At 34.6% G+C, this 51,574-nt stretch overlaps 5 protein-coding genes, 1 non-coding gene and 1 pseudogene across 6 annotated transcripts; 3 read left to right on the forward strand and 4 right to left on the reverse strand.

Moving 5' to 3' along the window:
* Positions 1-4,128: 4,128 nt before the first annotated feature.
* On the forward strand, positions 4,129-8,626 carry LOC143589325 (E3 ubiquitin-protein ligase ORTHRUS 2-like). Its single transcript, XM_077070118.1, has 9 exons — positions 4,129-4,703; positions 5,562-6,094; positions 6,192-6,317; positions 6,535-6,634; positions 6,717-6,778; positions 6,889-6,991; positions 7,081-7,225; positions 7,323-7,540; positions 7,608-8,626. Exons 1-9 carry the CDS (start codon positions 4,287-4,289, stop codon positions 8,316-8,318), a joined length of 2,415 nt encoding a protein of 804 aa, XP_076926233.1. The 5' UTR covers positions 4,129-4,286; the 3' UTR covers positions 8,319-8,626.
* Positions 8,627-10,097: 1,471 nt separating this feature from the next.
* Positions 10,098-10,202, forward strand: LOC143589345 (U6 spliceosomal RNA). The gene has a single exon (XR_013145267.1). It is a non-coding gene; the product is annotated as a U6 spliceosomal RNA (small nuclear RNA).
* Positions 10,203-11,010: 808 nt separating this feature from the next.
* On the reverse strand, positions 11,011-14,393 carry LOC143589329 (uncharacterized). Its single transcript, XM_077070121.1, has 5 exons — positions 14,148-14,393; positions 12,684-13,047; positions 11,511-11,581; positions 11,305-11,403; positions 11,011-11,236 (listed from the first exon to the last, which is right to left on the reverse strand). Exons 1-5 carry the CDS (start codon positions 14,391-14,393, stop codon positions 11,141-11,143), a joined length of 876 nt encoding a protein of 291 aa, XP_076926236.1. The 3' UTR covers positions 11,011-11,140.
* Positions 14,394-16,405: 2,012 nt separating this feature from the next.
* Positions 16,406-21,486, forward strand: LOC143589330 (mitochondrial thiamine diphosphate carrier 2-like). The gene is made up of 7 exons (XM_077070122.1): positions 16,406-16,531; positions 17,485-17,601; positions 19,066-19,177; positions 19,271-19,398; positions 20,727-20,879; positions 20,950-21,093; positions 21,180-21,486. The coding sequence occupies exons 1-7, from the start codon at positions 16,415-16,417 to the stop codon at positions 21,396-21,398; spliced, it is 990 nt and encodes a 329-aa protein (XP_076926237.1). The 5' UTR covers positions 16,406-16,414; the 3' UTR covers positions 21,399-21,486.
* A 9,557-nt stretch (positions 21,487-31,043) lies between these two features.
* Positions 31,044-35,452, reverse strand: LOC143589340 (uncharacterized). The gene is made up of 2 exons (XM_077070132.1): positions 35,236-35,452; positions 31,044-31,694 (listed from the first exon to the last, which is right to left on the reverse strand). The coding sequence occupies exons 1-2, from the start codon at positions 35,450-35,452 to the stop codon at positions 31,123-31,125; spliced, it is 789 nt and encodes a 262-aa protein (XP_076926247.1). The 3' UTR covers positions 31,044-31,122.
* Positions 35,453-39,813: 4,361 nt separating this feature from the next.
* LOC143589326 (RNA polymerase II C-terminal domain phosphatase-like 3) lies at positions 39,814-44,255 on the reverse strand. The gene is made up of 12 exons (XM_077070119.1): positions 43,809-44,255; positions 43,610-43,742; positions 43,463-43,518; positions 43,321-43,381; positions 42,074-43,234; positions 41,439-41,963; positions 41,195-41,341; positions 40,852-41,111; positions 40,663-40,774; positions 40,326-40,583; positions 40,205-40,251; positions 39,814-40,107 (listed from the first exon to the last, which is right to left on the reverse strand). Exons 1-12 carry the CDS (start codon positions 44,150-44,152, stop codon positions 40,044-40,046), a joined length of 3,168 nt encoding a protein of 1,055 aa, XP_076926234.1. The 5' UTR covers positions 44,153-44,255; the 3' UTR covers positions 39,814-40,043.
* A 3,150-nt stretch (positions 44,256-47,405) lies between these two features.
* Positions 47,406-51,371, reverse strand: LOC143589327 (putative pentatricopeptide repeat-containing protein At5g13230, mitochondrial pseudogene; annotated as a pseudogene).
* Positions 51,372-51,574: the final 203 nt, after the last annotated feature.

Genomic DNA, 51,574 nt, shown 5'->3' on the forward strand with positions numbered 1-51,574 from the left:
CTACCATAATAATACAATTAAACACGCAGATAGCACCTCCTTTGCAGCGCCAACTAAACCCCTATACCTAATTGTTCTATATCGACCTCTACATCTGCGTTCTGATCTATATTCACGCCGGCTACAGTTTACGCTAATTGACCCTTGATTTATCAGCGTTTAAGGTAAATAATCATACTAACAGATTCATATTGAGGCCATGATCATTAACCCTAATCCTAATTGAATCGGATTAACCGATTGATCTTCATTAGGGTTCTTAGTTGAACCTGTCACCCGCGTCTGTTTAATTTTAAATGATCGATGTTGTATTGTAACAAGTTAGCACCCTAGCCCAGTTGGCTAGGGTGGTGGTGTTTATGATTATGGAGTGGCTGGTCACGGGTTCAAACCCCAGCCACCCCGTGTTTGTCTCTTTATTTATAAAAAAATATTTAACTAATGCTATAAATCAATAATTGTATTAAACCCACAACTCTAAGATTACGTTTCATAAATATTGTGCAAGTATTTTCGTATACACACATATTTCTATATCTATATACATATATAGATGTGTGTGTGTGTGTATATATAATGAGTATTAAGATTTATAAAGTTTTTGAGTAATAAAGATTATAAAAGGTTTTGTTTATTTAAAATAAATTCGAATATATATATATATATTAACCTTATTATGTTATATGATTATTAAGTATTTTATAAAAGAATTTTAGTTATATAAAGTATTTATTACTTATTATTGATTATTTATATTATGTATTTAAAAGAAAGCTCTGTTAATAATAAGACACATTAAACATATTATTAGTTCAAAATAAATGATTAAAACGAATCTCTTTATACAAACTATAAAATCTATATAATTTATTTATGTAAATGTTTTTGTATTTTATATATAATCAAAATCATATATATTATGATAAAACTTTGGTAATAAAATTTATAATAAATCTAAGTAGTATTAACTTTTCGTTAGAGTGTACACGATCATCGAACCTCAAGCTTATATCTAGTATAGTTTCGTTGTTCAATCCATATTTATTTTCTTAATTACTGTAATTAGGATTCTCGTCGGTAAATCCCAAAGAGCCTGACTTATCGCTATCTTACCTATTCGTTTATCTCTTGCTTATTGCTAAAGTGAGTACCATATTCCCCTATTTTACTTGTTTTCCACGTTTTGGGGACATATGCGTAAATATATTTCTCATATATGCTTATACACCAAACTGCAACTTTGTCTTATGTGTTAACAACTTATACCTTACTTGTTTATGTGCTTATTTGCTTTATATGCTTCCGCATTCGGAGAGGTCCAACATAATCTCAGTCTAGTATGATCATACGCCTGTCGTTATAGCCTTTGTGCTTATCGACATCTCAGTTATACTTTCTCATTCGGTTAATTTGTTATTTCTCATATATGCTTATACACCAAACTGCAACTTTGTCTTATGTGTTAACAACTTATACCTTACTTGTTTATGTGCTTATTTGCTTTATATGCTTCCGCATTCGGAGAGGTCCAACATAATCTCAGTCTAGTATGATCATACGCCAGTCGTTATAGCCTTTGTGCTTCTCGACATCTCAGTTATACTTTCTCATTCGGTTAATTTGTTATTCTCATATGACCTGTTGCAAATACTTATTTTTATACTATAATATATGTACACTTAAACTGGTGTGTTGCTCACTCAACATGTGTTGCTGACAAAATTCTATTTTATACGCATATGCAGGTTATCGCTTGAATTAGTTGCAAGACTTTGTGAAGAGTTAGTGAAGAATTATGTTAGAAAATATAAAATCAAGAATTAAATTGGTTTGTATTGTTTGTTTAATGAGTTGTATTTTGTATTTGATTTATTTGAAAATTGAATAAAATTAATAGATATTGTCATTTAAATATTGTGCATGATAGTACATTGAGAGCTGTGACAATCACTTCGCGCCCCGGCAATTCCGCCGTAGGTTGGGGTGTGACAGTTTGTGTTGGTTAAATTATGAATAATTTGTTATTTGGTAATCCAAAGTGATTATTTTTTCTTACAACTGAAACCCATTAATTTACAATTGATGATGTTAGATTAGTATGCTTAGTTCTGTGTAGGTACGCTCGATTCATGTGTATGTATGCTCGATTCATGTGTAGGTACGCTCGATTCGTGTGTAAGTATGATCGATTCGTGTGTAGGTATGCTCGATTCGTGTGTAGTATGCTCGATTCATGTGCGGGTATGTTCGATTCCTGTGTAGGTACGCTCGATTCTTTGTAGGAACGCTCGATTCATGTGTAGGAATGCTCGATTCATTTGTTGGTATGCTCGCTTTATGTGTAGGTATGCTCGCTTCATGTGTAGGTATGACATTAGATTAGTATGCTCAACTCATGTGAAGGTGCGGTTTAGAATAACTCGGACACTTAATGAATCAACTTTGTGGTATAGTGTTGGAACAATTTGTGTGTGTGTATGTAACTACAAGACTTGGTCTTGATGTGTAAGTTCATACCTAATTATGTGAAGGGCTCTGTAAGTACATCTTATAGTTGACGAACCTGATTCATATATTGTAAGTCATTACCAAACCTTTTCAATTAAGTGGTGTAAATATAATTTTCTATGTTTGTGATAACACTTCATGTTTGATGATTGGTATTATGTATTTATTAATAAAAAAAGGAAATGAATGTGATAAGTATTTTTATTGAATTAGTAACTCGGTACAATTGAATTAAGAAAGAGTATTAAAAATTTTGATAAAGGTGTGAAATTTAAATTAAAAAAAAAGAAAACAAGAATGAAACAACATTACTGAATTTGTTAAAAAAATTTGATAGGTTGATTTAGTATATACTTGAAATCTGAAAATAAATAACTATTAACTTCCTCATAAATCATGACTTACCATATATTAAAAAAATACAATTTACTATAATACCCTTATCATTAAATAATTAAAAAACAAAACAAAAAATTATGATTGGTTGAATTCATTTCTCGCAATAACAAACACTTCTGAAATGAACCTAATCCTGTATATATATATGTATATACCACACACAACACAATATAATAATAATAATCTTCAACACACTTCCGACGACAAATATTCACCCCCCTCCCTTATCGTTTGGGGGGTTCACTATACAAATCGCCCTTGAAATTCACCCACTACACCTAGCCTTATAAGATTTATTCAACCTAAATCTCCATACATTCTTCTTTGTTTTGTTTCTACCATTTTCATCAAAGTTTGTATGCATGATTTGAATAAAATACATGCTCTAAGTATAACTTCCATACTTATTTGAATTTCAAATAGTATAAGATTAAATCATTTAATTAAATGATTTTTCATAAGAAAAAACTTTTCAAGTTTATAAATTTTACATGTTGCTTTATTTAATCTTCATTGATTTACAACATATCCATGTTATGACAACCTTGATCTATTTCTTAAAGTAATACTTTTATATCTACTAGCATTTTAGACTTTGTTGATTTATGGCTTTGTCACTTGTTGCCTTGCTTTCAATTTTCACACCAAACCTCCCATTATTGTTGTGCGCATACTGGTTTTGCATTGACTCTCGTATTATACTTTGTTGTTTCGGACTGAATTCTTGATCTCCATGATATACTTTGATGCTATCCAAATCTTGATTTATAATAAACAATTGTGGCATTTGTTGTTTCGTTGTAGAGTTGGATGATCATTGATCAATGGTCACATTGTCTTACAGATAAACAACCAACCACGTGACACATCCGTTATCAATAAATAAACACGTGTGTCCATCACTAACTAATAATATCACAGTCTATTCAAATTACAACGTTGTTCATGCCAGCTACTACTTTTAATCATTAACGCCAACATATTTAATAAGCCTTTTAACCAACACATCATCCTCAAACCAGATATCTCTTTACTACTTACCTAATCCATAGTTTAACAAAAAAAAAGCTCATACAAAAAGTTTTGACAAATCAAACCATGAAGAGTTTGAAACTACTCAAATAGAGTAAAAACTCAAAAAGAGGGAAAAATTCAAATCAAATCCAAAACCAAAACAAAACCCATTTCACAAATTTCAATTTTCATTTTCCCCAACAAACGAAATATTTCAAATCTCTTTATAATAATAACAACACAACACACTCCTCATTCATCATCACCACCACTACACACATTAATTTTAATAATAATAATATTATTATTACTCCAATGGCGAACAATACCAGCAGCAACCTCCCTGCGACGGCGACGGCGGGTGCATGATCTGCAAACTCAACCCACCGGAAGAAGAAAAGATAACATGCAAAACATGTGTCACTCCATGGCACCTCGACTGCTTATCATCATCCTCTCGTCCACAAACCCTAGCTGACGCCGCACAATGGGAGTGTCCAGACTGTACTAATCTCGTACCCGCCAACGCGCCGTCGGTCACCGGCGCGTCGGCGTCTGAGCCGTCGGATGGGCTTGTGGCGGCGATTAGGGCGATTGAGTCTGACACGTCATTGTCTGACGTGGACAAGGCTAGACGACGTCAGCAGTTGATGAGTGGATCCGGATCCGGACCCGGATCTGGTGAGAAAAAGGAGAGTGGGAGTGGTAATGATGTGTTGAAGCTTCTTAGTGGAAGCTTTAACTGTTCTTTTTGTATGCAGTTACCCGAGAGGCCTGTTACGGTAAAAATCGAATTTTTATATTTTTTTGCAGTGTTTGGAGTTTGGTTCTTTTATTCTGACTGCAAATTTCAATTTGGTTGTTTTATGTTTTAGGTTGTTAAGTGCATATAATAGTTAAACATTTAAACATATCGTTTATTGCATTGCCTGTTACGGTAAAAATCATATTTTTATATGTTTCTTGCATTTAGTCTTAACCTAAACTGAAGTCATTGGTTAGTGTATGTTATTAACTGATTGGTTTTTGGTTTAATGGTTTGGGTTATTTGGTTAGTTTGTTGGTTTTTTTTGGCTTAGTTGGTAAAATTTTGTTAATTTGAGTTGAGATTAATGAAATGGAGGCATAAATACATAAAATAGAGATATAAAAGCTAGAAATATATGAAAATATGAATAGTTCGGTTCAGTTAACCAAGGGTAGTGAAAAAAATAAATAAATATAAAACTGAACTGATTTGGGCTAATTTGGGTTTTGGCTAATTTTGTATCAGTTTAGTTGGTTTTCGGTTACCTGTTTGGTTATTGCTCATCCCATGCTTAATCTGAACAGGTTGAGCACAAACGGTTTTTAAGAGTGTATGAAGTTGCAGAATCGAACTGCTTGTTTTGTTATTCATATGTTTACAGGCATGTTAAGCAGTTTTTAATGAACACCTTGAAGTTTTTAATTCTAATAAATTGCTTATTTTAGAAGAAATAAACAGAGTCATTTTTGATAGGCAATATTTCACTTGTTTTATAAACTGGTACAAAAGATGTATATGAATCAATGTGTTTACTTCGTAACGACTTCTAAATAGTAATTAGTTCATATTAATCCAGTTAGCTTAATATATAGTTTTTCTATTTATGGTGCAGACTCCATGCGGTCACAACTTTTGCCTCAAATGCTTTGAGAAATGGGTCGGTCAGGGGAAGAAAACGTGCGCCATATGTAGAACTACAATTCCCGCTAAAATGGCTAGCAACCCCAGAATCAACTCGTCTCTCGTCATTGCCATCAGAATGGCAAAGATGACGAAATCAAATGCTGCTTCTGGGCCACCGAAACCTTACTATTCTGTTTTAAACCAGAATAAACCAGACAAAGCGTACACGACTGAAAGAGCAAAGAAGACTGGAAAAGCTAATGCTTGCAGTGGGAAGATATTTGTAACTGTCCCACCTGATCATTTTGGGCCCATTCTTGCTGAGAATGATCCCGAAAGAGGAATGGGTGTTATGGTTGGTGAAACATGGGAGGATCGTTTGGAATGTCGGCAGTGGGGGGCTCATCTTCCTCATGTTGCTGGGATCTGTGGGCAGTCTGATTATGGTGCACAATCTGTTGCGTTATCTGGAGGGTATGAAGATGATGAAGATCATGGAGAGTGGTTTCTTTACACTGGAAGGTATGATATGCGTATTTTTTTATTGTAAGTAATAAAAAAACTGTATTTTGTGCGTTTTATTTGACGTTGTTTTGTGTTTTTTTGTCTTACTTAACAGTGGTGGAAGGGATTTGAGTGGAAACAAAAGGACTAACAAGACGCAGTCTTTTGATCAGAAGTTTAACAAATCTAACGAAGCTCTACGGGTTAGTTGTAAAAAGGGCTACCCGGTCCGTGTTGTGAGGTATGCACTTATGACATTTATACATGTTTATCTTATTGTGAGTCTATTTAGTATTTACACACATCATTTTAGTTACGCAATTTCACAAATAATCTCATTTTTTTGCACTTTATTATATTTGATTTCAATGAAATGGTTACATGCAGTTTATTTGAAAGATATTTATTTGTCAAAATAAGCAGCACTGTTTCAGTAATTTCTTTTTTTCTTTGGGTAGGTCCCACAAGGAAAAGCGATCGGCTTATGCACCTGAGCAAGGAGTCCGATATGATGGTGTATATAGAATTGAGAAATGCTGGAGGAAACCTGGAATTCAAGTATGATATTCTCAGTTTTGACATGATATTGGTTTGACTCATTTTTAAAAATGTTTGTTGACTAATAATTCACTCCTAATAGGGTTACAAAGTGTGTCGGTATCTGTTTGTTCGTTGTGATAATGATCCTGCTCCTTGGACAAGGTATACCAATTTGCTCTCATAACTGTTACATTTTTTAGCATGTGAAATCTGTAAAATTGTTTTTTTTTTATAATTTTCATTCATTTACATTTTTTATTTTAATTTTGCAGTGATGAAATTGGAGACTGTCCTAGGCCTTTGCCTGTTATTAAAGAGCTGAAAGATGCAAGTGATGTAACCGAGAGAAAGGGATCCCCTTCTTGGGATTATGATGTAATATTATCCGACTTTTTATTATATTAAACTTTTTAGAAACTGTTCACTGCATTTTATAAATTATAATATATAATTTTTATGTGCAGGAGGAAAAGGCTTGTTGGTTATGGAAAATTCCTCCACCTGTAAGCAAAAAACAAAATAACCAAAGAGATGCCGGGGATGGTACAGAAACAAGGGTGGTTCGTCGCAAGACGCAAATGATGTCAGTTAGTGAACGGCTTCTCAAAGGTTAGTTATTTAAAAAATTGAGTGTTTTTTTTTGAAGAAAATCAGTTTCATAAACTTTAATGTAAAAATCAAGTCTAATGAAGTGTTTATGCTGCAGAGTTCTGTTGTCATATCTGCCATAAAGTGATGAATCTCCCGCTTACTACTCCATGTGCACACAATTTCTGCAAGTCATGTTTGCAGGATACTTTTGCTGGTCAAACTTTTATAAGGGAGAGAAACTGTGAAGGTAGACGTTCGTTAAGGGCGCAAAAGAATGTTATGAAATGTCCTTCATGTACCAATGACATTTCAGAATACTTGCAGAATCCACAGGTAAACAGAATATTAGCAGACTTAAGTAGTTATATAAGCATAATAATTTGTTTTTTTTTTTTGACAGGTGAATAGAGAATTGATGAGTGTGATTGAAACACTTCAGCGACAGATAAAAGAATCAGAGGAAAATGCAGTTTCGGAAGAGGAAAAGGTGAATGAAGATGAGAAAAACGATGTTGATGTTAAAGAGGAAGAGAAAGACGACAAGTCTGAGGTTGAGGTTAAAGATGTGTGTTCTGAAGCTGATGAGGATATTAAAGAAAGCGATGAAGATGAAGTTGTTATTGCAAAGACTTCACCTAAAGCTAACAAGAAAAGGAAGGCTGCAGATGTTACCGAAAATGCCCCTGGTGAGAATCTGCTCGAAGAGACTGTTAATGATTCTGACAAGCAAACCATCAAGGACATAGGTGTAAATTCTGGATTTGTTGAAAGTGAAGAATTAAAGGTTGATGAAGTGGTGAAAAGAGGTAAGAAAGGTTCAAAGAAGAAAGATGACGGGAAATGCTCCTCCCCTAAAGCTAACAAGAAAAGGAAGGCGACAGATGTTACCGAAAATGCCCCTGGTGAGAAGCTGCTCGAAGAGACTGTTAATGATTCTGACAAGCAAACCATCACGGACACTGGTGTAAATTCAGGATTGGTTGAAAGTGAAGAATTGAAGGCTGACAAAGTGGCGAAAAGAGGTAAGAAAGGTTCAAAGAAGAAGAAAGATGATGGGAAATGCGTTTCACCTGCAGGTGCAGGTGCCAGGACTAGAAGCAGGAAGGCTTAACTAAAGCTAGCTGGCGGTGATGACTTGAGGCACGCGGAGTGTTTTGATTGGTTGCAGACTAATGGTTGCAATTTTGGAAAACTGTTCCATATGATATTTCAATATGATGTTGAATTTGTGATGTTTTTTGGGTGCCTCTTGATACATTGCATTGCTATATGATGGTTGTTATGACTATATGATGATTATGTTATATATTACTATTTTGGTGTCAAATCTCATATTTGTCCTAACCAAAGTGCATGAACTTAATTGTTGTGTTTGTAGCTACTTTTGGGTTAACTACTGAACTTCTTTGTGTTTTTGGCTGCTTCGATAAGATTGCGTGTTATGAGTGTTAAAACTTAATTCACTCTATATTAGGCTATCCACTATCGTGACTTACAAACTAGTTGTGGCATTAAGTCATGATAGTGGATAGCTTGATGTGGAGTGGGTTTTAAGTTTTAACGCTCGTAACACTCAAGTGAAAAAACAAAAGCAGTTTTCAATAAAAAATGTGAAATTCAATTTAATCCAACAACTAGTTCGATCCAACAACTTGAGTTTGCAAATGATTGTGATATGCGGAATGTACCCTATGTCAATCTATTACTTTTTAAAAATATACTTTAAATATATATTTTATTATTTTGTATTATCTAGATTGTTTTTTAATTTAATATTTTTTATTATCTTATCTTATCACAATATATCGTATGTCAATTTATTACTTTTTAGATTTTTTTAATAATCCAAAAAATTTCAAATTTAACTTATTCAAGAAAAATGTAAAAGAAGTTAAAAACTTGTGATATCTTTTTCTATATATAGTGTATTGTACTGTAATAAAATTTCACACCCAATTCTGCTTATGCATCCCCTATTTTGTTTTTTGCATTTTTAAAACTATGGATCAGTTTTCAAATTTGTATATGAACCTTGACGATTCTAAAAGATCTATAGTTAAATGACCATTAAGTTATGGCCCCCCATAACCGAAGTGACTTTGCACGCCCCTATAAGCAATACACAACCAATTGTCATATGATGTTGCATTGATTGCATGTTTAGGTGGGAAAAAGAAGTCCCTTTGGAACATTAAACACTTGAGTAAATTCAAATGGGATCATCTCACTGAAGAGATTGGTATGAAGTTGTTACAAATTCTCAATGACAATCACTCAAATCTTGTAAGAATTTGTAATATTAACTCGACTACTTGTAATACAGCTTATAAGAATGCAACAAGAGAGCAAAAACTAGCACTGAAACTGTCGGCAGCTAAAAAGGAGCGGGATTTCTATCTTGCAAAAGCTGATCAGTCTCGTGCTTTAAGTTCTATAGAAGAACGACTAAAGAAGCTATACTTGAACTTATATGCTATGCTACACAACAGGTTGAAGTTGTGATTGTTCATGCTGAATGCAAACCAGTTTTGTAGTGATAAAAAAAAAAACAGAATCGTGTGCAATAGAATGCAATACTTAAGGTCATCCATAAGTTTATATTTATCATTTGTTTATTAAAACCATTCTTAATATATAACCTTCACCTATACTTTTGATATAGTTCTAAAGCTCATAAAATATAAATTAACCGAAGGACAAGTGGTTATTTAGTAATTAATAGAGGCATACGTGTATGTAGAAAGATCTACAGATTCCAAACAATTAGGAGGATAAGAGAATTAAAATAGTCAATTAGTTAAGTAACAAGCTGTGCAAATCAGCTCGTCCCACATCGACCAAAATATAAAACTCAATTTGGTTTAAATAGTGCTTCTTGGAATACATCGTCGTCCGCTAGGGGACATCCGATAAAATTGGAACGATTGGGAGTTTATTAGCATGGCCCCCCTTGTGCAAGGATGCACGCACAAATTGAGAAATGGTCCGAATATTTTTTACCTTTTTACGGCTTTCATTACATCGGTTTGGGTTATTTGCTTAGTTTCTCGGTTTTTACTGATTTTCTGCTACTCGGTTCGGTTTATTCGTTTAATTTGCCGTTTTTTCAGTTCGGTTAATAACTAAAAATCAAACTCGGGCTAACATTTTTACTTAGAACTACATGAAACGAAAGTATGAACCAGGGGTGAGCAAAAACCGAACGATATACCAAAATATTAACCAGAATTAACAATAACCGAACAGAACAGAGATTGAAGGTAATCAGGTATACTCGAAGTCACAAGTTAAAGCGCTTAACAAAAAAGTCTGATAATCATATTAACTACTTGGCTTGTGCAGAAACATAAAATGCAAGCAAAAAATGGTCAGACACCAAAGATTGAAGGTAATCAGTAGGCAGCCAAAGTGATTAGCCAGTTCCCGCAGAAACAACCAGTCATACACGGTGCTGAAAGCGAAAGCTACTATATGATGCTGGAGCATCCGACCCATTAAGTTGGCCCAACCAAAATGTTATGTTTAGTGTTATCTATAAATATGGTTGCTAGGTCTCTTGTTAAGTTGGTTTTTGAGTTTAAAAGATTGTGAAGATCGTTGTTCTTGAACCTTTCGGTTCGTCTCTAACCTTTTGTTAGATGAAGTCTATGAATAAACTATGAGTTTCGTGAGCCATTTGAGTATAGCCGTGAATCGGCATCACTATCCAAGGACCTTTTGACTGGGGTTAGTATTTATACATTTAATTAAAAAGTAGTGTTTATATCGATACAAAATTACACCAAAGTGAAAAAACAACTAACTCGTTAACTAAACGCATAAAACAAAAACATGTTCAAATGTGAACACCAAATGCAACAAGTTTTACTACATTTATAGCTCAAATATATCTATACAGTAGGTGTAACAATTTTGAGGATATACAATCATACATTACATATTTTGCTGCTGTAGTTTCTGTATCAAAGCCGTCTTTTCTTCCTCAGGCAGAGCATTGAACATAAAAACAGATTTGTCTCCGATATCATCCTGGACACGCATATAAGTCTAATCACAAACACGCTACATTTAAGTTACAAATTTCATCTAAAACTCACCTTAATCGGCTGAGTAAACTTTCTTGCTGCAAATATTACAAAGAGCGCCATCCAAACCCCAAGCAGACCGGTCTTTGCTCCATCGTCCATTAAACCACTCTAGTCCACAAGTAAACAAACAACTTAATAACGTTTAAAACATTATCATGACGAAAACTAATACTTTATAATTACTGTCTTGAGTTAAAGGATTAAAACTCATGTACCAAGTGCCCGAGAAGAACCGAAGGAATGATAAACGTCAAAATACCAGCTTCCAACTTGCCATAACAAAGTCCTGTTCCATTATTCACCAACAAACATTCGAATAGATTGATCATTTAAATACTACAATTACTTATATGTAGGGCCGTCCAAACCGCTCGTCGCTCGAACTCACTCGCCACTCGCTCGGAAAATGCTCGCTCGTTTTTTCCCTCGATTATAAACGAGCTGCTCTGCTCGGTTCGGTTTGTAAACAAGCCAAGCAACGAGCAAAGGTCTGCTCGGTTCGGTTCGGCTCGAATATTTTTAATTTATTTTTTATATAATTATATATGAACATACATATAAATATAGAGACAAAACACATAAATATAAGCTTACAATTATTTTAACCCCTTTAACTTTTTCCTATTTCGTCAATTTTATAGTTTTATCTGTTCGCTTCAAGTTTTTAGAATACTATAAGTTTGTTTACATGATCATTATATCTCAGTTCAAACTTATTTTTAATAAAAATTTACAATCTATTACACGTTTGTCTAAAAACTACTAATTTTATTTATAAAATATATAAATTACAACCTTCAAACTTGTTTCTTATTGAAAGTTTTAAAGTGAAAAAGAAATAAATAATGCTCAAAATCGGTTGATGTTCGATCGAAAAATGCTTGATTCGATTTTGGCTCGTTTTGGTTTTCACCCGGTTCGAATTTCAGTCGTTCGGTTCGGTTGTAAACGAGCCAAGCCTTCGCTCGGCTCGTGAACAGCCCTACTTATATGTATAATATATCAAGGCATGCGATATTCAGACACTAGGATCTTATATCCATACACTGTTTGGCATATATACGACTCGTATAAGCATATATCAGTCATATAGATGGCAGTGTGTCAGGATATCTTGACCAGTAAAATATACGCCCGTATAGGCCTATACGAGTCATATAGGCGCCCGTACAAAATGCACATATACAAGTCATACAATCCTCCCTATACGACTTGTATGGACCTGAGGCTATATACGAGACATTGGGGCCTATACGCCTTGTATAAGGCTATTTGCTTAGCATAGGCGTAGGTAACATAGTAGGTTTGACACCTAAGCACGGCATACGAATCATATAGGCCCTTACAGAGACTGGTGTCTGAATATACGATCCTTATATTAATATTACCTTCTTTGAATACAAGCCCAGTTAATGCTGCAAACAAAGGACCAACAAACCAAACCGCAACCGGAATGTCCACAACATACTGCACTAAACTCACGTCTGCGGGTTGAGCCAGACATATTTTAGCTGCAACTGATCCAACAACACCAAGAAGCCAAAGTGCTTGAAGAGTTCTTTTAATCTCGGTCACATAAATATGAATCAGCACCAATGATAACCCCAATCCAGCCGCCCCGATTGAGTACAGTATATCGATATTTTGCTTCAACAAATCAGTTAACACGAAATCAGCAGGCAAGAAAACTGTTGAAGAGGCGAGGACAAAAGATGTTGCAGCTGTCACTAATCCAGATCTGTATGATATTACCTGTAACAGAAGAGGTGTACAATAACCGAACCGAACCGAAAACTGATGAAATGAAAAGCGGTGATCAGTTACTTTTTGTACCCTCAGTTGACCGAAATTAAGCGAATCGAGTCATTCATCGTTTCATATATTTCTAGCTTTTATACCTACATTTCATGTATTTATATCACAATTTCGTGTATTAATATATTCGTTTCATGTATTTATGCATCCGTTTCATTTCATGTATTTCTAAGCAATGTTGTAAAAGTAGGTTTACAAGGCCGAGTAATCGCTACAAGAGTACAACATATTTGGCTAGTTTCTTTAACTCCGCCTAGTTACTAAGAGCCGATCAAAGTTGGTCAACCTCATCAAGTATTACATCTAGTCGGCGAATTTGGGCCTATTTTGACTTAAAAAAAACAAAAACATAACTCCTATTTCTATAATATTCAAAAAAAGAAATATTATTTTTTTAATTAATGATTAACAACTTTTGGTATAATTAATTATTTAAAAATGCATTTCTAATATTTATATTGATATTCACATATTTTGTTATAAATATCAGTAAACTCATGATATATGACATTCATATAATATCCAAGAATTAATTTTCTTTATATATACCATGCCCGAGTACTCTTCAAGTACTCCGAGTACACCCAACTCCCCAGTCAGCCGCCTAGGGTCCGCCTAGCACTTTTACAACATCGTTCCAAAGTAATAATTTTAGCCTAAATTTTGATTTGGTTATTAACCAAACCGAACTGAAAACCGAATAAACCGAACCGATTAACCGAAAACCCGATTGTTTAATTTGGCTAAAGCTCTTAACCAAACCCAACCGGGCACACAGAAACGGTAAGAAATTAACAATAATTGTATACGAAATTAACCAAAATCCGAATTAACCGAAAAGCGGTTATCGATTATTATTTTCATACCCTTGGTTAACCGAAATTAACTTAACCGAATCACGCACAGTTTCATATATTTCTATCTTTTATACCTCCGTATTATGTTTTTAAATCTCAATTTCATGTATTTCTAAGTAAAAAGTAACCGAATAAACCGAACCGATTAACGAATACCGGGAAGTTATAAATTATTAATACCTCACGGATATCAGAGGAATCAACGGACCAAGGGCCGTAAACGCCTTGATAAACTGTTGGGGGTTGCAATAAACTATCGTTTCCAGCGGCTTGACATTTAAGGTTGAATGAAGGTTGTGGTGTCCTGTGTGTGGATGTTTGGAGCTTGAAAAGATGGGTTCGGTTGTATGTAGAAGATGAAGTCAGTAGTCTGGAATGTTGGAGAGTAGATGAAGAGTAAGTAAGTGTAACCATAGCCATAGACATCGTTGTTGCCAATCGTTAGTTGCTCAGCTTACAAAAACATGACTCATTAATTGTCTGTGTTATGGTCGGTTGAATCTTTGTTATTATTTGACGAAAAGTAGTTTATATATGTTTTTCATGGTGATTTATTGACTAGGTTTCAAAAAATAAAAACTTATAAATAACAACTATATGAATATTGTATTAATATTATAGGTTTATAATGATGATTGTTTATTTTTGTTATGTATTTGAAATTTAATACGGTTTTATCTTTTCATAATGCGACCCAACTTGAATATAAACAATTACTATTTTACAATTGGCGGATATATCAAGTTTTAGTGATCGCAGCTATGACCATTTATTCAACTTCTTGTTGCCGATAACATTATTTGCAAAACTATCATATCCGTCTACTCATATTCACTATAAGATTTCCGTTTATTCATTGAAATCACACATAAATTAAACAAATTTGATTAAAACTTACCTGGTTAAGTCTAAATAGCATCTGTGTAATAATAAATCAATGGAAGACGCGTTTTAACAAGTGAATTATCTATCAACATTTATACATGAAATATATTTCATCTATACTATCTTTTGTTTTCTTTTTTCAAATAACGTGTTTTACATACAACATGTCCTCTAAATAGTGTTAGAGCATCTTCAACCATATATTTAGTTTGTCATCCAGTTTATGTGGCAAATGAGTTGGATGAGAAATGAGAGAGAAATGGATGAGAGAGAGTGTATGATGTTTAGAGAGAGAAAAGTGAAAAGTTTGTATAAGTTTGTAAGTGAGGGATTGATAAAAAGATAGAGAGAGAAAAGTAAAAAGTAAAAAAATGATAGAGAAATGGTTTGGTTTAGCATTAAGAATGCTCTTAGTCAAAAACACACAAATTCTCTACAAAAAGATGTTAGGTAAAATAAGTCATAGCCAGCTATGTCACCTACTTATTCAAATTAGTCTACATCCTAAAATAAAAGTAAATTACCCAAATTGACTTTTAATAAAAAAGAAACTCATGAAGAAACTCATGATCAACAATAAAAAAACGCGCAATATCATCAAACTAAAATCCTACTCATATAATTTCCTGTTAAGCTAATAACAATACAGTCATAAATTTAATGTGGTGTGGTGATAAAAAGTGTGTTTTTAATATAAAATCAGGTTTGATTCCCACATTAATTCTTTTGGGAGAACATGGGTGGCTCTATGAAGGAAGACCAGAATCTTTGTGATATCCGATTCGATCCTGAGACGTTCGGGTTTTACCCTTATGCTGTGTTCCCGAGTTCATTTAAGAAAAGAAAGGCAAGGAAAATTTTCTCTTCTTATATTTTCTTTTGGTATCTCCCGTTTGCTTAAACTTATTTTTCTTCCTAATCTTTCCAATTTGGAAAGATACAAATTCTTTTATTTTACTCATCATTTTCTTTCTTTAAATGAAACTCAGAAACACCTCTTTTAAATTTTCCTTCCTTTTCTTTTCTTAAATGAAACTCGGTAACACAACATATTTTTTCCATCCCTTCTTTTTCTTCCCTTTCCTCAGTTAAATGAAACTCTAAAACACAGTGTTAATGAGCCATCAGACGGGTAAAGATAACTCGAGGCACTTAAGGGTTTTATATGACTGGGTTGGACAAGCTATCGTCGGCCTTCCGTCTGCTATTAAAAATAATAATAATAATAATTTTATGGTAGGCACGCGAAGACAACCAATCAGTACTCTTTTTCACTCTTTTTCCTTAAAATACCGCAACCCAATTGACGCCTTTCCGTTTACACCGGCAGCTTCCCATTTTCACCGAGTTTTCAATTATCAATGTCGGCGCTCAACTTATTATTACTATAGACTCTAGTCGTCTTCAGGTATTCATTTCATTCCTTTTGCATTTACACACAACTTTAACTTCATACGTATTATCGAACCTGTTTAATTCATTCATGCGTTACACGTTGTTGTTTACCCTATTAATCAATTTTATAGATTTAGGGTTTAGCATAAGCTGTGCTGTCTTGGTAGATGGAAGAACCGGGTCAGCTTAAACGGGCGGTTATTGATGCCGCGGCCGGTTCGATTTCCGGGGCTATATCTCGAACCGTTACGTCGCCCTTAGATGTTATAAAAATCCGCTTCCAGGTTAGTTTATTTATTTATTTTCTTGTAGAACTCTAATTGTAAAGCCCCTTGCTTTATTAGTTTATCAGCAACAAGTAGTTTGTTTGTAGAACCCTAGTTGTTACTCGTGTTACGTGGCGCTGGACGCACGTTTTGCCGCTTTGGTATGTGTAACCGGTGCCGTAAACCAGAAGCAAAGTTAAAATAATAAAATGTAAAATGTACAGTAATTAAAAAAATGGTTTTTTTAATCAACCTGTTTTGCATAGTTATCAAATACGCTAGGCGCATAGGCCTCGCCTGGGACCTAGGTGCGAGGCACATAAATAAGCGAGGGCCTGTGAAAAAAAAAGCACACTTAATGAAAAAATAAATAATATATTATGTATTTGAATTTTGAATATAGCACTATTCTTTAAATAAAATAAACAAAAGCTATTGTATAACATTTAATAGCATCTAATTAATATTAAAAGTTGTAAAAGAGTCAAGATTCAAATGTAATTCCTAAACTTGAATAACAAAATGTTCAATGTGAATTGCCAAAATGTTTAAAACATGAAAACCAAAATTTCAAAAGTAATAAGTAGACATATAGTAAATGTTCAAATGATCATTGTTTTTTACCCGTAATCAATAGCAATAGAGGTGTCATCAACTTCAAGAAGTTAAGGCCTAGGAACTAGAAGCGCGCATATTGGGCCTATGAGCAAGAAACAAGGGCTTTTAATAACTATGGCCTGACCCCTTTGACCAAAACCAAATTTAACCCTCTTTGAATCGATCCGTTCTGGCCTCAACTCTTTTTGACCTGTGTCCCGAACCTGCCCAACCAGACCCATTTGCGAATTCTAATTATATGTATTTTGATGGTTGAGTTTTACATCTTATGAAAAATGTGTGTTATATGAGTTTTAGTTGATTTATGAGATGAAGCCGAGCTTGGAACATAAAGTTGTTGGTTGTGTTTGCAGGTTCAACTGGAACCGACTACTAGGTTTGCATTGCTTACCAAAAATGTATATGGCACCCCAAAATATACTGGCATGTTTCAAGCATCTAAAGACATTCTTAGAGAAGAAGGCCTTTCGGTATGAGTCGTCTACTAGCATTATGAAGTTTATTATTTAACTTAAATGCTTCATTTCTAGTGAAATAGTTTGATTTTGCTTGATTCTTAGCAAGGAGAGATTTTTTTGGTTGGTACTAATGGTTGGATGGAGGCTAGAGGGTTTCTGTACATTAATATGAGACCTTGGTTTTTGAAGGCACGAGTCGTTTAGAAAATTACTTATAATAGAAATCTATATGACAATTGAAATATACTTATAATTGAGGTGCGAAGATGCTAGTTACTTGTAAGGGAGATCAGTAGGGGTGCAAACGAGCCGAGCTCGACTAGGCTCGAGATCGGCTCGTTTAACTTACACAGAGCTCGAGCTCGGCTCGTTTCGAGCTCTATTTTCAAAGCTCGAGCTCAGCTCATGAGTGGATTTTGAAGCTCGTGCTCGGCTCGGGCTCGGCTTGTTTACAATTTATAAATTATTTTTTTATATAATTATAATTATTTTATATATTTTTTTCTATTATAATTTTATGTATAAAAGAATATATATTATTTAGTTATTTTTATTTATTTTTTCATAACATTATATTTATTAATTAATAATTATTAAATTTATATTTAAAAAAGTTTATACAAATGACAGGCTCGTTTAGGCTCGCGAGCCGGCTTGAGCTAGATAAGTAAAGCTCGGGCTTAGGCTCGTTTATTAAACGAGCTTATTTTTAGGCTTGAGCTCGGGCCCGGGCTCGATAAGATCGGCTCGAACGAGCTTTTTAACGAGCCGATCTCGAGTAGCTCGCGAGCAGCTTGGCTCATTTGCACCCCTAGGGAGATGCCTAATATTGAAAAATTACTTGTAATTGAATTGTACATGACAATTTTAAATAAAACTTAACATAATTAGCATTTAGAATAATCTAGTTAGTACAGAGTAGTTAACAATTTTATTAACTGAGAAGAAGGCCTTTCCGTATGAGTTCATCAACTAATATTCTGAATACTTTTTTTAAGTATAGTTCTTCAGAAACCACAATTTTAGGGCCTGTATTATCTGATGGGAACTCCAAAAAATAATATTTTTTGAAATTAATATTTCTCTCTTGGTGGGTTTGATTTTTTTTATTTGTCAAGTAATATATTCTCTCTTATTATTTGTTACTGGTTACACCAGCCAACATATAGTTACGCTATGAATGCCATGATATCTAATATTTGATGCTTTTTTCATATACATAGTTTTATAGTTAACATTTATTTTTAGGAAGTTTGGTGTTATATGATTGTTTACAACACGACTTCCAATTGTTCATTCGACTGTGCCCACTTACATGCACTGGACTTTATTTTGACCATCAATGACCCTAGCTAGATAAAGGCCATAGCTCATGCCACTCATTTTTGAGTTCTACTTTTTGTATCTTACAGGGAGGTTTTTTAATCATTTATGTCATTCTTACTTGTGTTTATTATAATATTATTTATATTTTAGGGCTTTTGGCGTGGTAATGTCCCTGCACTTCTTATGGTCATGCCATACACAGCTATACAGTTTATGGTGTTGCATAAAGTGAAGACTTTTGCTTCCGGGTCGTCCAAGTCGGGTCTGTATGAATTTGGATCTTTATAATAGTGCACATGTTTTAGATCTATTTTATATTTCACACTTCTCAATTTTGGATCTGTGTGTGATGCAGAAGATCATATCCATTTAAGTCCATATTTATCCTTCATGAGTGGGGCCCTTGCTGGGTGTGCTGCTACAGTTGGGTCTTACCCGTTTGACTTAATACGGACCATTTTAGCTTCACAAGGGGAACCAAAGGTATGATCATAGAAATAATACATTTACACCGACTTCTGAAACTTTTTATGACATGTTTCATTACTTTTAGCAATTAGCATAATGAATGTGCTCAAGGTGCATACGAGACTGAAACTCATGAGTGCAATGGATTTATTAGTATATGCTCTTTTTTAGTAATATCTAAATAATTTCTTTATATTTTTGTTATGTTACTTTGATCTTTTTACTAGTTGACAGGGCACACTTTCATGCTTTGTTTAACCTTGCGTTGCAATGTATTGCCTGCTCAGATTTTAGTGTTTGATTAAAGAACATATGAGAACTTTATATGAGAAACACGTTGATATAATTTTGAGTCTATTTACTGCTAAAGGTCATATAGATTGGATGTGGAATAGTCAGTTTTAGTCAACTATTAATGGGCATGGCATATGCACTTTAGTAAATTCAGATATTCACTTATAAAACATAAGTTGCCAGTTATATGCAGTATAGTTTTGAGCCTTTTGTATTGTAGCTTTGTTTGATTCACATTTGTTTAAGCTCAAACTCAAAGCATGAACATTATATATTTTTTGATATCGAACCGAGCGAACACGAACGGTGATATGTTCATGTTCGTTCATTTAATTTTAATCAAACACGAACACGAACAATTAAATGAACAAATGTTTGTCTTCATGTTAATTTGTAAAAAAATTAAATGAACATTTAATGAACGTAAACGAACATAAGCAAACTTTAATCAACATTATTGAACAAACGTCAATAAACACAAACAAACAAGTCTAATACACTAAGTATTCAATAATGTCAATGGCTAAGTAGCTAACAAACACATCATGATTCATAATTAATTAATTATACACCTGCTATTCATGAACATAATTAGAGTAGCAGTTTGAAAACATATACGTTTGATTATACACCAACGGCTGAAGTTTGATTACCCAGGGTTTAATCCATTAAATGAAGCATGAAACATGGATGGAACGAGCGAGAGCTGATTCGAATCGTCGATGGAAGTTGCCAATTGGAATGAGGTGCAAGTCTGGAAGATGCGGCTGGGATCACTAATCTTTTTAGTTATTTTAAACAAGTTATAAACTTACATAGTTAAATGGGTTAAACGACCATGTATGAACGAACATAACTGAATGTTACGTAAATGAATGAACGAAACATGTATTCATGTTTGTTCTTTTAATCAAATGAACATGTTTTTCGTACAGTTAACGAGCCTCCAACTAATTGAATCTCATCATATCTTTTGCAGTTACATCTTTCTCAAGATATTGAATTTCTTTTATAATCTTTTTCTTACCAGAGATATCTTATACATGTAGATATATCCAAACATGAGGTCTGCGTTTGTTGACATTATGAAAACCCGTGGTTTTCGCGGGCTGTATGCTGGATTATCGCCCACTCTAGTTGAAATTATTCCTTATGCTGGCTTGCAGTTTGGTACTTACGACACCTTCAAACGCTGGACCATGGTATTACATCATCTTCCCGTTTTTATCCGTTACACACCTTAGATTGACTATGAAATTATACATCTTTTAGGCCTGGAATGCACGCTGGTCTTCAGATTTAACACCAACTGAAGAATCTTTATCAAGTTTTCAGCTTTTGGTTTGCGGGCTTGCTGCTGGATCATGTGCAAAGGCTGTTTGTCATCCACTTGATGTCGTGAAGAAGCGGTTTCAGGTAAAACTTTTGTAGTTTTAATTGTTACATCTTCATGTTGTCAAATCTTGTTTCAGTTTGTTCTGATATAACGAAATTGTATACAGATTGAAGGGTTGCAAAGACACCCAAGATACGGGGCCCGGGTTGAGACGCGTGCTTATAGGAACATGTATGATGCACTTAAGCGCATCTCACAAACCGAGGGTTGGGCCGGGCTTTATAAGGGGATTGTGCCATCTATTGTGAAGGCTGCACCTGCTGGTGCTGTAACATTTGTTGCTTATGAATATACATCTGATTGGGTGGAGTCCATTTTGACTTGATTTATTTTTTTTATACAAATAGGATTTATTTAACTTTAATACAACTTAAATGGCATTCATTTCATCTAGAGCCAGAGGTTTGTAATTTTAGCTTTGAACTATTTCTTGACATTATACATTTATACTTGTGTATATGAAATAGAAATTGAACAAAAGTATGAAAAAGGGTCATCTACATTTCTTAAGTGATGTCTATATAGAATAAAAGTTTACCATATTGTTTGAGGAATAGTTAATAATAAAAGGTTTTTGAGTTGGCTGGTTGAACTTGACATGAGCTGAATATGTTATGAGCCCAAAGATCATGTCAGGCATGTTAATCTAGACACGAAACAAATATTCACGGGTTGACAGAAATAAAATACTTTGAAGTTTACGAATTTACTAAAGAAAAAAAAAAGATATTGTATTAAACGTTAACATGTGGAACGCCTGGACGCAAGTGGCGAACCCATGAGTTTTTTATGGGGGCCGGAAGTTATTTGGGGATATTGTCTATTATTAAATAATAATTATTTTCTGATATTTGTCGGGTTGCATAACAAAAAGTAAAACTATATTAAACTTCAAATGCATGTTAAAAAGACTTCAATCGCCATTAAAAATCTAAAATATAAATACCATATTTCTATAGTTGCTTTTTACTGAGTTTTAACCTTTTAAAACCAAGTCAATTTATCACTATGAGACACATTTATAAAAACCTGTTTTTTAATATAACAAAAATACAAATATCGCTCAAATTCTTATCATGAAAATAATCTCTCCGGTTTTTTTACAGTTTTACTGAAAACAATATTTACTAATACTAAATTAGAAAAAATATTGAAATAATATTAGTAAAAGTTACACCGTTTCAAATTATGTTATATATTATCTAAATTAATAACTTTAGTTGCGTTTCTTGATATTAATAAATATTAAAAAAAACTATTTTAAATTTGAAACTTTGTAAATAAAAAATACTACAAAATTAGTTGGAAAATAGTAAGCAAGTAAGCAACGCACACACTTTTGAAAATCTAAAAGTCCATTTTACTTGTGAAAAAGATGAGCTCAGATGGGCTCTCACTTTTGCCACCCAATAAGTATTAAAGAGGTAACCCACTCTTCGACCCAATATGATTATTCGGGCAAATAAGTGAATAATAAGTAGAGGTGAAAAAAAAACCGAACCCGAAATAAAAACCCGGAGCCGATTTTGTTAATACCTGGGTTTATAATACGCGAACCCGTATCCGACCCTATCCATAGGGTACGAATAGGATATGCATTTCGGTACTAAAACCCGAACCGGACCCGATTTGTACCGGGTAATACCTGAAAACCCGAACCGGTTCCATATCAGGAACTGGGTTTTTCTAATACCTGAAACCGGGTTTTTTCAAATACCCGATGTATACCCGGAAAATACCTTGAAAATACCTTAAAAATACCTGAAAAATACCCTTAAAAAGTGCAAACTTTTAAAAAATTCAATCTATACCCGAAAAATACCCGGAAAAAAGCCCGAAAAAACCCAAAAATAGGGTTTTTTCAATACCTGGAAAATAGGGTATTCGAATACCTGGTTCTATACCCGACCCGAATACGATGCATAGGGTATGTTTTTAGAGACAATACCCGGATCCGAACCCGACCCTGGTATTACCAATACCTGATTTTCCAATACCCGGTCATACCCGGACCCGGGTATTTGAAAAACCCTATTTGTGCACCTCTAATAAAAAGGTCTCAGCTATACTTAGAGTGTCTACAACGCTAAACTTCCATAAACCGTCACATTATATTTCAAAATATTTTCGAAAACCTCAACTTTTTTTCACAATACCAAACCTTCACAAATCTCATTAAAGAAGATATTATATTGGTATATATCAGCTAATTTCACTTCAGTTTTATTGGTTTAAGTTATTGCCAACCCTTACTTTCAAGCACTACCCTAAGTAGTGCGGGTGGTGTACTCACTAATGAACAAGTACTAAAGGGATACCCAAACGACGCCCCTCCACTCTAAGAACAAATAAGTAAGGGGATCCAATTACGACCCAACTTTCATAGTTCCAATGCAAGGAAAAACTTTAATTGTTGACAGACTTCATAATTAATGCAGCATGCCTCGTTAGTCAAATGCATTTAGTTCAAAATATATCAACCATACTTCTATGGATATTGATCCATGGGACAAAGTATTTTTCACATATAAGACTCATCCAAGTATGCATCACAACTAATGCAATACGACTAACATTTAATGAATGTGCCACTAAGACATCTTAGGCACAGGGAAATCCTCTTCTACGCTCGTTATCCAAAAGGATAACACCCAAACCGCCTCCGAATAAGACATATGTCCAACAATAATGATATAGACATGCTCTAAGGAAGCATAAACAACCAAAACACCATAATGAAAATAATTAAATTCACAAATGCATTTTTAGTTATATAAGCTCCATTCCATAGACTTTAAATTCATTCTCCTTCAAGAACTTAAATCTTCTCCAATTACTCTTATCTTTAAGCCTCTTCCTGTATAGATACTTAATTCAGCGACGGATCCGGACATTTAATTCAGTGGGGAAAAAAATAATCAATAAAAATGAACTACATAAAAATATAAAGCGGACTACATTAAATATAGCAAAACAAAATACATATTATAGTCGTTCTATACGTGATTTCATTGTTTGAAAACGGTCAGATACTGTTTAATTTAAAACACTTTAAAGTGCTTCTTTTTTATTATATAATTACACAAGCATTCAAAAAGTCATTGCCAATTCGATTATGCAAATTTTTCGTTAACATTTTCATCGCTGAAAAAAAACTTTCACCATTGCAATTCTAACGGGTAAAACTAATTCTCCAAAGGAACTTGATATTCATGAATCGTCTGCATGTCTGTCTTCTAACTCTTCTTCATATAACAATTATCTTTTTTAATTGATCAATTAAAAAAGTAAGAAAGGGCTTGTTTATCACTTTATTGGGTTGGAAGAAATACATAATATGAGGCTAATTAAAAAAAAAACAGAAGGGTTCTTAATTGATTTTTTAATCCAAATTACCACTACAAAACTTAATTGTTACATAGGTTCACTAAATTTGAGTAGGTGACTAACCCCTACTGGGCTGGTCTTCAATCCGCCACTTATACTTATTATTGTCACTCCTTGGCAAAACTAACAGTGTTCTGTAATTTATGAACGTCACGAGACGATCGATTTCTCCTTGACCGGTTTCTCTAAACACCCACACATGCAGATTTGAAAAGCAACAAGTATGCACATTTAAGAAATTTAAGTTAGGATTTCTTAACAGAACAATTTCTTCCATCTCCATTTTTTCTCATTCACTTTAAATTCATAAAGCGCTATTTCAAAGTTTCTTGGGGTCGCTTGGATTAAATCACATATACACTAATTTTTTGTTTGGGTGCGAACGAGTTTCATATGAACCATACTAACCCGTTAGCAAATTCTTTTTATAATATTAAAAATAATAAACAAACCAATTAAATGCGAACAGCCACTCAGCAAAACGTGTTCGTATATTTGACCCGAAATCGAACCTTTTTTCTTCTTCTTTTTTTTTCTTTGTTTTTTTTTTTGTAATTTAAATCCAAACCCGAATTGATGCTATAAATTGAGGCCTTATAGAAAGTGAAAACAATAAGTTGGTTGTGGCTCAATGGTAGAACACTCACTTTACATTTACAAGTGAGAGGTAGGGGATCAAACCTCACTACCACAAACTTATATAGAAGATATGAGGGATGACCATGGCTTGCCAGGGTTCGAGTCCTGATCTCACCCGGGTTTACCGGCTCCTCGCTATCGTGCCGTTTGGCGGGCGTGGGGGTCGGGTTTTATCCGGTGAATCCCTCAACAGGTGGACCGCTAGGGGCTCTGTCCATCCGGACTACTGGCCGGCTCGGGCTACCTTTAACCAATAGGGGCCAAGTACGGAATGCCCGACGTTACTTAGTTGACCGTATAAAAAAAACAGAAAGTGAAAACACTGTCGAAGTAGCATGCCAAAAATGAGTGAGTGATAAATAACTAATGTGAAAGTGAAAGAGAGACAAAAGGGATCTAAAAGGACAACAGCCGCAATATTTGAATCTAAAGCCATCCTGATCATCATTTTCTGAATACACTTCCCGATGGCCTTACTGGAATATTGATTTTTATAATGACATACGAATAAATCTCGGGATAATTCTCAAAATATTCAAAACAAGAGAGAGAAAAATAAAAAGATCCTAAATGCGTCCAAGTTCCCAAACTAACCCATCAAATATGTACTGATGAGACGCTTTGGTAAAATAAACGATGAGATTTTAAAACCAATCAAAAGGTGACATGTGTAAAGGATCTGACATACCAGACGGGATTTTTAAAAATCTCGTCTGTTTCGATCATATTTTTTAGTTAATTCACTTTTTAAAAAACAGTTTATCTAGACGGTTTTTTTATGTTTGTTGTCTAGTCCGTTCAAATTATTATTAATCCTACCTTCTTCTTCATCTACATCTTCTTCTTCTTCTTCATCTTCATCTTCATCTTCATCTTCTCCGACACCCTCAACCTCACCACCGTCTGACACCACCTCACCGCCACCCGACACCAACTCACCGCCACCCGCTGTCGCCGCATCACCACCGCCAACCACCAATTCCCCACCTTCGGTTAGGTGGAGAATTGGTGGGGAATTAGTGCCAAAGGTGGGGAATTGGTGGTTGGCGGTGATGATGCGGCGGCAGCAAGTGGCGGTGAGTTTGTGTCGGGTGGCGGTGAGGTGGTGTCAGACGGTGGTGAGGTTGAGGGTGTCGGAGAAGATGAAGATGAAGAAGAATATGAAGAAGAAGATGAAGATGAAGAAGAAGGTAGGATTAATAATAATTTGAACAGACTAGACAACAAACATAAAAAAAACCGTCTGGATAGACTGTTTTTAAAAAAAGTGATTTAACTAAAAAGTATGGTCGGAACAGACGAGATTTTTAAAAATCTCGTCTGGTGTGTCAGATCCTTTACACATGTCACCTTTTGATTGGTTTTAAAATCCCATCGTTTATTTTACCAAAGCGTCTCCTCAGTGCATATTTGATGGGTTAGTTTAAGAACTTGGACCCATTTAGGATCTTTTTATTTTTCTCTTTCTTGTTTTGGATCATTTTGGGAATTATCCCATAAATCTCAACCCAATAACAAAATGTGATCTTACACGTTGGCGATCATAGACAGCGTTGGGTGGTATAAACCCACCATATCATGTTTTGAGAAAAACCCACCTCCTGAAAGCTTACTAAGATAATATGTTGGATGACTTTAAGACGTACAGCCTCTAGCTTAAATCTTTACTTTCTCTTTAATACCAGTTGAGCGAAAGCTCAATCACAGTTTTACTGGATATTGATGATCTTATTAAAATATAATAAACTTACTTAGATATTTATTGAAAAAATATTAATAAATTAAAATCCGTTTCTAAATATTCTGATTTTAAGATCTAAATTCTAAATTTAGCTTCACTTGAATAATTAATATAAGATTATGACCTAATTTGTGTCAAAAGTATTATTCCTAGTCGAACATATATATTTTTCTTTTTTAAAAAATGGAGGAAGGTATGGTTTTGCGAACATGCTGTTTATTATTTTTTTTTTTATATAAGTTGTACTGCTATTATATGAAAGTGTGATATTTGATTTTTTTAAAAGTGATAAAGTTAAACTTTTTTGGCACGTTATAAATCATTAGAGAGAATTTATGTTTGAGTCCTTGTGGTTTCTTGATGCATCAGTTGGCGTCCCTCCGAAACATATGACATATACCATATGACCATCTAAAATTAAGGATTACAAAGACTTTCATGATAAAAGTGAACAAAATAGAATTACACCTAGTTGTTCAAATCTGATGTGGGAGCATTTGCCCTATTCTTTACCCACATGTTCTTGCAATTGAAATATTCCTTCCCAGTGAAAACTTTATATATCATTCCACGCACATAAACCAACAAGCATACAGGTAACAATAACATGCAACACCTTGTGAGATCTTGGAATTTCCGGTAGATTTGGGACCTTGATTACGCCTTTGACTGTAGGAAGATTGCATCATGAACAAATGAAAATCCGTATCTGCTTGGCAAAGTCACATTTAGCTATAAGATGATCAAAATTTTATGGATCTGTATCAAAGGACACACTTGGTTGAAAGAACGACGACCCCTATTTTAGATAGTGATTCAATATCGTTTTTTTGTTCATCAACTCATCAAGGCTTCTCAAACAAAGAAATTTAATTCCACTAATGTAATACCCATTTTGACTAACGAAGGCTTCATCTCTTTGAATCGACATATTGTGGTCGATCTCATACATGAGAGAGTGATCGAATCGTAAAGTCACCTTTGTCACCCCCAACCAAACAAATAAATTAAGTCATTTGCTACTTTTTTTTTCTAATTAGTTAGAAGTTGTTTTGATAAACTACTATTGTTTAAAGGTACACTTTAACCTGAACCCGCTATGCCTTGGCATGCCCGGCCGTTTTATCAGGCTTAATACAATATAATCAAAATGATTGGAAATATTTAATAAAAATTGTTTTCAAATCATGAACCTAACTCTTATTGTTTCTGAAAAGAAAACAAAAACTTAAAAAGTTGAGTATAAGTTATCCTCAATCCAAAGCGTGTTAGAATGATACTAAAGGAACCACTTAAGATTTGATAGAAGTGATTTTAGTTCACCTTTTTCTCCAATAGTAAGTGATATGAAACCCTAGGGTGAGTGACTACTTTAGAAAAGCACATGGGGAGGCTAATGTATGTATATCTTTAGTTTGATGTAACAAAAGCCATTCTCTAATTATGAGTACTTGCTATCAGTGTCAACCCATCTTTGTCAACTAGACGAGTGCCCACGCGATGCAGCGGGAAATACAGGCCTTAATAATTACGTAAGAGATTTTTGGATGCTCATCGTTCCATTTGAAACCGCGGATTAAGAATTCTTATTTTAAACTCAATTTAGTAGCGAATTACAAATGAAACCGAAATCTAACCATTGTTAATGGTTAATTTGTATTTGTTGGGTTTTAATTTTCAACGGTCTGGTTTCACTTTTCGATGACAAAAAACGGCTTGGCTCATGGCTTAGTTTAAAACCATCAAAACCGGACCATAAACGCCTATACGTAAGATATTTTTTAATTGAAAACAAACTATGACAATATCATACTCAAATTAAAGAGAATTAAATACTCGTTTTTATGGTGCAATTTTTTAAAAAAATATTAACGTACGAAAAAGTTATGACCGTTTAAAAATTGTGGGGAAATTTGGATTAAAAGTGAAATTATAAATAATATATAGTTAAAAGATGGGGGATCAAAGTTGTAACTATTCTTTAAATTTCCAAATGTTGATTAAAGTTGAGGGGGCAATATTGTAAATAATTTGAAGAAATATGAAAGAAACATTAAATTTAGTGTTAAAATAACTACTATACCCCTATTTTAAGTTGTACCATGTGTTTAAAAAATTGTGAATTATTTAAAATTAAGTGTCTTAATTTGCCCATATATGATGCATTATATATAGTATCGATAATTTACTTTTTGAGAAAAAAAGGTTTCTATCAAGTATGAAGAATTGCCAAAAAAAAAATATTATAAAACATTTTAAGTTAATGTATTGTGAACAAGCTATGGAAATTTAGAACTTTTATTTTGATACAACAAATTTTGGGAACTTATGAACTTATTTAAAAAAAAATGTAAGTTAATGAGATGTCGTTCTCTAGTGGCTCTCCACCCTCCTCTCAAGCCACCAGTTTGTTTGATTTAGAAAGATTGATAATAAAATTCCTCCAGCTGATTTTTGGGGATTGACTCATATCTGAACACTTTATTATCTTGATCAAGAACAAAACAATCAAAAGAGATTTGGGAATTGACTCATATCTGAACACTTTATTATCTGTAATCTATATAATTGACTCTCTGAAAATACTAGATGGCGTTCTCTAGTTGCTCTCCACCCTCCTCTCAAGCCACCGGTTTGTTTGATTTATGATTTGGAAGTTTATCATGCATTTGATCAGAAATTGCGGGTATGAGTCTCACCAAACGCGAATAATCATTAAATGGATTATTTTATTTGTGAAACTCTTTTATCATCAAACAATAACTTATGCGGGTTATGAGTCTCACCAAAAAAGATAACCCTTAAACGGGTTATAACATCTGAATTATTTGTGAAACTCTTTTATCATCACACCCTAATTTAAGTTTTCTCATCTACATGGTCTCAGTCACCGCCCTATCCTCTCCATCACCAGTTAACCTCCGATTATCACCTACAATCGTTACCTACATCAACCGCCCCCTTTTTGTTGAATTTCTCCTAAATCGCCGAATGAACGCCGGTCAATTGGCCATCAATTTAGATTTGGTTGCCACTTACCTCTTCTTTTATTTATGAAACCCTATCCGACTATCTGAGTCATCCCATTTTCATCTTCATCACTCATACCACTAACACCACCACAACAAAACGAATAAACACAAAAATCTAAATAAATCCCCGCAACACAGGGGCTATAAACTAGTTAATAAACTTGACGCATCAAAACTAATTGCATAACCCTAAATTTATACCAAACCATTAGACTAATCCTAGTTTAATACCAACACTATTAAACAATGAAAGCAAATGAACCAAATAAACCTAACGAATAAAACAAAACAATTTAGTTGAATAATAACTAATCTTTTTATCTCAATGTTTTATTTTTGGCTTACCGGATCAACTCCTTGTGATACATGCACAGGGAGAATACTTCGATTTTTTTTTAAATTAAGCAGTTTTGGATAATAATAATGTAATAGACGAGTATTATTACAAAACTCTTAAATTATTTAAAAATTTTAAGAAACTCTTAATAAATGATGTTTTTAATAAAAAAATTTGTATGTTAATTTTATTGGAGTGTCGTTTTATCACTTTCTAGATCTATATTTATGATTACAATTATGAAAATTAGTTTTTACATATATCTATGTTTTTTTTACACATATATAAATATGTGATCAAACTTTTTTTTTTAAATATGACCAAACTAGTTTAAATAATGTTAATATATAAAAAAATTAAAAATATGTTTGGTCGTTATAAGGTTGTAAAAGTTATTAACTTTTGCTGAAATCTGAAATGATACTAACTCTCTATTATAATATAACAAATGTACATTATAAATATAAAATTGATAATATCCGGTGTCATAAATTCATTATGTTAAAAAAAATACATTTACAAAGGGCTTTGATGAACAACCTTGTTAGAGATAGTCTTTATGGTATATAGCAGCCATATATGTACATGCAAAAAATATTCTAAGATTTGTGCATTATCAAACATAACTCAAATAAGTGAATAACCACACAATTATTACAAAAAATAACCGAATTCATATTACAATCCTAACAAGTGTTGCATTGCCTAGAAAACAATGAAATTAATATTTTCACTTATATCTTCATGGTCTTGACTCTTGAAAGGAGCTTTGCTAGCTTAAATAATGCAACCAAAAATCTCAAACTTCTTTAACTAATTAATCACCCACAAAAACATATACATACTCAATTGATTCATAATTCCAAATACAAGAATACATCCTTAGCGCGCATAATTTGATTCGCTTAACTCGTCACTTCCTACTGGGATCATCAAAACCATCCTTCCACTTATCCCAATTTACATGTTGATCATCGTAGTGTGGTTCATACGACATTGACGACGATCCTATGCTTGAATGTTGGCCGGAAGCATATTCAGAATATTGTTGTTGATGACTGGTAACGTCGGCATTATTAATAATATTATGATGAGGGTATTGATTTGAAGTGAAGTAATGCAATTGAGCTTCATTGTTGGAAAGAAGTTGTGCATACTGAAGTAAGTCTGGATAACTGGTGGCTATAGATTGATCATACGACGTAGGATTTGGCGGTTGTGATGAGGTGGCAGCCAGTGGTTGTGTAGAACTAGTTGTTATATAACGAAGCTTAGAGCGGCCTTGAACCCGTTCTGGGAAATTAAGTTTTGCCTTTGAACCTTTGAACTTAAGTGCGGCTTGATCATAGGCCTCGGCTGCAGCCTCGGCTGTTTCAAAGGTACCCAACCAAACACGGGCAGCTTTGTTGGGATCACGAATCTCGGCTGCCCATTTCCCCCATGATCTTTGCCTTACGCCTCTGTAATGTCTTTTAGTTGTTGTTTCTTTAGATCATGCATACAATGAATGAAGAAAAATGTGTTGGCTTAATTCATATGATATTCAAATTTATTTGAGTATTGTTATAAATTAAATCATGCTTGCATGCAATGATGCAAAGGGTCAAAATAGAAACTAAAATGAGTAATCAAATATATTTGTAATCATAATATTATATTTTGATTAACCACACATTTTTCACATTAGCAGTGTTTTACAATCTTTCTTCTATGGCTGCTAAAGATTAATCTTGTCATCTTCTTTTCAATATAAAGTGGACAGAAAGTATGAAAATATATGGCCAAACCAAGAAGACAAATGAGCATGATGTAATTGAAAAGAAACATGCTATAACTAATTAATCTAACCAAATTAAATATATTAATTACTGAAATTAAGAGGAATGATCTCATTTTCCTAGATTATTTAACCTGGAGGTTAAAAAAGAGTGTTTAATAAATGAGAGGTTGATTGATTCGAATCGGGTGTGGAATTGGAGGCGATGTCAAAGGAGGAGGGGGGGGGGGGGGGGGGGCGGGGAGGTTGCTCAACTAAATGTATTGGAATTTTTTTCTTTCAAATGTTTCCTTAATCGACGAAGATGATAAGTGCATTAGAGTTTTTGAACAGGATGATACCTTTTCGGATAAAAGTATTAGATTGCACATGGATCGGCGAGAGTTTATGGGAGCTTCTTTTGCTACGAGATGGAACAAATATATGCCTAGGAAGGTTAATATTTTAAGTTGGAGGTTGCTTTTGGATCGTATTCCGACAAGATTTAACTTAAGTTATAAAGGTATAGATGCTCCTTCTATTCTATGCCCTCTCTGTTCTTCTTTGGTGGAAGTTTTGGATCATGTTTTTGGAGGTTGTTATTTGGCTTCTTACATTCGGAAATCGATAAGTCGTTGGTTGGATGTGGAGCTCCCGATTAATAAGGGTCCTAAGAATATTATTAATTGGTTGGATTCGACTCGATGAGTGAAGAAGAAAAAAGAGGTTGTTGACGCGATCATTTTTACTACTTGGTGGATTATTTGGAGAGCTCAGAATGAGACGATTTTTGGCTCACAAATCGAATACAAAGATTCTCTGTTTGATTTGATTGTGTCGGTTTTTTGTTTGTGGTCATCGTCTCATAATTGTAATTTTCGTATGAATTGGATAACGTGGCTTAAAAACCCGTTACTTATAATAATTTTGTTCTTGCCCCTAGCCGATTAGGCTTTTCTAACCGGGGGTGTTTTTTTTATTCAAACTTGTTTTTCAAAAAAAAAAATAAATATATATATTAATTATTATAAGACCAAATGTGGTCATTTACTATAAACTGGTTTTATTTACACTTTTTATGAGAAATATATTTACACTTTTTATAGAAATTTCATACAATAAATTTTATTGTTGAAAGGATTTCATTAACTAGAAATGGCCTGATACCTGTCATATAAACAACACCAATTTTTTTTTTAAAGTAAAAATAAAAAAAGAAAGAAAAAACACAAAAAAAGTGGGGGCCATTGATCAAAAAGGTGATGGACAAATGTCATGATAGATAGAAAGTGACTAAACAAGGTAATGATGAATCGAGTGATCATTGTTTTAAAATTTGAAGAATATTGTGTAGGTGAAATGTATCAAGATTAATGTCATTCAAACCCAAATGGTGGCTTTCTAAAACACATGTGGCACCGACCCCACATATTGCAGTACTCTAGCTTTAGATATATAGTACAAACAAATAAACAATACATCTTCATCTTTATATATCAAGTTATCAACATGAAACTAACTACACCCTCTGTTCCTTAATAAATGTCATAGTTTGAAAAACACAAATTTTAAGAAAGTTTGAATGATTGCATTTTTTTCTTCACAAATGACTTTAATGTCCTTAACATATATAAAAAGACAAAATTTAAGAAAGTTGAATGATTGCACTTTTAAGAGTAAATTTGAAAATTAATTAATAAATTTTGAAAGTAAGCATTTGTAATGTGACAAACTAAAAATGAAATATGGACACTTTCAAATGGATGGGGGAGTATAACATTAACTACGTTAATTGGTTTTCTCACGAAATTTTAACTCACAAAATATCGACGGTTTGATATCTTTACCTACTATGATCGAAAATATACGTAATCAGTTTATATTTCATACATGTTTTAAATAGTACGTTCCTTGGTAAATGTTTACGATCTATAAATAAATTTAATGAATTAATTATACAGAAATAACTCTAGCATTAGGTTTTGATTAAAAACAAACAAGTTTTACCATGAATTGAAATCATTTCGCTATTGTTACGTGAAACTATTTTTTCCCCATTAAAGTAAAGATTGTAAAGAAGAAAAAAGATAACAAATAAGATTTTGCCACGTGAATTACTATTTTAAGTTAAATCATTAAATCTTAACCAAGATTTTTGTGATAAACATGGGAGAATGTGTATGAGAGAAATATGTATAAATAAATTCTTACGAGAAAAGAATAAAATATTTGTAATCGTTTAATCTTTTAATAATAGCTCAACTGTTTTTAAAAAGATTGTAAGAATAAATAACAAACTAGTCTGTTTATATATTTTTCACCTTTAATCATTTATCTATATGTGTGTGTAGAATATATGTATATGTAAATAATGTAACCTACTCATGTGTAGTATTATTATATATGAACACAATTTAATCATACTTTTTAATTCTCAAAAGAAATAACCAAATACTTCAATTCAACAAATTTTAGATGTTTTTAATTTTGAAAAGAAATAACCAAATACTTCATATATTTCAACTAATTTTAAATGTTTTTGATTTACAAAAAAAACAAATATCGCATTTCAACATTATAATGTTAAATGCTATAAAGCATGAAAATTAAATTGAGTAATTATAATCTGCGTTATCTTATTATATACACATGTATTTATATTTATATATAGTGTAACATCTTAAACAAATCCTATATTGTTAAGTATTGTTTTATCAATATATAGAAGAAATGTCAGACACTAAAAAATTGTCTCTTCCTAAATACCACTATTTATGTGTTTTGGATGAAATAGTTGCGGTATAATAGCACTTCATAGTTAGACGTGCTCGAATGAAAATATTAATAGGAAGGGTATATCTTAGGAATTAGTCTCCACTCTCTCAACTGAATACAAATCTGTAAGTTCCTTGTAAAAAACCGAACAATATTGATGGAACAAGATGCCGATATTACTCTCTCTCTCTCTCTCTCTTCTCTCTTCTCTCTCTCAGAGACACAAGAGAGAGAAAAGCTATACACTAGCTAGGCAACAAGTGCATTGAACCTAGGTATACATGCAACTTGCAACATATATACAAATCGTTAGTCGTTGAAAGAGATGATGCATACGTGTATATTCTATACATCACAGAATTAATAAACAGTTTTAACAAACGATTAAAAATTGTTAGTATTTGTTATTTTGTTGGCAATAATATAATAATATACACTAGACGAATAGATATAGAAAATATAATATAACTTATAAGAGCATGGATCATGGCGTACCTTGTTGACGATGATCATCTGGTGGTTGCTGATTATGCGATTGCGGAATCATCATCATCGACGGAGGAGTTAACGTTGAATATGGAGGGATGAAATTACCGTAAACATCAGCTGTAGGATGAAAGTTAGGGTTGGAATACTCGTCTCTATAGATATTAATATTACTACTTTGGCTTTCATCATCAATTGGTGTTGCTTGTTGATGATGATTATCCATGTGTCTTCCCCGAGTGATTAATATTATTGAAATGAAGTTACTATCGAAGAAGGTGGCAGGGATGATGAAATAACTTGTGGTTGTCAGTAGCAACACGAGATGATGTGTGTATATATATAAGAAGTCACATATAGAAGAGGCTGCGGGATTTGAATGGTACTATAGTGATACCTAGCTATAGGTTAGCTTGTGATACCTAGCTAGAGGTTAGCTTGGTCCTTAAATAGTAAATTATTTTGCTTTCCTATCACCTTCATATCTATCTATCTATATAAATTTTTGTCAAAATATTCAATATGTCACTCTCTTAGCTCCTCACTTCCTTTCAAGCAACTAGATTGTTTAAGTTGTGATTTTAGGTTTGCATGCATTTGATCTGAATTCGTGGGTATAAGTCTCACAAAACCAGGATAATCCTTAAATGAGTTATAACTTTTAACATCTTATTTATTTGTGAAACTCTTACATAATCAAACAATAATTTTTGGTCCATGGGCTTACCAAAATTGGATTGTAACATCCCAAAATTTCGAATAATAATAATATTGCATATCGACTCGTTATGACGGAAAAGTTTACTTAAGTTAATAAATAACTAGTAAAATGGTAAAAGGGAAAGGTAAGTAGGCTAATTAAATGGAATTAATCATAAACTAATAAGGAAAGATGGGCCTTAGGTTAGGTCCATGGGCTTAGGGGAGTATAAATACCCCTTAAACCCTAATTCTTTCCATTTCCATCCATATTATTCATCTTATTCTCTCCACACTCAAACCACACACACCCAAACACCCTATTTACGGCCGCAAGCAAGAACAAGAATCCGAGATCAAATCAAGCCTTTTATTGATAGATCCTTGTGATACAAGCTAAATACAAGATCAAGGTCCATAACTCAAGTTAGTCGTAGCCTAGAAACATCATAAGGTATGTTCTTACGTTTAAAGCTTACGTTTTTATGAACGATTAACCATGAAACTTGAACATAGAGTAGATCGGGTCTAGATAGAGCATAAAGTTGACAACTTGATGATTAAAATGGACGAAACGGACTCATGGTTAGAGTCGGTTCATGAAGGAAACCCTAGATTTAGCTTAATAGACGTTTTTATGCTCAAAGGTTCAAGCTTTATGCTAGAAACGGGTTGGGTCTTGGCAATGAAGTGATAACGAACATAAAACGGTTGAGGAGGTTGGGTTTTAGGGGATTAAAAGTGTGATTGTGAATCGTAACCGTTAAATAAGCCTAGAACGGATCTAAAGATAGAAAACAGGTGCTGAAGGCATCAGACATGGGTTCTCGGTGACCTGGACCCGCCTTGGGTTTTCGGTCAACAGGAGAACCCGGTCAATATGAGTTCTCGGTCAACGAGAGTTCTTGGTGACCAGGTTCTCGGTCATAAGATTCTCGGCCACGGGGTTCTCGGCCATTGAGTTCTCGGTCAAGAATCGAGTTCTCGGTCAGACAGGAGTTCTCTGCCAAGAGTTCTCGGCTGATCCAGTTCTGTTTGGGCCTGACCCCAGTTGGGTCTATGTGCTTTAATGGACATATGGGCCTGACCTAAGCCTATAACCTATCTAAACAAATAAGCTCAACTTAGAAAATAATTTAAAATGTTAAAGGAAAATGTGTTAAGACAGTTAATGAAAATAAAATTTTTCCAAGCTGACCTAGCAGCTTAACCCTAGCCAGGGGCTCTGCCCCTTGGACCCCGCTAGGGGCTGCCGCCCCTAGAACCCCGCTGCCAGGGGCGCTGCCCCCAGACCTCCGTCCGTTGTGGGTTATATAAAGATAGAAATACGATATGAGTAGTAGTAGTTAATTGATACATGTAAATATTCCTGATCTGATTTCTCAAAACGAGTACCAGCTTCAGTTGGATCTTTGGAGGTGATTAGAGCTGTTACTAGTTAGATCCACCGATGAAAAACCACGAGAAACACTTTGCAAAGCTCGATTACCAAATTATAGCGCGCTCTCTCTCTCCCCCCGCGCGTGTGTGAGAAGAAATGAGGAGTTGTGTAGGTTGCCTCCATATTAAGTTATTACATGTCATACACCCTTAACAATACACTTAACTATATAATTAAAATATTTCTATTTATACATATAAAAACTTGCTTTCCTTCCTAAATCAAAAATACATGTTATATATAGAGTCATTGTATATATTTGAATTATGGATTCACGTTCAATATAATGAAGGTCTAATTCAAGAGATATTTTTATGATAAGTTACGGGTTTTACGAGGGAGAAAAAACAAATGATATTTTCAGCATTTAAACTTATAGATAAAGGATCCGATACATTAATAATTTATCGTATAATAGGTATGCGGTACTTTGGAACGTCAATCTTTAATAACCACGCTAACCCTAAAATCACAATTATGTGAGCCGGTCTTCGTCCACCTCTTCTCCCATTGATTCCGTCCACCTTCACCATCATCGTTAAACGATTCCGTACGACGTCGCTACCATCATCTTCTGTGAACACCATCTTCTTCCGTCGTGACCATCAATCGTTGTTCACAGGTCAGTTGTCAAATTGAGTAATTGAAATTGAAATTGTTGAATCTAATTGATCAATTAATCTTGAAACCAATTCAATTAATCATCAATTTGAACTTCAACCAATGAATTTTTGAGATTTAAATAATGGGTTTTAACCTTGAATGTATCAAGATTTAAGCCTGAACGATTAAGTTTTTTCGCATGAACGTTTTAGATTTTAAACCTGAACGTTTAAAGGTTTAACCTTGAACGTTTTAGGGTTGGAATTTAGCTTGAACGTGTTAGTGTTTTTAACCTTGAACGTACTTCTCGTACATAATGTACGTTAAGCGATTATTGTACGTTAAGTTACCCCTTAACTTATAAATGGTCTTGAATTTGTTCTCATACGCTCTTTCATGTTTTAGTTGGTATATCACCCACAAACAGTGTTTTCCTTTGGTGTTTTTTGACATTTTTGTTGCTAAACTATCATATTGGAATCTTAATATGCTTGATGTGGTTCTTGGAGAAGATCCCTGGGTCTTTATTCAACCACTTTCTACAAATGAGGGTGTTACCCTAAACATCCTAGGATTGGTTTTAAGTTTCAAGTGTAATCCGAGTGATAGATGATCACAAATACTTATTTTTTGTGCTCGAGTGTTTGGGTTTACTGCATATCATGGTTCTCAACATGAAGAGCATCAACGGTTTGGAAAGTATACGTGTCTTAGAAGTGCTTGCACATCTTGCAAAACCGCTGAATCCACAAAGGGACGAAACCAATGATCATCATCATAAATAGAATGGAGTGTGGAATGTGAATGCTCTAAACAATGGTGGTAGAAATAGATCAAAATTAAAGTCAATTTGGTTGGTTGATTTTGTGGGTATCTCCGAAAGTTAACAACGCAAGGTGTCTCAGGACTCACAACTGATGGCTTTACTTCAACTCGGCTATAAAAGTAGGGCAATCATGCTTAAAGACGACATGCATGGTTTGAGGTTTCAAGAAAACTAGTGTAGGTTCTAGCTTATCATGTTTTACATGGTCACGTATGAGATGGGTGTATAAAGACTAACACACAAGGCATGAACCTGAACGTCAAAAAAGGATAACAGACCTCCTTGTCACATTCTATTTGGGGTGCTTGGTCACAACTTCAACGGGGGAATTTGTAGACATAAGACGGGCACATGTATAGTTTGGTGAAGAGAGAATGCGACGTTAGTTCTAAATGTTTGATGATTTATCCATTCACTTTGAGCCAGAACTTTAAATCCCAACTCTCAACGAGGAGAGCTTCATCGATTTGAAAAGTGTTTGTCCCGGAAGTGCTTGCAAATCCGGATAACAATAATTGGTCACTTATGACCCCTCCCGTTATGTGTCAATGGCAACACGAAATCAGTAACTTTTGTGACCTTGTGAAACCTTGAAATCATCACAAGACGACCGTGTGATTTTTTAAAATAATAATATCAAAACATTCTATCTATAATAATAACATTATATCCTTCACTTTGCAAGGGATTCTAAACGAAGAAATATGATTCGAAAATTTCCGTATTTTATTTTGTTTTGTATTGACTTGAAGAAATTCAAACTCCTTGTGATAAAATCAGTTTATTTGATATATGCAAAAGCTGGTCATCCTTCAATTATCTATTTATCTGACAAATTCAATTTTGATGTCCTAATTCTAGTGATCAAGTCTCAGTTTGACCTCTAACCATCAGCTTGCAATTTTGGTTTTAGTTGCCTTGTATGTTTAATCAGAAACATATATTTTGTAAGAACACAAACTGGTCTTCTAAATGATTATTGAAAACAAGACTGATCTATATTGTACCCATTCTTTTACTTAACCAAAAACCATTTCCAAAATTATCTTTTTTACTTTGAATTTCACATTTAAAACATGCACTCTTATTTGTGCATTTTGATTTTAATACTATTATTGGCCCCTCCCAGGCCATCTTTTTTACTTGCACCTTTAGTTGATGATGGCTTAGCCTATGGTGTGGTTGTGATTGTCTAATATTAAGTGATTAGTCACCTTTTTTTTTAAACTTTAATGACCAAAAAAGGTATTAAGGTTTGACAGCAAAATTATGTTCATTGGCTCTCCGGTAAAGCAACGCTGATGCCTCCAACCTGTGTTAACAAAAACGCACGTCAAAATTCATTTCAAATGTTCAGCACCACCAAAATCAACTGTAACAAACTTCTTTTTCTTAAAAGATTTTCATACCAGCCAGGATACACAACCGGTCTACCTGTAGCAAGTGCCCAATTAACCTGATATGAAAACACAAAGATCAAGCTTCACATATCCACTGCGATAATATAGTCTGTAAAAACTGACAATGTACCTTATCGGTGCCAAGAGAATTAGCAACCACGTGTGTCACCTGATCATCAGTTTGATTGGTGCAAACAGCACCGAATTGCTCAGCCGTTTGCCATAACGGATGCAAGTGAGGGCTAGCATCGCCCATTGGAATCACCCGGCTGAATAATATCCGACACCCACCTAAAATCTTCCTCTGCTCTGATGCTAGTATGTTTCTAGCATCGGCTTCATCTAAAGATTTTTCCATGAAAAATAATTTATGTATTTTCTCGATAACCTATATTTCAGCCAGCAAGTTGTTAGACCAGACACAATAGAATATTTTTTTTGAAAGAAATTGAATTGTAAGTGTTTACCACCAAAGAAGACGCCAGAGACCCGTCTTCTGGTCTCTCGTCATGGTCAATCTCGAGAAGTGAAGGGCCCGAAAGTCCAAATTGTCGCCTACTACATGGAAAAAATATATATCTGCAATGCAAATATAGATATTAAGAAACGAACAAGCTATGTTTTTAAACCAGGCATGTATACTGTAAACGGTATACCTTTCTACAACTATCAAGTTGAGTTTATTATGAGGCCAGACTCGTATAGAATCATCTATAATTACAACAGCAGATTCCATACCCAAAACCCCGTCCAAATCCTTGATTTTGGGATCCCCATCAACATTATCACCAGAATCGCCTCGTGATATAACTCGACCCTTAAATAAAACTCCTTTTGGATCAAGCAGTTTGGCCATTTCTTTAGCGTACACTTTGTTTCCCATTGTGTAAAGATGAAGTTCATAAAGCTTACTAGCCTGAGGTTCATTTTAATTAGTTAACTATAAACACAGACAGTTTCTGAACTAAGTAATTATTTTTTATTAAATAAAATGTTTACCTTCCGTAAAAAGTTCCAAACCCCGGGCCAAAGTTTGGTCCACATACCCATGTGAGTAAATCTAAAGAGATGTCTATGTGGCTTGTCCCGGTCTTGCTCTTCCTTCCTTCTCAACATTTCATCATGCACAGGGTCGATTTCAGAAAACTGAAAGAATTAGTGTATATATTAAATACAGAACTCTCGGTATGTTAACTTAGAAAATCAACAAATAATAATATAAATATAAAAATAAAAAAAATACCTTAGCAGAATTCAGAAGAGTGTGATCAAGATCTAACACGAGGCATAATTTGCGGTCAGCAAACATCTTTTTCTGCTCTTCCATTCTTCTTGACCTTTCCCTCTGAATAGCAGCCCGTTCTTCGTCATCAAACCTTCCAAATAACTGTTCAACATCTCCCCACGCATTATGTGATTGAGACGGGCCAAGGTCAGGAGTAACTTCTTCAGGTCCGGGTCCAGTCCCATTCTGAACGCGGCCCAGATGTGAAGACGATCCTTTTATATTTACAAAACTTGAATGGACTTGTGATGTAGGCATTTGAACAGATGCACTTGGGGTTGTAGAAACAATATCAGCAACATTTTTCATATTTTTGGTGGATTGACGGGTGATATCAGGTGTTCTTGGATCAGTTTGCTTTAAAATTCCCTTCTTGCCCACAGCGGTTGCTAAATTAGTGGTTGGTTCTTGTTTTCGTAATGACTTGCTGTGCAGAGCACGGCGCGGATCACGAGGTTTCATTCTTAATTTCACAGGGTGATCCTGCAAGACATCAAATAATAAGTAACATAAATGCATACTGAATATACAACATAAAAGTTTCAAATAACCACGCATTATTGGTTTAAAAGTCTTATTTAAAAATTGCTGACCATGGAAGATGTATGCGACTTTTGCATCTCGCATGTTGATCTTTCCCCAACCATCAATGATTGAGAGACACTTGTAGTCATTGACGTAGAGCCCAGAACAGAACCTTGGTTTATTTGTGTAACATGGTTTGCAGGATCAACTGACTTATGTTGTTCTTTACTAACACTATTCATCCGCTGAGTAGGATTTACTGTAGTACCTTTTATAACCGATTGCATGGATGCTGAGGTGCGATTGACACCAGTACCAGGTAAAGCAGTGGTAGTTAGAACATTTTCTAAGCCTCTAGTTTGAGGGAGAGTCATAATGTTCCTAGAGTCACCAGAATCTAAAAGGTCAATTTTTAGTCTTTTTGTTGCAGGACCGTCTACCAAAACAGGCTTATCAAAAGTCTTCTGCTTTCTTGAACCTAGTAATCCATCAAGTGGCTGGATTGCAGGTTGTTTACTGGTCAATGGTATCTTGACTTGGTTGACTTCCAAAGAGCTTGCAGGATTGGCTAACCGAAGTCTAGGGTCCCTGATTTTGTTTGAATACCTAGTCACAGAACTAGTTGTGGAATAAACAACATTTGCATGTAATTGCACATTAGGTCTTGCTTCAGAAGCTAAAGAATTTGAATTCTGAACATCTGGAATACTAGAAACCTCTACGGTACAATCACCACTTGCATCATCACTTTCTTCAGAAGGTGTTGGGCTTGGAAGATCATGTGACATAAATGAACTTTGACTAAATTTCTGTTGGTAGGTAGAAACAGCTTTTAAAGCGTCGGTTTCATAACGATGTGGGACCGCACATAGGGTTGGTGTGGGCCATTCTGGTCTTATTTCGGCATCCCCAACGAGTACTTTGGTTAAAGGTAAAGCATTTGCTGTTTCCTGTGTTGGTGATGGAAGACTGTCAATATCATGATCCTTATGAAGATCAAGAAGTGGAAGCAATACTCTGTTTTTGGTAGTAGACGTTTGTGTTCTCAAAGATTCAGATTGTTTCGAGTTTTGATGTAAAGAAGCAATTGTCATTGCGTCTAAGACAGATTCCTCATTTACAGAAGCCACTTCCTGATCGACACGATTCGGTAAATCTTTTTCCTTATCATCAGCTTTGGTACTTGAACAAGCATCAGTAGAGTTACATAACAGTAACATGTTTTCTAACTAACAAAACAAAAATATATATATCATATTATGGTCACTATAAGATACTCAAATTCGAGTTGAATGCTTAAAAGTTTAAACCACACCTCCTTCAGTGGTTCAGGAGAGAACATAACAGACACATGACTTTTCACATTAGACAGCATCCTGTACCAGGCGTAAAACAACCATGTCATACAGCATTAACGAATCGTAACACATAAAATCCAAACAAAAAGAAATTAAGACCTTGATATTATGTGCCTACTCAGTTCCTGTTGACTTTTGTTCATGGAACAAAATACCTGCAATCAAACAGTTTTTAAGCCACTTGCAACAAAATACAGTTCGGGATGGTTATTAATCTAAACTAACAAATTCTCAATATTATCTTACTGAATTAACTAGTTGAATGGCGGAAAACGCCAACCGAACCAAATCATCTTTGTTCGATACAGCATTTTCCGAAAGCAAGGTCGACAAACTATCCAGCATATCCTCAAGTCTCGTACAGACTCCGTTAAACGATCTACAACATTAAACCAATCAATTAGTTACCTAGTTTTGCTTAACTTATGAGTAATCCCACACTTACTTATTAGCACCATTCAACGTTATACCCTCCAACCCGACACGAATGACATCAATCCACTTCTCAATCATACTCTCCACCTCTTTACCAACAATCTCGCCTTCCTCTAACTCCCCATCCTCCTTCTCACTATCATCATCACTTAAGTCCACTACAATCTTATTATCCAATCGCTCCAACTTAATATCATCCGCGTTATTATCCGTACCAGTACCGGTATTCGTAACTGTCAAATAATCATCCAGAGGCTTATTCTGCACCGCCTGCGCCCACGCAAAGTTATACAGCTCCGGCGCGTAGTTCCGAGCCAACTGATACGTGTTCGGGTACAAAACCAGATCACTCATCGTCCACACCTGCTTCTGCTGTTTGGATTTGTCAACCGATGGATTTGACTTAGCAGCAAAAGCTTCTGCACTGATCTCTTCAACCGAATCCGAATCCGAATCCGAATCCGAATCCTTAAACTACTATCCGTTTAGGTTTAATACCTACATCAGATTTGAATCGAATGTTAATAATAATCAGCTAACGTACCGAATATTATTATTATTGTTATTATTATATAACAACTGTCTTCATACTATTTGCATTACGTACCCTAAAAAATGTTGGACTTAATTGGACCGAGCAACAAAAAAAATACAGATAATTTTATAAGAACTCTTTACGACTCTTTCAATATTATTAAGAATGAAAACCACAAAAAATACAATAACCATAAACCATTTATTTATACTAAAACTATGACTTGCTCATCAAGAAACCTAATTAGACTCAAATTATGAAACCAAATAAATTAATAATAATAATCAAAACTTATTCCTAATTTTATAAACTAGATCAACTCAAACTTAAACTCTTTAAACCCTTTATCAAGATTAATCATTCAAAAAACACATTGTTGGCCAGCGACTGCTGCTGCTATCCATGGGGAGAGAATAATTTTACATCAAAATAACACTTAGAAATCAGTTTTGTAAAAATTCCGATTAAGCATCGATTCATACTCAATTAATTAATAGTCGTTATCCCACCAATTTTGAAGCCGATTAATCCTCATTTGTCCAAAATCGGTCAAAATTGAAAATTGAAGATTTTATATATAATATAAACGAAAACATAAAAATTCTACATGTCGCGATGTGGTCGCCCCCCCCTTTTTTGGAGTCATCAGATTTGCTTGATTTTTAAATGGAGGCTTCTCATGCATTTGACCCGGATTCACGGGTATGAGTCTTACCAAACCCAAATATTCCTTAAACGGTTCGTTATAACATCTCATTAAATTAAAAATTATGTTCACCAAATTATTGATGTGAAAATCCTATAAAATAGGATATACTAAAAAATATTATATGATTTTTTTTGAAAATATTATTTATAATTAAGAAACAATTTTATAGTAAAAAAAATAAGCGGGTCTTGGGTCTTACCAAACCCAGATAACTTTTAAACCGGGTTATAACATCTTAGTTATTTGTGAGATCTTTTTATCATCAAACTCTAAGTATATTATAAATTTCATTACAATAAATAAAATTAAACTCAAAAAAGTATATAAATATTAAAAACGAGTAATGTAAAACAGCCCCCGTAATACGGGGGATAAAAACCAGTATATATATATATATATATATTTAAAAATTTACAAATAAATTCCAATCCAAGTAATCTGACTAGCGCCTAGCGATTTTTGCAACACTTTTTGAGAGTTGAGATCATGTCCCACTACTTTTTACGTTGCGCTATCAATAGGGGTTTTTGGCACTAAATTTCATTTGTATGGTTCGGTTGAGCAGCTGTGTAGAGAACTAGTGGCGGGTATAGTGGAGTGAACGAAGTGGATCAAGTGTTTTGGAGGATATTGTTGGTGTAACACTTGTTAATCTAAAGTTCCTATACCGTTAATTTAAGTTCCTATACGGTTAATTTATTTACCTAAGGAGTAAACCTTTGGAATGATAGAAACTCGACGAAGAATGATCTGAAACGAGTTATATTCGGCTAATACAATGTCACTATTTTTATCGAGTTCTTTCCACCAAGATACCTAACGCGGTCGGAAACCAATCTTCCACGTGTGTTTGTGTGCGTGTGTGTGTTTATCCCCTTCCTATAATCCACAAAATTCAGTTTATACCGAAGGAACAATATTTTAGTGAGGGTAAAGAAATTGATCTATACTCTAATAAAAGGCTATAATTTTGTCATTTGTCACTCCTACATTAAACCCTACCATTTTTAACAAATTTATAATAGTAAAATAATAGTTACAATCCTTAAAATTTATGTTTCAAAATTTGTTAATTTAATATTTACTTTCTATTTGTTTTTCAAGCATTTGATATTTATAATTATTTTTTACTTTAAAATTGTTTTAAAGACTATTGTGCAACGACTGTATTAATAGTGTTTAACGGATTTATTGTTTCTTATATACTAATTATTTATTAAATACTGTATTTTCAAAAACTACTCGTGTAATACACGGGCCTCAAACTAGTTTCTAATATACAGGAAATGTGTATGGAAATTGTATTCCAAACAATCCAAATATAAGTATGCTTAGAGAGTTAGAGAATGATAAATTATGTTAGAACTCACTTTGTAATAAAAAGAACTTATATTAGATACAGTAAAGTATATCGCCACAATTTATTAAAAATTTCACAAAATTTTATACAACAAAATTGAAAAAATCAAAATCTTTTCTCACTAAGTACAAGGGAAGAATAAACATTTCATCATAACTAAACCCTTTAACGAGTGTAATGGTGTTTCTCAGTCATTTACTAATCATTGTTTTTTTTTTTTCTGTTTGCTAATTTATTTTAATTGTTTCAACACCAGATCAATAAAAAAACAACACAAAATTAATAAATTAAAAATTAATAAAAAAAAGTTAAAACTAATTAAAAGGAAAATACTTGAAAATATGAAAACAGATAGAAATACGACACAACACGATGATACTAAATTTAAATGTCGTATTTTTCTTTTTTCGTAGAGTTCATCAGCACACCCTGTTAAATGGCAGATGTCTTTCGCAATGATTTCTAGTCCGGCATCCTTTTGTTTTTGCTCCCAGAAACGAGTAGTCGGTTGATTTTGGAGTCCAAAAATTCAGTTTTCTCCCTCACGGCTTCACCTCCGGATTTTGGCATCGTTTTTGTTTTTGCTCCCTAAAGCCATTGATGTGCCACGCACTACGTTAAATGTTGTTTTGGTTTGTCTCTGGTAGTCGACCGGCCCATTTCAAGCTGCAACTACCTCAACGCCCAGTCCAATCATGTCTGGCTTTATGATTCCAGGACTTGCAAAGTTAGCCCCCCGTGTAAAGAAAGCGGACATCTCCGGATCTGTTTTTGTCCCAGGCACGAATCCTCTGTAACGGGCAGTTGCAATTGAGAAAGAAGTTGAATTTAAATACCTTTTAATCTCTACCAATTCCATGTAATCAACATATCATGCAGGAAGAACTTGAGCCTGTGCAACTATACTCTCACAGAATTAATATTATTAGCAACAATCATGGCAGCTCCTACATTTGCATAGTCTACAGAATCCCTGCTGCAGTACTTGAAGTGTGTCCCATGGCCAACTATTCATGGTTTGAATTTGGATTCTGCAAAATTTAATTTTTAATGATTCTACACACTTTTAATAAAAATAAAAACTTAAAGAAAAAATAAAATTATAAAAAAAAATGGCCCAAACCACCAAACAGCCTAAACCTAACCACTTTCAGCCTGACCGGCCCACCCAGTCGGCTAGATTTACATTTTCCAGAAACCGTAGTTACTGGTTTGGCCTGAAAATCACATCAAACCCGCCTGAATCGGACATGAACATCCTACCATAGACAATACAAAATAAGCCTGTCGAAACGAGCAGGTCAGGTAACGGGTCAAGACTGGTTCGGATCCGCCAGTCTGAGGTTGGGTCAGAACGGGTTCTGGTCAAAAAGAGTTTTGAGTCAGAATGGGCCGTTTTCTAAAAAACATTAATTTGGTTTCGGTTCAAAACGGGCTGTGACCAAAATTTGTTCGCCTATAAAACAAGTCACTTTAACAACGAAAAAAAAGTATTCAAGTGAGCTAACCCGCTATTTGATATATCTATTATTACAGCAAACTTGCGGGTGCTGGAGGGGGTGGGAGTGGTAGTGGAGGTGTTGGCGACTGTGGCGGACTCGATATTGGCGTGGTGATGACGGAGAGACAGTAGCGACAGAGCCGTCTTTTATACCCGCTAAACGGGCTGTGACCAAAATTTGTTCGCCTATAAAACAAGTCACTTTAACAACGAAAAAAAAGTATTCAAGTGAGCTCACCCGCTATTTGATATATCTATTATTACAGCAAACTTGCAGGTGCTGGAGGGGGTGGGAGTGGTAGTGGAGGTGTTGGCGACTGTGGCGGACTCGATATTGGCGTGGTGATGACGGAGAGACAGTAGCGACAGAGCCGTCTTTTATACCCGCTGCGTTTTCCGCTACATTTTTATTTTAAGCCAAATAACTATATTATGCAGCAGACCTGGAAACGCCAGGGCGGTGGCGGTAAAGACGTGCGGCAGCAGTGAAAGCTGTGGTGGCGGATGAGGTGGCGGCCGGGTGTGGGAGTGGGGCTGGGGCTGGAGGTGGGAGGAGTGGTAGTAGGTGGTGGTGACAGATAATGGTGGTGGGTCGCTCACCCATTTGGACCCATTTTAAATTAACAATCTCTATAAGATCAACCTGTTTCGACCCTTTGCGTAGAATGATTAGACCCAAATTGACCCGTTGTGTCATTTGAGTAGAAATAAATGGAACCATAACCAAAATTTTACCCAAAATAACCCATTTCTTGTTGAATGGATCATAATTGTCAGGTGTAAAGGCAATAAAAAACAAGTTGAGCATTGCCTTCTGTTTTAGCTACTTAATATCAGCATAGAAAAATTTCCCACAAGACATCAATGCTAGAATAGTAGAATGATCATTTCATAAAGCAATAGAACTTTATAAAAACCAAATAAAGAAATGAAAAATGGTGTTTACCTGTAGATGCTTTTGGAATTACCAATAATCACCACAAGAGCAAACCCCGTCTTCAAAGTGATGAAACCGATTTATGTCTCTAATAACGATTTCCCGCTTCACAATCTTTGATACAAACTTAAAAACAGCATGGCAATCCAAACATATTCTAAGATTTTTCATAATACGAATTGGGCGTCCCGATGGTGTACTAACCAACCCAAAAGCCAAAGCTAACCGCTCACTATGTACCCACAATAACCGCGCTTTTTCATCATCTTCCACATCGAGTAATATGACATCACGATTACACACATAACCTGCTTTCTTGACTTTCAAATTTAACCACTCCAACATTCCATATATTAATCTAATGTCATCATGTGAGCAATCACCAACTGTAAAATAATGAACTATTCCTTGACTCTCAATCCAACTTAAACCGGGCTCCTTTTTCACTCTTTTTTTCTTCATATTTTTCCTAACCAAAGCTACATTATTCCACCTTTTTGCACTCGCATACATGTTTGATAACAACACGTACGTTGACTCATCTTGCGGTTCCATTTCAAGAACACGTTTGGCAGATAATTCACCCAACTCAAGATCTTTGTGGATCACACATGCTCCAAGTAAAGCACGCCACACCATTACACTCGGTTCACCAGGAATTTGGTCAATCAAATTCATAGCTTTGACTAATTGACCAAGTTTCCCAAACAGTGACACCATACATGTATAATGCTCCATACACGGTTCAATAGAATAATCTTTAACCATGGAAGTAAAATACGTTTCTCCTTCACTTAACAAACCTATATTGCTGCAAGCTGAAAGGACACCAACAAATGTTAACTGATCAGGTTTAACATCGGTTTCACACATCATTTTAAACATAACTAACGCCTCGTTACCAAGGCCGTGCATTGAATAACCTGAAATCATTGCATTCCATGACACCACGTCTTTCTGGCTAATCATGTTGAACGCTAAACGGGCATGCTTAATATTGCCACATTTGGCATACATGTCTATTAGCGCGTTCGCGACCGTAACATTATTTTCAAAAAGGGTTTTGATTGTTAAAGAATGTATTTGAGCTCCGGTTTCCAAAACCGTTAAGTTAGCACACGCACGAAGAACACTCGAGTATGTCACCTCGGTTAACTGAACTTGATCTTTTAACATATCAGAGAATATTGTTAGTGCAACATCCCAATTCCCTAAATTCGCATAACCAACAATTAATGTGTTCCAAGAAACCTCATTCTTGTTTTGTGATTCTGTAAACAGTTCAACCGAGTTGTTTATCAATCCACATTTAGCATAAACATCCAAAAGGGCGTTTGACACGTGTACAAACAAATCAAGACCGACCTTTTGTGCATGGCAATGAATCTGCTTCCCCAAGGTTAAGTTCTCCATTGTTGCACATGCTTGCAGGACGCTAGCAAAAGTAAACTGGTTAGGAACAACGGGTTCACGTCTCATCCTACAAAATAGTCTCACAGCCTCTTCACATCGGTCACTTTGAGAATATCTTGCGATCATGAAACTCCAAGGGATCACATCTTTTTTGGGTATTTCATCAAATACGTGACGTGCGGCTTCGATATCACCAGACTTGGTGTACAAATCAAGTAATGAAACACTGACATAAGGATCGATCTGGTAACAAGTTTTAACCGCACACGCGTGAAGACTCTTACCCACTTTAACCGCCTCAAGGCCAAAACAAGCCTTGAACAAACCAGAAAGCGTAAAGTTGTTAGGATTAAACCCGAGCACACGCATTTGAGAAAAGAAACCGAAAGCTTCTTCGAAACAATCATTTTCCGCATAACACGTAATCATCCCGGTCCACGATACCATATCCTTACACGAAATACAATCAAAAACTTCTCGTGCCATAACAACACACCCGCAAGACGAATAAGCATCAAGCAATGCGGTACCAACAAAAGCATTGGAATGATGACCTAGTTTATAAACAAGCCCATGAACATTTGTAGCCAACTCACCACACTCCATGTTCACAAACACCTTCAAAATGGTCGTAAACGCATACGCGTTAACCTCGTGACCTTCTCGATGTAACCGAACAAACAATTTGGTACATTCGGCATCCGGGAAGTCCAAAAACCCTTGAATTAATGTGACAAAAGAAACTGTGTTTCTGCTAGGCATTTCGTCGAACAGGTGGCGTGCATCTTTTAAAAACTCGGACTTTACGTATAAATTCAAGAGTATGTTCCATCCAAACAAGTCTAAACCATTACCAGTCTTCAAGATGTGACAATGAAGGGTCTTTCCTGAAACTATATCGTTTTTGATAATGCAATTTTGGATTAAGTTGGCAGCTATATGAGCATCTAAATTGAGAGTTTGTGGGATATAATTTGATTGTTCTTGAGCTAATTGTGTGCAGGTGGATATGGGTAAAGAAACCCAACATTTTGATAGCAAATTGGTCGATGACAACCTTCTGTACCGAGTGTATGTGTATAATCTTATCATGAACGTCTGGTACTCTGGTTGCTTGAGTCGCTTGGTCGATGGCTCACTCTCGAATTGATAAAAAGCTTAAAACGGGCTAAGCTTTTTCGAGTTTGAATCAAGCCTGAGCCTCGAATAAAGTGTGTTTAGATATTGTGTCCGAGCTCAAGGTTTGTATGAGAAGCTCGATTATGCTCGTCAAGCATTAACGAGCATTGTGTATTTTCAAGTTTGACGTTTTAGGGCTTTT

This window comes from Bidens hawaiensis, unplaced genomic scaffold, assembly GCF_021521415.1.
Source record: "Bidens hawaiensis isolate Kalapana, Puna unplaced genomic scaffold, B.hawaiensis_p1.1 tig00037353_1, whole genome shotgun sequence".
In the NCBI taxonomy this organism is placed as follows: Eukaryota; Viridiplantae; Streptophyta; class Magnoliopsida; order Asterales; family Asteraceae; genus Bidens; species Bidens hawaiensis.

What these genes read in the sequence shown, in the direction of transcription:
- LOC143589325 (XM_077070118.1), top strand. Translation starts at nt 4,287, where the DNA reads ATGATCTGCAAACTCAACCCACCGGAAGAAGAAAAGATAACATGCAAA. An exon ending in GATCCTGCTCCTTGGACAAG is followed by an intron (nt 6,779 to 6,888) that starts GTATACCAATTT and finishes TTAATTTTGCAG; the next exon opens with TGATGAAATTGGAGACTGTC. An exon ending in TAGTGAACGGCTTCTCAAAG is followed by an intron (nt 7,226 to 7,322) that starts GTTAGTTATTTA and finishes TTTATGCTGCAG; the next exon opens with AGTTCTGTTGTCATATCTGC.
- LOC143589329 (XM_077070121.1), bottom strand. Translation starts at nt 14,393, where the DNA reads ATGTCTATGGCTATGGTTACACTTACTTACTCTTCATCTACTCTCCAA. An exon ending in ATTCCTCTGATATCCGTGAG is followed by an intron (nt 13,048 to 14,147) that starts GTATTAATAATT and finishes CTTCTGTTACAG; the next exon opens with GTAATATCATACAGATCTGG. An exon ending in CGGTTCTTCTCGGGCACTTG is followed by an intron (nt 11,404 to 11,510) that starts GTACATGAGTTT and finishes CTTGTGGACTAG; the next exon opens with AGTGGTTTAATGGACGATGG.
- LOC143589330 (XM_077070122.1), top strand. Translation starts at nt 16,415, where the DNA reads ATGGAAGAACCGGGTCAGCTTAAACGGGCGGTTATTGATGCCGCGGCC. An exon ending in CCTTCAAACGCTGGACCATG is followed by an intron (nt 20,880 to 20,949) that starts GTATTACATCAT and finishes TACATCTTTTAG; the next exon opens with GCCTGGAATGCACGCTGGTC. An exon ending in TCGTGAAGAAGCGGTTTCAG is followed by an intron (nt 21,094 to 21,179) that starts GTAAAACTTTTG and finishes AATTGTATACAG; the next exon opens with ATTGAAGGGTTGCAAAGACA.
- LOC143589340 (XM_077070132.1), bottom strand. Translation starts at nt 35,452, where the DNA reads ATGGATAATCATCATCAACAAGCAACACCAATTGATGATGAAAGCCAA. An exon ending in AGATGATCATCGTCAACAAG is followed by an intron (nt 31,695 to 35,235) that starts GTACGCCATGAT and finishes CATGATCTAAAG; the next exon opens with AAACAACAACTAAAAGACAT.
- LOC143589326 (XM_077070119.1), bottom strand. Translation starts at nt 44,152, where the DNA reads ATGAGTGATCTGGTTTTGTACCCGAACACGTATCAGTTGGCTCGGAAC. An exon ending in CTCCTGAACCACTGAAGGAG is followed by an intron (nt 43,235 to 43,320) that starts GTGTGGTTTAAA and finishes TTGTTTTGTTAG; the next exon opens with TTAGAAAACATGTTACTGTT. An exon ending in TTTGGAACTTTTTACGGAAG is followed by an intron (nt 41,112 to 41,194) that starts GTAAACATTTTA and finishes AATGAACCTCAG; the next exon opens with GCTAGTAAGCTTTATGAACT.